A 72,089-nucleotide genomic window follows, 5' to 3' on the forward strand; every position below is an offset into this window, starting at 1 on the left:
AGATATCACTTGATAAATATTTGGCCTCGGTTTGATAAAGCATGCAACGTCAGTGCCACAGTAAAGCACTGTAGACGTTCCTCAGAGCAGATTTGTGAGGTGAAAGTGTGGCTTTTCTTTCCAAGCGCAGTGACTCGCCTTGCAGGGTCAGTGTGAGGAAGAGCTGCTTTATAACGTTGACCCTCCCTGAGCACTTCAGCTTAGGACTTTGTATAATGCAAATGCTTTAACAGAGTAGTTTGTTTTTGTGGTTTTGTATTTTAATTTTTAAAGTAAGCTTCTACACTTATGATATATCATCTTTAGAATATGTTTGGAAGAAAGGCAATACATAAAAAGGTACAGTATAAAATTGTCCACGATAGGATTATTATGAAAAGGCAGCTCTAGTTTTCAGGGAAAGCGGACAGTTCTGAAATCTCTTTTTTGGGAATACTTTCCTGATTAGTTTCTATCTCACTCTGGCTTTGTCCTCACACACTCACCAGGTCGATCTTTCTAAAATCCAGAACTGATGTGTCTCCTCCCCACTAAAAACTGTGATCTTCCCCGCTGTGTGCAGAATAAGCTACAACCTTCTTAGCTGGTTTGTAAGGCGACCCCACCCCATTCGTGGGTCCCTGCCAGTGGGGAGTCCGGTTGGTCAGTCAGCCGTTTACTCCCCAAACAATCATTGAAAATTTCTCACATATATGTGCCAACAAAACCAAGCAAAACAAAACCGAAACTTCTCTCTCAGTAGGTGGATACCCAGCCAGAAATTCGGAAAATCATCTAGATTGCCCCCTGACCTCTTCCCTTCCCTCCTAGACAGTCCAGCTTTTAAAATATCTCTTGAACCCACCTGCTTCTCCCCCTGCCTGCTTCCCTACTCCCTACCATGCCTTTGAGCCCATTTTCTGCACTTCAGCCAGAGTCATCTAAACTGCAATCTGGGCACGGCATTTCCCTATTTGATCCTTTTATGGCTCTCTTTGAGCCGAGTTTGAACCCTTCCCTTGGCTTCCAAAGTTGCCATTATGGTGTGACTCCAGTGTGCTGGACACTCCTATAGGCACCTTGGACTGAGCAGTGACCAAGACTAGCCAAGCCTTCTGCCCTCAAAACCTCACATTCTGTTCAGGATGGTGTGGGATTGGAGCTGGGTAATAACCCAGGAAGCAAATAAAGAAGGTAACCAGAGCTTATGATAAGGGGCCTCGAAAGGAGTCACCAGTTTAAACTGACAGTTCAGGGAAGGCCTTTCGTAGTCCCACCATTTGCCACCCCCCAACTTTGCAGCACTCACCCTGGCTGTCCCCTGCCCCCCCGGACCCCCTCCCCCCACACACTGTGCTCAGCCAGACTGGACCTTTGGATCTTTACAGTCCCTGGTCTCTTTCTCTATCTCTCCCCTCGTTTATTTCCTCTTGCTCACATCTGTCCCTCACTAGGTCTTTCTGGAAGCCATTGTCTTGCTGCTGGAAACCCCCTCAGTCCATCCACCCCCTGGGCTAGGCGGAGAGCCTCTGCTGTGCTCTCCATTTCCCAGGCACTCTAATTGCTTGATTGGCAGTCTGTGTCATTCACCTTTCAGTCCCCATGTTTGTGGTTTATTTGCTATATTTGTGGACAGCGGAAGTACGTGTCGGATGGGCCACTTACTCTGTTAGGGAGAGACACTTCCTAGGCACAGGGCTCCTTCCTTCTTACCCCAGCGGGGCCCCAAACAAGCCGCTATTGTACCAACTGCCCAATTAATATTGCCTGGATTGGATATACTCTTCCTTCCGAGCAGCTTTCTCTTCGGAGAGCCCGCAAACCCCCTTAGTCTCAGTAACTTCCTGCCTCCAACTCCCGATAGTACTTGGCACACAGTAGGTGCTCAAGAAATAGTAAACCAGAGTATTCCCAAAGAAGCAAAACTGGAATCCAACAAACAAAAACAGGAAATTGTAGTTTGGGGAGGGGGGGGATGGTAACTATTTCTAAGGTAAATAAAATGAATCAAATACCTACTCCCCCCCCCAACCCCACATCCCAGGAGAAATGATAGAGAAATAGAAATGTTTACTTCTCCCTGGAAAGTCTTTTACCCACCTTATTGCCAAACTTTGGCTTCCATTCAGCCATGTCACCTTTTACATAAGCACGTAAAACCAGGAAGTTGTTCTGATTTTTGTTCACCTTGACTTGCTCTACCCATATAATACTGAAATCACACCTTTTCCTTTGCTGTAGGTGGAGATCACTTTTCTTCTTCTGGGACCCAGTTTTTCTTGTGTTTCGATTGCCTTCTTATAGTTATTTTGAGGCACTTATTAGAAGCCATAAAATTTGAGATCCATTTGGAGATCTGTGAGGACACAACTGGCTTCAGGCTGTCAGACCATTAGTTTTAAACCTGCTTCCTTGATTTTCCCCTGAGGCAATGGAAATTTCTAGCCACCAGCTGATCCTGGAATTGATTTAGTGCCAGGAAGGTGAACTATGGGAAAATATAATATTACTTAGTCATTCTCAGCAGTAGATTTTATTATTTAGAAAACATTTGGTAAATGTTATTTCCATTGGTTTTGAGAGCTTAACAATAAGTCGGTCAAAAATCAGAGTGAGGGGATTCAGTAACCAGGAGGCCAGGACCATATACACTAGGTAGGAGAGCTAGTGGGCTTATAAATGCTTGTTTCATCTTTTTTACTTCATTGCTGCATTCTTGTTTTCCTGAATTTAATTATTGATTAAATTCAGGAAAATTATTGAAAATTATTGATTAATTATTGATGGCTGTTTTTTAACTAGAAAAGTGTTTTTATACCTACCTGAGAAAGTTTGTAGAGATCGTAGTCGTCTCTGTATCAGCTTCTATCTTGGTGAAAACAGGGGATCTGAGGTGGGGAATGCAGGGTTTGGGTCTTAGCTCTGTTTTGAACTACCTGTTGACTCTACATAAGTCCCTAAGCTTTTCTAGGCCTGAGTTTACTCAACTATAAAATGAGGGTCTCTTAGGTTAGTGTAGTTTGGTTCATTAAATGCTTGCTTGCTACCTATCTTAGATTGAGTTCCCAAAAGAGAGCCGCACAGGCAGGGATTCTTGTGAAAGTAAAATGCTGAGTGAGGTGGCCAGGAGAGAGCTGGAAGGAAGGAAGCAGGATTGGGCAGGAGAAGAAACCAAGCAAAGATCTGGGTTTAGCTGACCTAATCTTGGCCTGATCCCAGAGAGAGCTCTAGGATATGAATGGCAGCACAGAGCGCTACATATTTTATATATCTGTTTCAGTCAGTCATTGGCTATAGGTCCCCCTTTAGGGCAGGGGATATAATTTCACTGAAATTTCTGGATAACACAGTGAAACAGCGGGAGGATGGTTATACCAGCTTGTTAAAAGGGATCTCAGTGGGCTACCAACAGAACCTGTTATGCCACCTGTGGCCAGGCGCTGTGCTAGGTATTAGAGAGGCGAAGATAAACAGAGAGATGGCCCCTGATCACAGGAAACTCATGGACTATTCCAGAAGATCGATGAATAAGCAAGGAATTTCAGTACAACATGGTGAATGCTGGAAGAAAGGAATACGCAGAGTGTTGTAGGAACAGAGAAGCAGACATTGAAGACTGGGTTCCTCAGGAAGCAGAATCTGAGATGGAGACAATCATGCAGGAGCCTTATCCAGGACTGTTCTTAGGGACCGACATTTGTTCTCAGACCCACATATTACACCTCCTGGAGATACAGCAGGAGGTGTTTAAAGATCTTTAAAGACCATGTAAATATCTTTCACTTCAAGTCTTGGAAGGACGGACCCTCACTCCACTAGAGTCTCGCTTCTGCGCTGGTGATTCAGCTGTACCTTCATCAGATTGTTCTAGCACTCTTTCGGGGCCCCAGCCTCAGCCGTGTAATAGATGATGGGACTAGTGGATCCTATGGTCTTGGGCCCGTTACCACACCTTCCTTGGAGTAAAGGACATGTCTTTGATTGATGTGATGTTATTTGGCTTCCCCTATTAGTGGATTAAACACCCCGTGAGCTCTTCATATAATGGTGCTATCTGAGGCAAGAAAAGCACGTAGATACCCAGAATATGTGGCTATTTTATTTTTTGAAATGAATCACTGGCCAGTCTAAAAAAGAAAGGGTTTCACTGAAGTCAGCTCAACACCGAGTGGACAGTTGGTCTCTCTTCAAGGAATAGTAACACACTGGGGATGGGTGTTGGACTCTGTTGGGGGCCTGTTGGGCATTCAGCCTCAGTAAGAGAGCCCAGACTACTGGGTCTCCCTTCCTGGCACCATGGTTTCCTGCTGTGCCAACCTATGGGGGGCAGAGGTCACCTGCATCAATCCCAGACCTTCTTGTTCCTTCTCTTTCAGTCTTTTGCATCCTGGGCTCTTGACCATCTGTCCAGGGCATTTGCCACTCTCGATCAGTGTTTATTTATCTGAACCTCAGTCCACTTCTCTCTGTGTGTAAAGTGGATGATGAGGCATTCTACCCAAAGTTCTATCCACTTGGAGCATTTTTTCTTGCTGCTGTTTTTCATGGTCACCGCTAAGGGGAGCTATGGTGCAGTTGGCGGCTGTTATCAGGCTCGCGTTGGATGAAGCTGATTCATCGGTGAACCATGCTCAGGTGTTCTGTTTCTCCCTCAGCTGGCACCACGGATTCGCCCATGCAGCCATATGCGTGAGCTGAGGAAAGGTGCTGGCGCGAGAAGGGTGATGATGGAGCTCTGGGCTGCCATCTTGTGCGCTCGCTTGTGCCTTCTGGTCCTATTTATGCTCAATCCCGGAAGTACCACTTTCATCTCTCTCATCCATCTGTCATGGTAATTCTGTCGTGTCTGTCTCACAGTGTGAGACAGAAAATGTCTCGCATTTTCTATGCATCTAGGAGCCACTTTAGCAGTGAGTTCACACCGTTTCTGGTAGTCTTTGCCAGGGTGTTACATCGAATACCTTTGGAGAATTCCCCCAAATCTAAACTCTTCCTTATCCAGCTTCACGCTGTGCCCCCGTGATCAGGCACCCTCAGTCGTATGTCTGTTCTGGAAGCTACCAGGAGTAGAATACACCTGAAGAGGTCCTACAGCTACCTTAGGGTCTAGTCCTTTTCCACCCCTATCAAGCCCAACATGTCCCCACACAGGTTATGTTGTGACTTAACCTTTGTTTTTGGTCAAGTGGCCAGGAGGTGAGATGGGGGTGTATCTTCAGAGGTCAAGTGCTGCTTGTGGGGAGAAGCCTCTGCATCCTTTTCCAGCCAAGGGCACGCCAATTTTAATAGGGAAATAGGCCACTTCTGTAGGCTAAGAGGGTCCAGAGAGAACCAGGGACCCAAGGTATTTGAATACATCAACCCAGATGTCTCCAGTTCCTTATGTCAAGGTTCTGTTCTTTCCCAACCAGGATCTTAGCTTTGTTGGAGCTTACCTTCCACTGGTCTCCTGCTGTAGGAAAGGGGGACTCTATATGCTACCACGGAAGCCCTCTTGATTTCACACTTGTCAGCAGATCTCTCCTAGCTTTTCCTTCTCTTTTAACAAAGCTTTATTCCAATTTAGCAATAGACAGCCAATTTCATAGTCTTCATAGCTACTATTTGCCCTGTATCTTTCATGGCTTGATCTTTTATAGCTGAATAATGTGGTCCCTTCTCCTCTTACACCAGTTCACCACCAGTGGTGTGGGATTATCCCTGTGACAGGGAAGGAAGCGGGATTGGGTACATGGAGAAGTAGACTTGCAATTCAGTTTCAACAGAAGCCTTGACCACCCTTCTTGAGAGTTCTGAAGAGAGACTGACCCATCAAAGCTGTTTTGAGTTGGGGCAAGAGAATACTGAACCTTTGTACCCCCACAGTGGAACTGTGGGCTACCCAGGAACTGGCCATGGCCTTGGGCAGGGCAGCTTTCCTCAGCAGGGTCAGTCCCTGAAGGGAGAAGACACTCAAGTGGAATTGTCATTGTGTAATGAATTTACTCATTTATACTCCTTATTGAATTTTTCCCCTAGCATCTTTTTATGGTGAAAGCTATGTGGAGCTCAACATCATCGAAGTTTTGCCCGAGTTATCTCTTCAATTAAAATTTCAAACCAGCAAACCACAGGGATTACTTTTCCTTGCAGCTGGGAAAAATGACTACTGTATAATAGAACTTCTATCAGGAAACTTACGGGTAAGATTTCCTTAAATCTTTAAAAACGTGTGGGTTTTCAATTACTGGAGGAAAAACCATGAGAGAGAAAGAGAACAAAATACCTATCCATTTTATTCCTGTTATTTTACTAGAATAAAAATGTGTACCATTTGAAAAGTTGGGATAGCCTCTGATTTTACCAGCATGCCTGAAATATTCTGACTCTGAAATTTTTAAGCCTCATTGTATAGTCCATACCTGCGGAAAGTGGTTTCAAGTCCAAGTTTCTCTCTCTCTCTCTCTCTCTCTCTCTGTGGACGGCCCTGTTTTCTCAGTAAGTTACTACGAGATGAGACTGATTAATTATGATTCTTTCTCTTTCAGGTGAGGGTGAATTTGGGTACAGGTGAACAAGTGCTCCTTTCTGAGCAAAGGCTTCGTGTGGATGACTTGCATTGGCATTTAGTGGAACTGTACTATGTTAAAAACACTATCTCTCTGGTTATCGACAAACACTATGAGACAGCTGGCCAAATCACTGGTGGGATGCACAGTTTGCACTTTCAACATGGAATCTACATAGCAGGCCATGGTGAACTTGACCTCCCTTACCTGGATGGAGAGCTTCCCGGTTTCCGTGGATGTATGGAGGGTGTGGTATTTAACCAGAGGGAGATCCTCGCATCCCTCAGGTCTTACCCTGGTTTTAAGAAGGTGTATGAGGTGTCACTAGGATGCAATGATGAATTTTTTGCAGGAGAGGATGAGGCCATCAATTTCTTTAGCTCCAGATCCTACGTCACCTTCCCAGAATGGAGGGTGCGCGGGGAAGGGCTGTTGGAATTTGCTTTGCAGACTGGAAGTCAACAAGCTTTGCTTTTGTTTCAGCCAGGTAGACAAGGAAATTTTGTTGCTTTGGAAATAGTTAATGGTCTGTTGAAGGCTCATGTAGGAAGGAGCAAAAGTAACACCCAGCTCTCTTCTTTAAGCGTAGTTAATGACAACAAGTGGCATGTTATTCAACTCAGACTCACAGAACGGTATCTGGACCTGATGGTGGATGAGCAAGGGGTGAGGGCGTTGCTGCCCTTGCAAAGCAAACCATTTGTATCGGAAGGTCCTCTCTTCGTGGGAGGTCTTGATAACCGTAAGGGAGAAGAAGTTAAGAAGTTAGAACTTGCCTCTGTGCCCAGGAAATCTGCTCGAGGAATCTCTTTCAAAGGGTGCTTAAGAGGCTTGGAAGCCAACTCAGAAAAGAGAGCATTAAAGAATGCCCTTGTGTCTAAAGATGTAGCCTCCGGGTGTAAATTGCAGAGTAGTGATAATGAAAACCCTTTCATAACGACAGCAGAAAACCTGCTTCGTTCAGAAGTTCCCCTTTCCACTACCGTCCCCGAGGCACGCAAGCCTTTTCTTCACCAGGCAAGTAGCTATTTCTTAAGTCTGAATAACCTGGAGGTCCAAGAAGGTGGGCGAGCCTTACTGGAAAAAAGGCACATGAACGTGGTTGTGGCATCCGAAGATGTGGGCATCCATCCTTCTGAAATACTATTTAAAATAGAGGAAATGCCCCTGCATGGGTTCCTTCAAATCGATGTTTCGCTTGCACAGGGAATGGAGGAGGCTTTCACTATGTTAGATTTGGGGCAAGGGAAAATTTGGTATGTCCATGATGGCTCAGAAGAACCTAGGGATTTTTTTACGTTTTCAGTCTCATCCAAGAGCGGGAAGGAAATGCCATTGTATCTGCAAGGACATGTTCCATATGTGTTTAACATTACTGTCCTTCCAGTAAATGATGCCCCGGTCCTTAAGCTCCCTGAAGGAAACTTGCTCCTCCTGTTTGAGAATTCTAAGAAACGACTGACTCCAAATGTAATACACGTGTCAGACCCTGACACAGATTCCTTGAGTCTTAGTTTCTCAGTTCTTGGCAACTTCAATTCAGATGCTGGGTTTTTAGAAAACACCAATGGTCCTGGGAAAGCCATTAATGGTTTTACGCATGGGGATTTAAGAGATGGCAACATTTTCTACGTGCACAGAGGTCATCGGAACTCCCGGATCCTTCTGAGAGCAAGCGATGGAGATCTGGTTAGCAATACCGTAGTGTTACGGGTCATGGCTGTTCCTTGGGACTTTGAAGTGGCTGTTAGAACCGGGGTAGTCGTCCAGCAGGGGGGCGTGGTTCTGATTACACGGAGTAACTTATCGGTGGAGGTTAATGGTGAACCCCACGAGATGGAGACCCGCTATGCTATCACTCATCCACCCCAATTTGGTCAGATTCAGCAGCAGGGGTCAAGGGGTGAATGGAAACAAGTTAGTACCTTTTCTCAACGTTCCATTGATCGGGGTCAGGTCCGGTACCATAGCACATTTCAAGAACTACAGCCAGAAAATGTTACAGATCACTTTAAATTTCAAGTGAACATAGAAGGGAAAGTCAGTGAAGAGCTGGTATTTCCCATTACCGTACACTGGCTAAAGTTTGTACTTCTGAAAAACGTTCCTCTCGAGGTCAGTAAGCTGAGCAGACAAGTACTGAACTCTGACCACTTGCAGGCTGTGACAGAGGGTATGAGTGTGACTCAGAAAGAATTGCGTTTTAAGTTACTGACACCACCTAAGAAAGGAAAATTGCTAGTTGGCAATAAAGTTCTGAAAACAAACTCCGTTTTCAGCCAGCAAGACATTGCAGACTCTAAGATAAGTTATGAGCCACGGGAGAGGCCTAGGGAAGACACAGAAGATATCTTTAGGTTCTTAATTATTGCAAAGCACATAGAATCCAAAAGTTATACTTTCAGAATAAACTTTGAAGCAGACAGGACCCGCATTATTGTAACTAACAGAGGGTTATCTGTAAAAGAAGGAGAAGGGAAATTAATTACGAAATCGGAATTATTCACTCAAACACTGGACAATCAGACCTTCCAATATATAATCACCAAGAGTCCTCAACATGGGAAGCTGAAACTGGTTAACTTTTCAGACCCTCCGGGAAGTCATGACAATATCACCACGTTCACTGATCAAGACATAGTGGGGAAGCGGCTGATGTATGTCCACGATGACTCTGAGACCCAACATGATGAATTCCTCCTTGTGGCCTCCACCACGGGACCAGGCCAAGAGGGAGTGGTCAGGCATCTTGACGCAGAACATTTATCTACAGAAATCAAAGTTGGCATTTCTGTAGAGTTAAAAAATGATGAGAAACCAGTACGTGTGGTAGATAAGGTCTTTTGTGTTGTAAGGAATGGCCAGCGCCTACTGACCCTGGCAGATCTCTGTTACCATGACCCCGACTCAGATTTTGATGATGGCCAGTTGCTCTACACCCGACGGGGCATCCCAAACGGGGACCTGGTGAGAGCCAGTGATGTCACTCAGAAACTCTACCAGTTCAGGCAAGATGACCTGCGGGAAGGGCGAGTGCTTTTCAGACATCGGGGTGCAGACTCCGCCCGCTTTGTGCTGTTTGTGACAGATGGTGTCCATTATACATCATCCCTTCTTGAAGTCAGTGTGTCAGACCCCTACATCCAGGTAGCCAATAACACAGGGCTGGTTGTACAAAGAGGAGAGGACAGCAGCCTCACAGCATCCAACCTCAGTGTCACCACAAACCAAGATGTCCGAACAGACCACGAGATTGAATTCCACGTGCTACAGCCCCCAAAGCATGGTGGAGTGCTAGTCAACCAGTCAGTGTCCCGCTCATTTTCCCAGCATGACTTGAAGCGGGGACATGTGATTTATAGGCATGACGGCAGCGGCAACTCTGATGTGTTCAACCTGACAGTGAAAGTTAAGGAGATACATATAGATGTGGGCGTCTATGTACGAGTGTACTCGGAAAGCCACCAACATCGTGCCCAAGTTCCACTCATCAAAACCCTTATAGTTGAAGAAGGAAAACCAGTAAAACTGAATAGAGGAAGACTCCAGGTAGGTAACTGTCCTACCACTGAGCATTCTCTTTCTCCCAGAGTAATCTGCTTCTAAGAGCTATTTTTGTGTTGATTTCTCCCTGGTATTCAGAATGACTTTTTTTCCAAATGTAAATGCCATCGAAAGGAAAAGCTGGAAGGTTTCATGATTCTGACACTACTGATAGTGCTATAGTTGGAATATAAGTGACCAAGCCTTATGTTAAGGCCAAGTGCACACCAGCACACAATATGTATGTTTGTTTCGTGTAGGATGAACTGGAAATTAGGAGATGATGTACATATTATAGTAAATTAAGAGATCTTTACTTTTTTTTTTTCATTTTTTATAGAAACACTGCCAGTATTTCATTTGGTCAGGGTTACATTTGTGATGTGATGAAGCAGGGTATATAAATTTAGAGCAGCTTAAACATGAAAAGGATTCCTAAAACAGCAGAAGATGCTATCTTACACAGTTAATTTCCTTAGCTCTGAATTAGCCTCATTTTGTTTCCTGAAATGGATGGATAAAACTGGCACAGACTACAGGAATACCAAAGGTGTGACCTTACACCAGAAACTACCTGGTTTCCTGGGGCTCCTACTTAGAAACTTCCAGCAGGCAAAGCCCTGCTGATCAGAGTTAGGAGAGAGTGTTTGTTTTAGGGTAATCCTGTACAGGGTTTGTAAACTGTGATTTATGACAGCTGGCCACAGATACAGGCTGTTGTGAATCTACCCTCAGGACAGCAAAGGAGTTTACTTGTTTGCTAAGTGCAGCCAATAACATCAAGAGGAAGTGAACTCAAATCAGAAGCATTTACTGAATGAGTTTGCTTAAGGAAATAACGGGCCTCCCCAGCTTTTCTCAGTCCTTTTTTAGGCTCTTGGAGAATTTATGTTTCACCACAAGGGGGCGTGTGTAGTTCAGTGACTCTAAGTCAGTTACAATGACAGCTTTGAGATGGGTTTTGCTGAATCAATAAATTAAATATATATAGAAAATGCTGAGCTAGTTAAAAGGGGGAGAGAAAAAATTCCTCTAAAGTCTTGCAATTTAAGTGATTCAACTTCTGCTTCTTCAACCATCTTTTATTCCTTGTCCTTACACCATTTTATTTCTTTTAAGTCAACTGGCTGAGTCCTGGGTGTCTTGCTGCTGTGAATGACGCCTTGTTAATGCACTAGTAGTGAGTCAAGTGTTGTAGACCATAACTTTTCTTTGCAACCACGGCTAAATGCAAATATTGACATGGTCACCAGAACAGACCCAGGCTTAAACTCTGTATCAACCCTGATAGTAATTTAAGACATTTTTTGGCATTAATAGAGAACCATTTGGTTCATCAAGGATCTTGACTTTTGTGAGTACTGACCTGTTTTCCTTTCTGTGTCTGTGTATTGCATATATGAACTCCAGACTATCCATGAAGATAATATTACTTCTGAGGCAACGTTCACTGTTAGAGTTCCACCGATGCATGGATACCTCCAGAAATCTTTACCAGAAGAAGGGAGCTTCAGTGCCGATGCAAAGTCACCTCTGATTTTTACACAACAGGAAATTGATGATGGGGCTATTCTTTATGTGCAGACAGCTCCTGACCAACAACACGACCGTTTTTTGCTGGATGTGGTGAATGGTTTCCAAGCTGTGAATGGAATTGAAATTTTAGTGGATATCGTCCCTAAGCGGATTCCTCTGGAGGTACAAAATTTCACAGTCCGAGAAGGAGGTTCCAAAGCACTTCTGGAAGACCATCTCAAAATCCCAAACAAATATTTTGAGGGAGTTGATTGTGAATTTGTTCTACTCAAACCCCCAAAACATGGTTATGTTGAAAATTCTGATTTTCCAAGAGTACAGCTAATGAAGTTTACCAGGAAACAGGTAATAATTCTCAGTTAGTTAATACATTTGGGCATGTGGGATAAGAGAAAAAAATGCTATTCATTATTTAGATTAATGGGCTCTCAGGAGTGAGGAGACTTGAAAGAATATCTAGTTTAACCTCCTAACAGATGCTAGAAGCCCCTTCCATGGTAACCCCATAAAAAGGTTATCTAGCCATTGCTTCAGTGTATTCAGTGGTGGAAAACTCACTACTTCATGCAATGGGCACTTCCGGCTTAAAAATATTTCAATTGTTAGAAAGTTCTTTCAAACTCTTGTAGTCCTGAAGTCTGCTGCTCAGACACTTCTCTAAGTCCTGACTCTGATAGCTCACAGCACAAGTCATACCTCCTTTCCTGAAATCTCTTTAAATATTTGAAAGAAAAAGTTATCAAGTTCCCTTGGACTTTATCTTCTTTAGGTGAAACATCTCTAGGTTCTCCCACTTTGGTTACTAAGTCACGGGTTTCTAGCCCCTTGTGCCACCCTGGCTGCCCCTTGCTGGAGGAGGTCCACACTGTCAGTCCCGCTCGAAGCGTTACACCTGGATAGTTAACGCGGACGCACTTTAGTCATTAGTGGGTCTACTCATCTAGTCATTCCATTATTCAGTTAACAGACGCTGACAGAGTGCCTACTCTGTGCCATGCCCTATGTAAGCGCAGTGAGCAATGGCTGAATGGCCCAGTCCTCACAGTCAAGCAGCAGGACACAACTTCCAGTCTGGTGTTCAGCGTAAAATAACTGCTCAACTCAGGGCTGCTGTCATTTTTCTTTGCTTTGGGCTAGGTTGGTATTAGTGTGACATTTGGCTTTCTTATCGTGAATAAAAGAATGATGTCCGTTACTTTCTCAGGGTTGAAAGTAGCTTGCCACCATTTCCTGTGTAAGCTCCTGGGAATGTGCACTCCTCAGGTTGGAAGCCATTAACACCAACCTGGAATCTCTGGGTACCTTTGTCCAGTTAGCTATAAACCCATGTGGGCTGCTTTATTATGCTTCTAAGGATTTCATCTTATCAACGGACTTGAACTGATTTGCTAAACCCTTCTGTTCAAGTTGCTGTGCAAGGTTGCCATGGTAAGGAGCCATACCCCTTGCCCTCAGGAGATGCTGGGGGACGGGGGCAATAGTCACACAAGCTTTGCTCTAAGTACACCCTTCCAAGGCCTCGCAGAGCCTTCTCACAGTGGCGCTAAGGAAGTGCAGAGTGGCGCGTCTGACTCTGATTGAAGAGAATAGGGAAGACTTCACAGAGGGAATAACGCTTAAGCAAGACTTGAGGAAAGAAGGAAAGAGCAGGGAGGTAACAGAGGAGAAACGGGGAACAACAACAAAAAAAAGCAACATGAGCAAAGGCAACAGCATAGCCAAGGATACGGAGGCATTAAAGTGAGTAGGTTCCGGGGGCAGGGAAATAGCCCACAAGACTTGCAGGTGGGCTCAGGAGCGGCAGAGAGAACTGAGGCCAGACTGGGGAGAGTCTTGAATTATACGTCAGGAGGGTTAGACTGAACCAGGAGGCATTAGGGAGCCGTGGGTAGAAGCAGAGAATCCTGAGGGCTGGAAATAACCTTGGAAATCAGTGCTTCTCTGCTGGGGATCTGGGGACAGTGATCCTTTAGTGAATTCCTGTGGGCATCTCTTCATCATGGCTTCCTTCACAAAGGCGGGACAAACCATCCAAGATGACCACGCGCTCTGGTGCAAGTTGAATTTACTACTGTTTACCTCAGGGATGCTAAGTGAGAGACCAAGCACTAAATTTGAGTCCTGTCTTGGCCAATTCATTATGGATTGTGCTTTGTAAGAAGTGTGCGTTTAGAATAGTTGATTGAAATCTCTATGTCAAGTGTGTGTGTTCCCTCTAGGATCTATGGTATTGTGTAGCCTTGTTCACAGTCAAGGTCCCGGCTCTTCCAGATGACCCCTTCATGCTTTCTCTTCCTGTATGACTCTAAGGTCTCCAGGCTTTGCGACATCGTTGTTCTCATGTAAAGCAGCACTAACCCTTAACATTTGGTGGCTATAGTGTTTAGTGGCTTGGAGGAGCCCGTGGCCATGTTAGACCTTCATTCATTCAGCAGATCATTTCTGAGTGTCTGTTATGTGTCAGGCACGCCAGTTTTAGGTAGTGGGGATACAGGGTGAACAAACCCAGCATCACTCCGTGCCGTAGTGCCCTGGTAGGAGAAAGAAGGAGGCAGAGAGAGACAATAGAAAAAATAAGTAAGTGGAATGGAAGGCATCTTGAGTGAAGTTTAGTGTGATGGAGAAAAATAAAGCAGGAAAGGGAGCTGGGAAATGCTAGCGCCTTCAGTGTTATGTATGTACGAGTTCGGTTTCAGATCAAGCGGTCAGGGGAGGTCCCCTTGACAAGGCAGCATCTGAGCAGATACCTAGAGGAGGGGATGGGTGGGTGAGCCACATGGACGCGGAGGGAGGGTATTTAGGCAGAGGGAAGAGCGAGTGAACAGCTGGGTGGGGAGCAGCCAGGAGTTTAGTGGGGCTGGACCACAGGTGGGGGAGGGGAGACAGCTGAGAATGAGGTTAGGGAGGTCCAGCATGGGAGGGCCTTCTACTTCATCTTTAACCCCGGGGGAGATGGGGAGCAAGGAGGGAGGGAGAAAGTGAGCAGAGGCATGACACCGCCCTGAACATGACTGGTGAGAAGGAACCAAACACTTTTCAGTCTTCCAAGATTTTCTACAGGTTTATGATATCTTTTAATTTCAGGTCAGCATATATTTTTCTAGTATTGGAAGTTGAGAAATAAGCGACCCCCCACCAAATCTTCTCTTTACTTTTACGTTAATACATATTAAATGGCATATAACTTGGGGGCGTGCCACTCCTTTGAAGAAATGCTCTATTTCTCCAGGAAAGATACCGAGGAGGCAACCTGTATTAAATTCTAGGTTCCTAAAGCGTTTTAAGTACAAATTCTCTCACATTCTGATCAATGCCATCTTCTGTGTTTGTTTTCAAGTAGCTTAAAACAGCGTGTTTCAGAACTTGTGATCAGGCCTGTGGTCTGGAACTCCTCTGCCCACGGAACTCCAAAGAAATTCTCATAGCACCTGTAGACAAATGGCCACAACTTTCCCTTGAGACTCTTACTGAACTTTTCAACTCTTGTCAGAAGCACCTCCGAGAGATCAAAAGTATTTGCTCAAAGGAAGTGCACCATAGGAACGGCCAAAGTTGAACTGTTAAAATTTCTGGCAGTATTTTATCAAAACAAACACAACCCCAGAGACTTTTTCAGAAGTTCAGCTACTCCTGTTGGGCTTTGGAAGTTCTCTGCCATTTTGTGTTTGAGTCACAGACTCACTGAAGCCAACTTTCCTTCTAGCTTTGAAATTCTCTTCATCTCTAATTACGATCCTGTGCTCTTCAGTATTTTCCATCAGAGCCTTGAAGTCATGAGAGGCATTCTGATCAAATTTGTGGTTATTACAAATCCAAGAGGAGTAATTAATTCATTTGATAACCATTTCAGAATGAAAATTAGAAAATGAAATCTAACAGGGATAAAAGTGAATGTTTTCATTTGTGTTATTACAGTAAGGAAAATCTACCTTGATAGAAATTTGATTTTGATATATTTTCCTATATTCTGTCCACAGAAGAAAGCTAGTTATATAGCTAGTTCGATAGCTAGTTATGGTTCGCATCCGCTAAGAGATGCACCCAAAAAATGAGTGTGTTCTGAAGGAGGAACAGAACTAGGAGATTACATGTATAGTCTCTCATACAAAGAACAGTTAAAGGAATAAGGCATGCTTAGTTCAGAAAAGAGAAGTCTGGGGTAACTTAATAGTTGCCCTACTCCAGATGTCTTCAAACAACAAAATCCAACAAATGGGTAGAAGGGTAGGAGCTTCAGAGCCTAAACCTAACATTCTGAATTGTCTAGCAAAGTAATCCGCAACTCCAAATTAGTCACTGTAAGTAAACAAGTAGAGTCTGAATTTTAGTGGGTGCTGTTCCATGCAAAGGACAGCTGGATTGGATCACTTACCTAGAGCATATTTCCGTGTTAGAAATAGCCTTTGACTCTCGTCCCCTGATTACCAGTCCAAGGGTCTCTTTCCTACACTGTCTGCTGCGTTGTTCCATTCCTCTTTCAACTTTTTCCTAGGACGTGGCATCACTTCATGAAAACTAGCCCTCCCATCATAATTTACACTCAGAATCAGACCTCCTAGGATGAACCCATGCTCCTGTGTTTTAGAGAGACATAAAAATTGGGATTATAGTAATTGATTCATATTTTTATATTTTCATATTTTAAAATCACATTTCAGCAAGTTGGTGATTTTTGTTGTTGGTGGTTGTAGGTGGAAAATGAATTGATTTACTACATGCATGATGGTAGCGAGGAGCTTCTTGATGATTTCACCGTCTTTGCAAATAGCTCAGAACTTGGAAAACAGAGCTTGCCCCGAACTCTTTTTGTAACTGTGGAATCAGTAAATGATGAGGCTCCGGTGATAACAGCCAACAAAATCCTTCAGGTAGGTGCTCCGTGCTTTTTGATTTATCATAATAACATTGGGGCTACCCATTTGATTTTCTTTCATATTGTTTCTAATGTTAAATAATATGACTATGTACGTATGATTAACACATTCCTACTGGTTTTAAATAAATGGCAGTTCTTATGGGGACATTCTGTTGGGAAACTGTTGGGAGATGAGGAATCCCAATGAGTTACTGGCGTGTTGTCTCTCTTGAGTGGGTGTCATTTGCACTGTATTTCCCGAAGCACAGCCTTTTCTAGTTAGGGTGGGAAGGTGAGAATCACCTCCCTGGTATTGAATGTGTGACCTTGGGCAATTTATGTAGTCCTTCAGTGCGCTTTAATTGAGGTGGTGGGAAATAGAAGCAGAGTTGTGAGGAGTAAGAGAGAAAATGATGTAAAACTCTCCCACACTTCCTGACGTGTGGTTGGGACTCAATAAATGGTAGCATTATTACCGAAAAACTCCAAGGCTTATAGCAGTATCAGGATTTTAAAAAACCACTGTACAGTCATGTGAGGGTATTTTGCTGTTTCTGGGAACTTCCATCACCCTTCACTTTTTCTGAGAATCCCCTGGGGGTGCTTCTTAGGCATTCACAGATAAACATGTTTTGGCAATCACATGATGTCCACCATTTGGTTCCTGTCCTGATCTGGGGCCCTGAAGCAATGTCATGGCTTCTATTGGCCACACAAAGGGCTTGATGCGTAGGAGTTCCTCTGGCTCTTATGGCGCCATCTTCTCCCACAGCAGCATACTGATGTCAATGCTGGTGAACCCATTTGTGTCAGCTCACACTCAAGTATCCCAAAGCTTTCACCCAGTAGATTGTCTTGGTCTTAAACCACTCCTTCTTACTGTCCCTTCTTCTAAGGACTTGGGCATGAGTTTGTTCTGGCTTGGAGAAGAGTTGTAGCTATTATAATAGCAAATGCTCACAAAATAATTGCTAGCCATTATTACGTGCCAGGTATCACTCTAAGGGCTTATAGCTCGCTGAGAGATGTGTTACCATTTCCTTCTTTGGACAGATGAGGAAATTGGCTGACAGCTGAGTGACAGGCGGAGGACAGAGTGACAGCACACGAGCCCAGTGACTTGTCCAAGCTCCTTTTCAGGCTCTCTCCAGCAATGACGGACACATAATAAATAAGAAATATTTGTTGAACGGATGAGTAAATGAAAGTATAAACTGTCCATTTCCCACCAATACTGGCCCGTGTTTCAGAAACCAGGCTCTTTCTTTCTTTAGGAGAGCTGCATTTCTGGAAGAATCCTTGACCCTTCACGCATTTCAGCCTCTAGGGGACACATTCATCGGGTATGCCCAGACACAGGAATCTGAAGGTGTTCACTTTGAAATTTATTAAAAACAAATCTTCCCACACACGTTTTTGACAACTTCAGCCTTGTTTACACCACTCATGAGGGGCACTAGCTAATAATAGATTCTTTAGAAGTCCAGAGGAAGTTGGGTAGTCAGAAGGTGGATAGGAATAGAGCTTACCAGGGGCTAACTTCACTAGAAAATTTTATGTTGTTAAACATGGAAACAGGCTGGGGTTTTTAAAAATCTGTTTTTATTTGCTCAATATAATTGGATTTAGGAACAGACTTTCTAGTGCTTTATGTTATTTTATGGCTCAGCTCATTTTTCGGCCTCTATGTGTTAAGTGAAAAACTAAGGGCGTTGATACCTTCAGAACGTGTCACTTTATCCTGCATGTACTCCACAGTCCTTGTCCAGACAGCCTGGGAATTGGACGTTCTAGCTGGTCCCATTTGTAGGCCTTCCTCTGTTCTCACAGATTCTTGGGGTGTTTCCATCTCCTGAACTCATTCTTAGCAAAGCGATCTAAGCGCTACATTGTTGGCTCGAGGGAGGGATCGTAGGTGTCCAGGATTATTAAGCACAGTTATAAAAGTTTATATTTTTATATTATTTTATTATTTTATATTATAAAAGTTATATTATTATAGTTATATTATTTTATATTATAGTTATAAAAGTTTACATTTATTATTGCTTACGGAGTACAGTACTGGACATCTTCTGGAAGGGGTGTCATTTTCACAATCCTACAGAGCACCTGCTGTTACTGATGTCCTCCTCCTCATGGGAGCACCGAGGCCCAGCGCGGCACCAGGGGAAGGAGTAGAAAGTCTGGCTGTCTCACTACCATGCTCTGCCACTTTGCCTGCTACCCATGACTGCCTCGAGCTCTCTCAGTGCATCCATGTGGTCAAGCACCAAAGCTGCGGGGCTTCTTGCTCGCGCTCATGTGGACTTCAGGGAGTAAGTCCACAGCAGTTGTACCGAACACATACGTGTTCGCCCAGAAACCTCAGCCGAGGATTTGGGCACCTTGCCCTGTGGTGCAAAACTGTAGGATGAGAAAGATCCAGGGGACAGACCTAAAATGTAGACTGATCATGGGAGAAGAGCAGGAGCCCGCTGTGGGTGAGGAAGACCAAGGAATAAAGCAGTGAACTCTTGGGCTTCCTTCTGGAAAGGAATTGAAGCCCCGTTGTGGGTTTGGCTTTCCGTTCTGAGGTACCGTTCGTTATAAGAGTCACCGTTCGTTATAAGAGGCACCATCAACTTAATAATAGCTTTATTATATTGAAATATTCCTGTCAATTTAAGATCTTCAGAACATTAAATTGTGAGAGGAAGAATGTGTGTATGCTAGCCTTTGTCTCCATCTTCCCTTTAAATTAAGGAAATACAGTCTCTGCCAAGAACCTTGAGCTTGCTCAGGCAGTTTGCTCCCACCCTTGCCCGCATCCTTGATTCCAGAGTGTTTCTTTCAAGAAAAAGGAAAGAGTCGCTGGGAGCAAGGGCCATTTCCTTTATTCTTACCTTCTTCCCTGGAGAGCCTGGATCTAGTCCAGGAAGAGTACAACTTCCCAGTTTCAATGGATGTGGTCATTCGACTCTGGCTCTCTCTGAGTTATTCACTTATTTATCCGGTAAGAATCGCATTCTCTGCCTTAAAAGTTCTGGGTTAAAGTTCAAAGACCAGAGTTCAAGGTTTGTAAATTGCTCAACTTGAGCAAAATTTCTCTGAGCCTCCTCTTCCTTGACAGCAAAACCATGACTGAGTTGTGGATTAGTGCATGTGTCTGTAAAAATACATATATCTGGATTTATTACGAGGAACTGGCTTATGTGATTATGGAGGTGGGCACGTTCCAAGATCTGTAGGCTTCGTCAGCAGGCTAGAGACCCAGGAGAGCCAAGGGCTGGGTTCCCATATGAAGGTCAACAAGAAGAGTTGATGTCCCAGTTCAAAGGCAGTCAGACAGAAAAGAATTCTCTTTACTCACAGAAGGATCAGTTTTTGCGTTTTGTTTTTCTACTTAAGTCTTCAACTGATTGTATGAGCCTCACCCACGTAAGGGAGAGTGATTCCGCTTTACTCCGTCAACTGATTTAAATGTTAATCTCATCCAAAAACATTCTCCTGGAAATACCCAGAGTAATGTTTAACCAAATATCTGGGTACCCTGCAGCTTAGTCAACTTGACACAAAATTAACCACCATAGTTGTGGGGTTTTATGCTGTCTTTGACTTTTCAAACAGAACATTCTCAAGACCTTCAGATTATCCCCTATGACTACCCACACTCCTTGTCATCAGAGCTTGGAGCAAGTGGCAAGAAGGGTTATCTATAGTCTACCTGGGAAAAGGAAGTGGGAGCCTAGTGGGCAGACCAGCTGATAGCATCTCAGACTCTGGATAGGAGTTTAAAGGCAGAAATCTGAACATTAACCATTCTGTCCCAGCATAACCTAACACTTGTTTCTCCTGATGTACGTTAAACATTTCATTTAGCCACAGAACCTGTGGCTGGCTGGTCTCCAAAGTCATTCAGTGGTACAGAAAATCATTTCTGTCATGACAGACTGGAGTTAGGAATTGGGATTAGACCAACTCTGGTGAATCCTTTGCATTTTACTCTGAAATATATTCTACTGAGTACTTTTGTATTCAAGCATCACCAGAAATTTTGGTGCATACCTGATCAAATGTATTTGTGTCCACAAGGGGGCTTCATTTTCCTGTTTTTCAACTTTGGCTTTCGATACTGTACATTTTGTTTTGTTGTTGTCTTTTATACCAAAAATAGAATCATTTGTTTGTTTCTGATAAGCACTTGTCATCATTAAAAAAAGCGTTGAGAGCCAGGGACCGTGGACGAATTAAGGCAGCAAAGCCAGAGATTTTGACGGAAGGCTTAGAAGGGTCAGATAGTGGGATAGTAATTTTATAAACATTTCACATTCCTCATCTGAAACTCAAAACAAAGGTCTGTTTTTTTTAAACATTAGAATCATAATTAGGATTATACTGGATTATAATTAGGTTTCTCAATCCCATTGACCTTCCGTTTATAAGTTAAAGTTGAATTTTTAAAAATGTGTTCCAATTAAGGTGCTAATTTTTTTTCAGGTATGTATTCCTTAAACTGTTATGTCTCTTGGACTTTGGATCACTTGGAATTCCACATTCAAGTTTCAATCTTTGTTTTTCTTCTCCCCATCTACCTGTAGTGGCTATGGCCAAGGACTTTGCTCTCAGTCGAGCCTCACCCAAAGAGTGGGGCTGTTAATTGAACTAAATCCGGTTGGAGTGGAAATAAAGACCTCAGGTTACTAGTGTTGTTTTGAGTGGCAGGTTTTCCAGTTGTTTGGAAAGATAGTATATTCCAGAAGCAAGAAGGGGCAAAAGCAGAGTTGCACAGAGGAGTAGCTGCCGTGGAAAACGTGCTTCATTCAGCTTTTGTGTGCCCGGTGCTGGAAAAAATGAGCATCTCAGAGTCACGAGACAAGCATGGCAGTACGTTTCCGAATCAGCGTGAGTTCTTAAAGAAAGGAAAAAAACATACCCGGATGGATTTTAAAATACGAAAAGTGGAAAAGTAGAATTAGTGGCCATGGAATTTTGTTAAATAGTCCGATTATATATTTTATAAACACTGTAGCCTTTCCATGGATTAACTGAAGACCAAAACCTTATGATTTGAACATTAGGTTGATGAGCATTTCTGGTAGCTGTTAAAGAATTGATACCCTTAGAGTTTAGGGCTGAAAAATCCTCAGTGGCCATATTCCAAAAGCCAAGATACAGGAACATCCATCGACAATACCATCATGAAACAGATGAACTAGCCCACCCCAAATTATGGAGAGGATTAAACAAAACCCACCGTGCATGTTATAGAACAGTTCCAATAATCATAATCATGACACCCCAAATGACTTTTAAGTAATGTTTTAAAAAAATTATATTAATCCTCAGAACTGAATCTGATGAAGAAGATGGGATATTATAGAGCTAATATTTATTGAATTCTTACTATCTGCCTGGTGAAGCTTGTTCTAAGTACTTTACATATCTTAAATCACTCATTATATATAATAATTCTATCATTCCTAGTTTACTAATGAGGCAATTAAGGCACAGGGAAATTAAGACATGTGCCCAAGGTTACATAGCTAACGTGGCATGTTGTGCCTCACATGAAAAGTTAGGAATCTTATATAATTTCTGATATTCCTTTCTTAAATTCTGTTTAAATAGTTATTAGGAATAAGTGAGCATGAATTAAGATATTTCATAAACTCCCTATGCTACTAAAGAAAACAGTCTTTTAGATCAGAGAGGTAACTATTAAATCAGGATTGAATTTTTAAATAGGTTGGTATCAAGCATAGAAGATGATAAGGTTCTAGTCAGAGAGCACAGAATGACATAAGCTTGAAAATGTTTCTATAGGGAAGACATTTATAAATACGGATAGAAATGTGAAAATTTAGTGAGTGATAATGCCACCCATTTTTAGTGTTCGTGAAATACCATGTGACTGCATGATTATAGAAACTCGAAAGAGCCTCCTTCCTTCAAATGGGATTTAGTGTCTAAGTACCTGTTTTCAGCTCAACATGTTCACAACTGAACTCCTGATCTTACTTCGAGAACCCACCCCCTCCACAGCTCTCCTCATTTCAGCTGGTGGTAACCCTGTCTTTCTAGTTGTTGAGGTCCCCGTCATGGAGCCATTCTGCCCCCTTGCCTTCTTCCACACCTCACCACATCTGATTCATCAGATCCTCCCTCCCCTCCCCCCGTTGGCTTCCCCTTCAACACACACCCAGAATTCGACCACGTCTTACCACCTCAACAACTTTGGGCCACTCTCTTCTCTCATCTCTCTCCAGGATTACTATAGTCACCTCCTAACTGGTGTCCCTGCTTCTACCCCTGCCTTTCCATGGTCTGTTCTTGACACAGAAGCCACAGGGTTCTGTTAAGACCAAGTTACTCCTCCCCAAAAGCCCCATGACGATGCCCCATTGCACTCAAGTAAAAGCCAAAGTTCTTATAGTGACCATCAAGATCCTGCCGGATTTGCCCTTCCGTTACACTTTTGACTCATCTTCTTGTCCTCCTCCTCTCACTTGCTCTGTTCCTGCCATACTGACCTTCTTGCTGCCCTCAGGTGGATGAGGCTTGCTCCCACCTTAGGGCTTCTCCCTCTCCCTGCATGTTCTTCCCCAGATATCCACATGACTCCTCTTTCACCTCCTTCCAGGTTTTCTCAAATGAGCCTCTGATTTAACATTCTCCCACTCCTGAGCCCCTTATTTGGCTTTATTTTAAATTTTTTCATGGTGCCCATGAACCTCTAACAGACTATAGTTCATTCCTTTATTATGCCTGTTGTTCCTTCCCTGTACTCCTTCATCCCCTCCTGTTGGAATGTAGGCTCTGTGAGGGTAGGACTCTTTTGTTCACTGATGGGTTGCAGGCACCCAGAACAGGCACCGGAACATAATAGATGCTCAATAAATGATAAATTGTGGAACTAGGATGTTTAGGCAAGTGAAATAGATTTTAAATGTAATTGGAAAACAGAGACTATTACTCAGATATAGTTGTAGATGAGCTAGCCACACAGGAGGCATTGCAATATTTAAGAGCTGATGAAATTATCCACTTCTTAAAATAATGAATAGCAGTCCTTAAATCCACCTTATGAGGTAGGGTCTACGATGATCTGAGACTCCATGGAGAATCTTAGCCTATGCTTCCATACTTAGCATATGCCAGGCATGCAAAAGGTGCTTAGTTACTACCAGCTTTTATTGTTATTATACTTTATATAAATAAATATTCACTTTAAATCATTAATTTTGAAGAAATAATTATGAATACTGTTTTTTATTGGGACCTTATAAACCTCAAAAATTAAACAAACACTACAGCATGCCCTGAATTTCATTTGGTATTTAATTCTGTGTCTGTTTTGAATTGACAATCTTCATACTTTAGGGGTGCCTGGGTGGCTCAGTCGGTTGAGCCTCTGCCTTTGGCTCAGGTCATGATCCCAGGGTCCTGGGATCCTGGGATAGAGCCTTGCTTGAGCGGGGGCATGGGGGGGGGTCGGGTCCCTGCTGAGCAGGGAGTCTGCTTCTCCCCCTGCTCATGCTCTCTCCCTCTCTCAAATAAATAGATAAAATCTTCAAAAAAAAAAAAAAAAAAAAGAGGATCTTCATGCTTTAAAAGCTCTAACGAATTGCTTTAGTTTCTAAATCTTTGTGCAAGAGGCCAGAGTAGCATACTATCCGGTTTACTTATGTGATATGATCGGAAGTGGTCTTTGCAAGATCTGTGCTTCTCTTCTTTTTAAGGTATGGGCAAATTCTGTAACTGAGATTACCAGGGGTGTCCTCTGTGCGGAAGACGAGGACTCCTCCCCGCAGGACCTCACCTATTGGGTCACTCCACCCAGCAACGGGCATTTGGCTCTCCAGTCCTTTCCTGGCCGAAGCATCCAGAACTTCACCCAGGCTCAGATCAACAAGGGCCAGCTAGTGTTTGTACACACGGGTATGTCATAGAGAAAAGTAATGCGAAACTAAAATGTGTTTCAACCAGAGGTTAACATGATAGTCAAACCTAGTAGTTGTGACTGAAAACCACAAGTCATCTAAAGACTTCCTGGGGTCTGTAATTTTTTTTTAAGTGGCACGTTGTAGTAAGGCTAATGATAGCAAACATCAGAGAGTACCTATAACTCACACTTGGCTTACTCACATGGTTGTGTAAGGTCTAGGCTCAAATAGAACATTCCCAAGAACCTTTTCCTGACCACCCATTAAAATAGCATCTCTTTTCTGTCCCTCTCCATCCCTTCCTGACTTCCTGCCACTGTAGCATAGACTGCTTTGTTTGTTTGTTTGTTTGTTTGTTTTCTGTCTTCTATACCAGAGGGACCAAGAGCAGGATCTTTGTTTTCTTTGCTCTGAGGTTCTCAGCACCTCAAAGAGTGAGGAGAACAAGCAGGTGCTTAATAAAAACGTGTTGAAAGAATGAAATAATATTGAATATCTTTTATGAGCCAGGTCATGTTCCAGACACTAGGGAGACTTTAGTGAACGAAACATAGTTGTTAAATAAATAAACACATGAATAAACTAATGAATGAAGATAGCTGTAATCCTAAGAGACCCGGACATTAAAAGGCTTTTTTTCTTCCGTCTGTTAATCGGTAATCCTGTAAATCTGAGGAAGGGGTGATCCAGTCTGGCTTTGTTTCCAGGCTGCCCCTGTCACCAGATGGAGGGGGGAAGGAGCCCACTCCCCCAGCTGCCAAGGGAATGGGGTCAGGGCCGTGAGCCAGGGAGCATGATGGGAAAGCTACCAGTCAGAGCTGGTCAGCCATTTTTATTAACTTCTTAGAAAAATGTACTCAAGAAAATAAAGACTAAAAAATCTTCTAAATTCAGATGTAGTGATTTCCTGATTATCTTTGCAGCTCATGCAAAGAATCCCCAAATAATCTGAAGATAATTTACTATGTGAATGCTCTCAACTAGTAGTTCTAAGCCTATAGCCCGGGAACCCGTGGGGTTAATTTTATTGTGATGAGATACTAAATCTCCCCACATAGGTACCAAAGTCTTGTTTCTAGACTGGGTGATTTTTTCCACGTAGGTATGTTCTCATTTTTTAAATGTGTACCGATGAGCTGACTAATAAAATACGATTCATTTAAAGAGGTACTGAAGTAATAGGAAATTTCCTCCAATTTTGTGTGGTTTTGATTATTAGATACCAACAATCCAAGTCTTTTTAGATGAGGGCCTAGTAAGGTTATTTTTTTTTTAAGGAATTATCAAAATGGAAAGAATGGCTCCGGAGACTCCCCCAAGGGAAGTTCCAGATTTCTACAACAATGCAGTTTGCAAGGAAAAGGAATCCTTGAGTCTCTGGCCATCCCTGGTGCCACCGGCGGCTCAGTTATGAGACCCATTTCATTTACTCTGCAGAAGTCCTCTGAGCCATGTGGAGTAGTGACTCATTTTAGAGATGAAGAAACTGAGGCTCAGAACGAAGTAAGCTGCACTGACCCTGAAGCTGTGCTTTCTCAGCCGGCCACCCCCACTGAAGGACAGGGCAGGTTAAAGAAGCGCACTTGCTATTTGTAGGACTAAAATGAAAATTAGCTCTCTGGATTTATTTATTTGTCCACTACCAGATCCATGTTCACTTTTGGCTGGTAGAGGAAATAATTTCTCCTAAAAAAAAAAAAAAAAAAAAAAAAGGGCAGGAAGGCGAGTTAAAGGTAATTCTCTTTGAGAATCAATCCATTACATTCTCTAACTGACTACAGAGGCCGTAATGGCCCTCAAAGTGGCTGGAGCCCCGAGCAGACCAGGCTGTTGCTGAGACCAGTTGGTTCTCCTGCTACATCTGTCCATCATCAGCCCCAAACAAAGGCTTTGGTTTCATTAGTCTCTCTTAGCATTTATATTTGCCAAGTGCTCTACCACTCATCTAACTCATTTTTCAGATAAAAACCTAAGTAGTTTGATAAAACCAAGATGTGGGAGGCTGTGTCGTGTAAGGCTGCCCTTTGCAAAGTACTGTCGGAAAGATCTGGGGTTACGCAACAGAAAACCTACAGGTCTCCCCTCCTTTCGTGTTTCCCTCCTTTCCTCTCTAAGGTCATAGTTAGTGTGATAAGTTAGGGCATTCCCAGGATGCTATTCTAGTACGTATTTTGATAGGATCCCTTTTGATTCCGTTTCCACATTGTTTTTGGATTCGTGAAATGTGGAAAGTGCCTGGGGGCAGAAAGCATTCTCTTCCTCATCTCATGTTTCATTAAATGCAACTTCAGAGTGCTACTTCTAGTAAAAACAAGCAAACAAACAAAATTTGATCGTGGGCCCCTGTTCGAAATTAGGCTGACTCCGAATTTTCTCTCTCTCTCTTTTTAAAAATAATGACTCTTGAGTGTATTGGGAAATTTTTTAAAAGTCTGTAGCCTTTTTTTGTGAAGACTCAGAAACTCAAGAGGCTGTCAAGCCATCGACCAGCCCTTTATTAAATTGTGTTATTAAGGCAGTACTTGTACGTAACTGCAGAGTCTGACCCTGCCTTCTTTGTTCCTTGCCACATGTCCCTGAGGGCAACAAAGAGGACATTTCTACCCATTACATGATGCAAAGACCTGGGGGCCTCCAGATTTACTGCTGGCTGAACATTTTCAAAGGGTGATGGGAATGCGAACATCAGGCTGTCTACATTGTGAGCTCGCCTGGTGTTTTGTGAGTCAGACTGGTAAAGCACTCCTGGGAATGGGATCGATAGGGGGCCTGTCTCAATTTCTCTTACATGCATAAGTTAATTTATAACTTTATTGATACCTCTAACCCTTTGACAGAAGTGTGGGAGTACAATTCTCTTCTTGCTGGAGTTTAACAAGAGCCGGCCTGGATCTTTCCCCGCTCTTTACCACCTTAGCAGAAAAGAGCTAGTTCGAGATCAGTGAATAATTAGAAATTATTTGGAGGGAGGGGCTAAGTGTTATTTTCTTCCCCCTAGTTTTGATTTTTGGCATATCAGTATTTCAGAAATTGCTTGTGTGTGTGTGTGTGTGTGTGTGCGTGTGTGTACATGAACATGACATGCATGCATTCCAAAATAATAAAATGCAGGTGGTGAATATGTTTAAAAAGATTTTTTTTTTTAATTTCTTGGAGGTAACACTTTCTTCTATTAAGTCATGGGGAGGGGGCAAGGGGGACGGGTAAGTATGGATTTTAGACCTTTATTAATGTTCTTCTAGCATCACATTTTGGCAGTATTTGGTTTGGGGAGTTCAGTGACTCTATTAACACTTTCTCTAGTTGATAGGGGTTGCTTTGCGGGAGAGAGGGCGAAAGTGGATGGCTTTTGCCCAACACCCAGAGTGACCAGAATGTAATTCTTCTTTTGAAGGGCCCATGTCAGGAGGCTTTAATTTTCAAGTTACCGATGGTTTGAACTTTGCACCTCGACAAATTTTTAGCATCACCGCTCGAACCCTGACCCTTAGCTTAGAAGTAAACCGAGGACTGAGCATCTTTCCAGGTAAGATTTTGTTTTCTTAATTTTTACTTATTTATTTGAGAGAGAGAGTGAGAGTATGGGAGGACAGAAGCAGGAAGAGCAGCAGAAGGAGAGGGAGAAGGAGACTCCCCACTGAGCAGGGAGCCCGACACAGGGCTGGATGCCAGGACTGTGAGATCATGCCTCCGAGCCGAAGGCAGACACTTAACCAACTGAGTCACCCAGGTGTCCCTCCAGGTAAGATCTTAACTTGAGCGCATTTGGGGTGAAGTGGTTTTCAGTTTATTTAGAAAGCGCTCCCTGCGAGGTTAAAAAGTGTCATCGTTTACCTTACAGTGATACCAAGAACAGTTACAAAGGTCCAGAAAGAATCCTCTCTTTGCAGGCACTTGGCAAACGCAAGGCTGTCTCTGTCCACCCCCGTCTCTTTCCCCTCTCTCGTTCGGCAGAGAGGGTGTGCTGGCGCTGGCCAAGGGCCATGGGAAGGGAGGCCTATGATCCACATTCCCCTACTCTCTCCTTAGGGTCCTTGATGAAGCAAGGAGAGCCAGGCTCTGTGGTGATCATCGAGATCTTGGATTTTCTTTTTCTAAATATAGAAACCATGTGTGCATCAGGGATTTCACTGAGTGCTGGCTTCAGGGGCCTGAAGCCTCTGGATTGCTGTTTGCCCAGAATCTCAGCTTAGTGAGATGGAAAAATCAAAGTGAGCCTCTGGCTGAATGCCCTTGTGGCAGGGATAGGGAAAGACTTACCCCCTGGCAGGGGGAATGAAAAAAGAAAAAAACACTTAAACTTGTTATTTTTTAAAAAATGCAGTGAGGTAGATTGAATAGAAAAACGATAAAATTTATATTACAGTTAAAAAAAAAAAAAAAAACAAAAACCTGGGGTACCTGGGTGGCTCAATGGGGTAAGCCTCTACCTCCAGCTCAGGTCATGATCCCAAGGTCCTGGGATCGAGCCCCGCATCGGGCTCTCTGCTCTGCGGGGAGCCTGCTTCCCCCTCTCTCTCTGCCTGCCTCTCTGCCTGCTTGTGATCTCTCTCTCTCTGTCAAATAAATAAATAAATAAATCTTAAAAAAAAAAAACAACCCTTACACAGTGACTTGTGTACTTGATACGTGTTACCAGTCAAACAGAGATGGAGAAAGACAGTAATCACTTTATCCATTATGGTTATTCCGTGGTCACTCTAACCCAGTTGTTCTCAACCAGGAATCTGCTAAAAGCAGCTGCATCCTGGCCCCACCTTACCCCAGTTGAACGGGGAGTCTCTGCTATTGGGCCTGGCCATCATATTTTTTTGAGTTCCAGGTGGTTCTGAAGTACAGCCAGAATTGAGGTCCACGGGGCTGGGCACAGACGGTACTAGTCTTTTACTCCTTACATGCACGTGAGGTAGGTGATACATTTACAGAAAGCTGGCGGGATTTGTGGCTTAGAGAGACGATGTCATTCGGCTGTGCGACCGGTAAATGGCGCATAAAGCTCGCATCCTTCTAAGGTAGACCTGGAGAAACATCACTGTAACTTCAGCAGAAACACAGTGTCTGAGGAGAAATGTTGCAATTTTTAGCTGCCTGAAGCGCTTGAGCTCATGAAAAGAAATCTTATTAAAATCCAATTAAAGATACATTAACCCAGATTTTTCTATTCCAAAATCTTTTTATATTCCGTAATTTTTCTCTGGGAATAACTGTGATGTGTCTATCGTTTTTTTTTTTTTTTTTTTCAAGGCAACGAGGGTGCCATTTAGTGTTTAAAAATAAGCAAACTACTACACCCCAGTCTTCTGAAAAAGGCAGTAATCTACCAGAAAAAAAAAAAAGTGTTCTAAAATCAAAGTAAATCTGCAAAAGATGAAACACTTTTCATCTCTTCTGGCTCAAGTCTGGTTTCATAATTGATGACGGTTGTGTCAGATTAAAGGAGAGTTATAGCCACTACAGCTTAGGAAGTTCTGTGTTTCTGGCACCTGTTTCACTGAACATTAGTTCAGCAAGAAAAATATATGAAAGGGGCCCAAATTCCCTTGTCACCTTTGTGGAACTATGCAAAACATATCATTTTCCTAGCCCTCTGTCTAATATTTGGACCCAGCCCCGAGTGAGCGGCAACTTTCTCCAAGCTTCCCCCAAGCTAGCACCTGTGGTCTGTTATTCTTGGTTTCCGAGTTACCCTCCCTTCCCTGGCTGTGACTTGTTTCCAGCCCCAGCTCCTGGCCAGTGGGAAGGAGGTTGGATTTTCATGGGCACCTCCATTAGGTGGCTGTTACGTTTGATAAAATCTCCACCGGAGTGGGGGTGGGAATGACTACTGCAGTCACAGATTTTCGAGTTGGAATGGACCTTATGGGTCAGTGGGTCCAGTTGTCGTTGAGGCTTTTCCTAGCTTCATGTCCCAAGTGGTGCGGGCCCACTCGGTTCTGCCTCGGAAGTCCCTGGCGTGGGTGTGGCTCCAATGACCGCATCCCCTCCTCTCTCCAGGGACACAAGTGAGCCTTGCTCAGCTGGCTTCTACAGTGGCCGCCCGAGGATGTTGGTCCCTGCTGCTGTGTGAAGTTGTGGGGGGATGATGACAGATGCCGTACTCCCCCTCCTCCCTGAGGACTGCCCCCTCCCATCATGGCAGGTCCTGCAGGCAGCAGGCTCTGAGTGACCTCTGCCTCGATCATCCATTCGGCAGAGCTTTGACTGAGAGGAGTGGGGGGCTCTGTACTCCCCTCCCTCTGTGACTGCAGGTGTCAGCTGTCAGCTCCGGCTGCTCTTGTCGGACTCCAGTTGACCTATATGTTCTGAAATATCAGGGAAATCGTATTCCTTTTTATAGAACAATAGATTTTATAAAACCATAATAGCAGGAAATCTATTCCTGTTCTAGAATGGACATCCAGATGCTATTCATACCCTGTGCTTCTGTTGTGTTTTACATTTGCGTCTACCGCACTGGATTGTATGAAGGATTTCAAGGAAATAACGTATATAAGAGTAAGTTGCATCGCCCCTGTTTGAGCATGATGCAACATGGATAGAAAACCCTGGGGCTCAGGCAGTTACAAAGCCATATAACTAACAGGAATCATAAGCCCCAAGAGCGAGTGCCAGCTCCAACCCCCAAATCTGGTGCTGGAATCACGGCAGCTTCTCTCCTTTCCGGGCGTGTCTGTGTTCCAGGCCCGTCTCAATTTTTAGAATACCCGTTCTCAGGGAATGCCGTCATCATGGAGGCTTTTTATTTTGTCTCCTTGATCTTATTGATGGATGGTTATACACAACCAGGAAAATATGCATCGCGTTTTAATAAACAGCAATGATGACGTAGACATTTTGTGTGTTTCACTCTCTTGGAGAAGGAAAATCTTGCAACCCAGCGTCAGTCAACATTTGTTTTCACTCACACTGATCCCGTACCAATTGGACTCTCTCCAGCCGCCCGGCAGACTTTGGCCGGACTGTTTTGCCTTCCTTGTGGACTTAGTCTTAAAAAGTGGCCCTAACTTGGGGCGCCTGGGTGGCTCAGTGGGTTAAGCCTCTGCCTTTGGCTTAGGTCATGATCTCAGGGTCCTGGGATCAAGCCCCACATTGGGCTCTCTGCTCAGTGGAGAGCCTGCTTCCCCCTTTCTCTGCCTGCCTCTCTGCCTACTTGGGATCTCTGTCTGTCAAATAAATAAATAAAATCTTGAAAAAAAAAAAAAGTGACCCTGACTTGAGACCTGTAAGGATTTTTGTAGAGTGAGCCAAAATACTTATAAGAATACTTAACGGGTGAATATTTTGAGGTTAACATAGCTTCTGGTCCCTGCCAAATTTGAAAGTCATTTTGTAACTTTAAAATAAAAACTGTTATTTTAAAGTAAGGAGGACTGCAGTTCTAAATGAACTCTTTCTGTGTGTGCATGGAGAAAAAATGGCTACTTAATGTGTATTTTCATTATTTTGCATATAGATGTGTGTACATAAACACACACGCACACACACACACACACACGCACGCACGCACAGACGTTCTACTTCTTCCCACAAAATTTATTCCCCGGAAAGTTTTGTAACCGGGTTTTCACCTTGAATGCTACCATGAAATGCATTTGTTTGTTTACCTTTAGTTGTGACATGTTAGAACATGTTGTGGACTTAGGACCTAGTTTTTGTGCAGATCCAAATGGTGCTTGGCTCTTTTACAAAGAGTGTTGAGGAGGGGTTGACCTTGAGAGTTTTGTCAAACTGGTCTAGAATATAAGCTGACTGGTGAAGGGTATCCATAGCAGACTGTGTCGCTTCAATCCCCCTGGGGTTCGAGCATGCTACAGAGGGAATCACATCTCACTAATGGGCCATCTGTCCTTTGTGGGAATGGAGGGAGAGAAGAAAGCAGAAGGAAATCACAGTGTGTTGCTAGAGTTTAAAGCAGAGATTTGTAAAACCTTTTAGTCCGTTAATCTTCAAACACTGAAGGGCGCCTGGGTGGCTCAGAGGGTTAAGCCTCTGCCTTGGGCTCAGGTCACGGTCTCAGGGTCCTGGGATCAAGCCCCACATCGGGCTCTCTGCTCAGCAGGGAGCCTGCTTCCCCCCCTCTCTCTGTCTGCCTCTCTGCCTACTTGTGATCTCTGTCTGTTAAATAAATAAATAAATCTTTAAAAAAAAAAAAATCTTGCAACACTGATTTGAATATTGCAAGACTTAGTGGGAGATAATTAAGAGCTCCAAGAAAAGATTGTCAAGCCTTGGGGAAAAAAATGAAAGGCTTACTAATTGAGGAAATAGGAGACTTACCCTCTAGAGTACACTAACCATCCAAAACATATGCTAAGAGTCCAGTGAGTGGTATAGACTTGGTGAGCTATACATGTTCAGGGGAGGGAAATCCCCCATAGATTGGAATAGTCAGGGAGAGCTGGTTGGCAAGACAGGTCCTGAGCTGCCCATGCAGAGTAGCATTGCAATGAATGGCAACAAAGTGGGGAGCATACCAGAGGGCACTGGATGGCTGCAGAGGTGAAGACCAGGGAAGAGGCATGGTAGCCTGTTCGGAAGGTGGAAAGGAGAATCTGTTGGGTTTGTTGAATGATTCATCCCATTTTCTAACCCAGTTATCATTCCAGCACTGAGCTTAAAGTTGTACAGTGTAGATGATATAGTGTCAACTTTTAAAAATACCCATTTTGAGGGGCATCTGGGTGGCTCAGTCAGTTAAGGACTGCCTTCGGTTCAGGTCATGATCCCAGGTCCTGGGATCGAGTCCCACATGGGGCTCCCTGCTCAGCGGTGAGCCTGCTTCTCCCTCTCCTCCCTGACTCATGCTCTCCCTCACTATCTCTGTTGCTATCTCTTCTCTCTCAAATAAATAAATGAAATCTTAAAAAAATAATAAAAACAAAAATGCTCATTTTGGAGTCAGTGAGACCTACATTTGACCATTAGGCAAGTCGTTTAACCTCTCAGAGACTTGTTATCCCTTCTTAGTGAAGAAACAAATCTGTATTTCTTAGGATTATCAAGTATCCAAAAGGAATGGCAAGACTGTCCGTGCTCCTTCCTAGTATATCTCTATTCCTTCTTACGGCTTGTCTCGTACTAGATACTTGATAATGTCTGTTGAAGAAATGAGCAAGGCCCTCTAGTTTGGTGACCATGACGGAGGTGGTTGCTTTTCATGAAACAAACACAAGAGGAGATAAGTATGTTTGAGAAATGCTGGATTTAAAAGAAGAATAAAGTAGATTTCTTTACCCCGAGACTTAGTCTTTAACATGCTGATTGGCCTCTCAAATCTCGAAGAGGTGCATATAGAACGAGGGCTTGACAAACACATATGGTTATGAGCCCTTTTATTACCTCACTCCTTGTAGGATGGTTACTTTATGGAGTATTCAGCTGGGTGGCACCTGAGAGAAATCCTTCCTAAATTAAGTGCCTGGAGATTACCGATGAAACTATCAATGCTCGGATAAAATGAAGTGGGTTGGGGGGGAAATGAGGTTTGGCTTTCTGTGAACTGGGCTGAACGCTAGAAGACGTTCATCCGGCCGTTACAGCATGGAGCTGGCTAGTCTTGCTGACTGAGCATGCCCAGATGACTGCTGACTAGGAGTTAAACCCTAGGAACCCTTGTGGGTTAGGTAGCTGGACATGGGAATGAGGGATTGATAAACCCTGGCTGGAAAAAAGCACTCTTGGCCTGGAACATCTCTAGTGGGTCCTCTCCCCCAAAAGGCTAAGACAAATGAAATGATATTGTTTTAAAGAAAGAGTCCCTCCCATCCCCCACCTGCCAAAGGTAGCCCTGGACAGGGAGGAATAGTGAAAAGTTAGAGTCTTTTATAACAAGGAGATAATTAAGAAGGCACAGTGACTGGGGACAAGGTCTGAAAAAAGCTCAAGATAGAGAAGTTTGGGTGTCCAAAGACTGCACACATTAATACACGATCCACCAGACGGGATGAGGAAAGCCTATGTTGGCAGGTAACAAAGAGTGAGCCTTAGTTTTGACTTTATATAACACTGACTGAGGCTACAGAATGAATCCTCTTGGCCTCCCCAGGTGACCTCAGATCCTGGGCCCCCAGCCCCAGAAGCTGGAAGAGGGCAGTGTCAGCAAAAATTTCAGCAGCAAAGAAGTAAGAGAACTGTAGGAGGCAGTTACAAGCATCACCTGAGTACTTGCGTGTAACAGCCGAAATTGTGCCGAGGCGGTCCTGACCCGGGGCCCAAATGTGTTCCTGAGGCTGACGCTACCAGACACTCCTGCCTCACCCCCGGAGCCCCAGGACCTAGTGCCCATCCCAGGGGCTCAGACATTTTGCTTTGTTTCACATTGTTTTATTTTTCAGATTTACATTTTATTTGTATAACTAACAAAATTTGAAGCTATTCAAAGTATATAGGATGATGATTTGATATCCATTATGAAAGGATTATTACCCCATCAAGTTAACACATCTATCAGCTTATATACTTACCTTTTCTGTGTGTGTGAGAGACCATTTAAGTTCTACTATTTTAGCAAATTTCAACTATACAGTATAGTGCTATTCATTCATTTTATATAATCCATTATTCATTTTATAACTGCAAGCTTGTACCTGTTACCAACCTCTTCTCATTTCCCCCTCCCTGGCAATCACTTTTCCACTCTCTGTTTCTATGAGTTCAGCTGGGGTTTTCGGTTTTCTTTAGATTTTTTTTTTTTTTTTTTGAGTAAGGGATACCGTTCAGTATTTGTCTTTCTCTGTCTGACTTGTTTCACTTAGCATAACGCCCTCCAGAGACATCCATGTTGTTGCAAATGACAACAAATGAAAAAGAATTTCATTCTTTTTTAAAGCTTGAATAATACATATTATATATGTACTTACATATATAATTATTTTCTTCAAGATAATGGTTTTGCTTGCTTTGAATATATACCCAGAAGTGGGATTGCTGCACTGTATGGTAGTTCTGTTTTTAATATTTTGAGGACCCTCCATACTGTTTTCCATAGTGGCTGCAGCAATTTCCATTCCCACCAGCAGTGCACGAGGCTTCCCTTTTATCCACATCCCTCATCAGCATTTGTCATCTCTTGTCTTTTGGACCACGGCCATCTTGACAGGTGTGAGGTGATACCCCACTGAGGTTTTGATTCCCATTCCTGTGATGATGAGGGATGATGAGCCCTTTTTCTTTTTCTTTATTTTTCTTTTTTTCTTTTTTTTTTTTTTTTGAGCCCTTTTTCGTGTACCTGTTGACCGTTTCTATGTCTTCTTGGAAAATAGCTCTTCACATCTTTGGCTTATTTTTAAATTGTGCTCGTTGCCTTTTTTTGCTCTCAAATTGGATGAGATCCTTGTATACTTTGAATGTTAACCCCTTATCAGCTATGTGGCTTGCAGATATCTTCTCCCATTCCATCAGTTGCTTTTCCATTTTGGTGATGGTTTCCTTTGCTGAGCAGACACCTTGAAGTCTGATGGAGTTCCTCTTGTTCATGTTTGCGTTTGTTGCTAGGCATTTTAAATGGAGCCTCCATATGGAAGGCTCAGAACAATGCTTGCACATCTGAAAATCTTACCCAAAGCTGGCTTCCCCTTGTGTTAGATGTAGTCAGTCCCCACTTTTAAGAGCCTGATATGGTTTAAATATGGTAACTGGTGGCCCTCACTTTCTAAGGCTATGATGCTTGGTAAGTAAACCAAAACAAATGTCACTCAAGAGGCTTAGTCATTCTTGGGTGGTTGACTCAACTTCGTAAACAATTTATCAGGTGCCTACTCCAGGGGCGAGGCATAATGATAAAGCCCTTAGCCAGGGCTAACGTGGAATAGATAAGGTGAGATTCTGGACCAGGAGGACTATGAGAATCTCTTCCCTGCCACCCTCTCTGGCTGGGGACATTCCCCAAACCCGTGCGAACTAAAGGGGTATGTGCTCCAATTCTCTGCCTCCAAACTGTGGTCCACGGATCTTCTGATCTGTGAGCTGGTAAGAATAGAAAGTATTTAGAATCGTTTATAGCAATCTGACATTGCTGTGGCATTTTATTGTATTTTATAAAACTAGAGGTGTGATTAGGGGAGAGGGGAAACACCAATCCTTCACCACAGACCGTTTGAGAAACACTGCTGTAACCTGAATGTCCCCCAGGCTCTCTAGCTCTGAGTTGCCACATGTGTCGCATTAGCACACAAACTCATGTCTTCCCAGTTCTTCCCCCCTTGGCATTTGCACAGCCCCTTCCCTCCCCACAGTGTCCTTGCAGCCTGCCTGTGTGGAGTCCTCTGGAGATGTCTCATGTTTGTTCAAGAGTGACTTGTCCCCCAGATGTCCACAGATGGACACTCCACTGAGCACCTGCTGCCACCATCAACCAGGACACGCCTGTCCTCCCAGGGGAGGGCACTGTCTCCTGCTTTCTTGGGGCACCCAGCCGCTCCCCTTCCTGCACTCTGAGCCAGGGCCCACACACTGGCATTGCTTCTTTTCTCTGGAGATCCGTAAGCCGTGCAGGACTGGCCGGGACGGAGGAGCTCGTCTCATCTGATTTTCCTCCTTCATCTCCAGCCCCAGGAGCAAATCACATCCTTCAGTAGATGCCTTGGGGATCACTAGCCCCTCAAGGTACAGTTTCGTGCTAGCCAGTCCCCCCATGTAACCATGTGTTTTCCAGAATTTTCAGGGGTCTATAAAGATCATTTTGTTAACTGGCAGCCTTCATATGCTTCACACGTCAGTGCATGTTTTCATCTTCACTTAGGTTCCATGAAGCCCCTTTCATCTGGTGACCTGAGAGCTGTGACCAATGACGCGGACAGCACAGGAAACAGAACTGTAACATTTACGGTTATAAGTTCCCCTAGACTCGGAAGGCTGGTGCGAGTCAATTCTGACAACAGCACGGAGGATGTTTCCGTGTTTACGCAGAATCTGGTGAGTCCTGGCGTCCGCACAGTTGGGCAGGGCTGGCAGGCTCTGCGGGGTGGCCCCTTGCTTGTCTTCACCCTGTGAAGCCTGGCCAATGCACCCCTTTGCCCAAGCAATGACCATTTCAGCTGTGCTGGTTTTCAAACCAAACACTTGGCACACATAGTTGTCAGAAAACTAAGCAACTTCAAACTCTGTGTCTAATAAATGAAAAGGAATCCTTTTATCATGAAAACAGATTTAAAAGGAAACCCAAAGCAGAGGTGCAGGAGTAAATTCTTTAGGATGTATCTGGGTACATCTAGATTTAACATGTAAAATTATATACATTATTTAGCATGTATATATGTACATAATCTGTGTGTGCGTGTTTAACCTGTATCCAGAACCATGTGTTCTAAACTTCACCAGCATTTTACCATCACCACCATCCACTTACCTTTTTATTTAAATGGATAAGCCTTCAAGCCTTTTGATATATATATATTTTTTTCTTTTGCATCCTAGGAATATGACTTACTAGGTATATGTACTTGTATGTGATTTTATTTTCTACAAGTCTACACTCCCAAATGGTCTTCTTGAATGTAATTAATTCTTGATGCCATTCAGCCTTCTTTTTCCATTCTTAAACAGTGTGTACATGGATTTCATTGATGGTTTGGCTGTGGCTTTACAATTCTAAGGAATAATCACTCCGAAGTTAAGTTTAGAAGAAACAGCAAGACTGAACCACATGTCCGCCTTTAACCTCCAAGCCATTTCTCTCCTGTGCGATGCAGCAAAGTTGAATTTGGCTTCTGCCTTGTCTTTGCCTTTGTCTGCAATGCATTTAAGGGAGCAGATCATGAGGCTAGCAAAAGCTCTGAGTGTAGCACTGAAAAGAGGAAGTATGAATTCTCTAGTTTACAGATGCGCTCTAGGGGAAGAAAAAATAAATTAGGTTGAAAACTAAATTCTGTAAGGAGCTTAATGTGCCCAAAGGCATCAAAGCCTGCCCAGGGTCAGTTTGCATTTTGAATAATGACAAGAATGATATCAGCCCTATAAAGATGCCTTGGCCCTAACCCTAGTTCTTTAAAAAACAAAACAAAACCCACTTTTTCAGAGGGTGATTGTTTCAAGCACGAGTTTCCACTAGTTTTCATTGAAAATATATGCTCTTTTAGATGAGTTTGGTCCAACCAAGCTGTAGTGAACGTGGTAGCCAGCATCCAGTAGTTACACAGTAGTAACAAACAACTCCCAACTCTCAGTGGCTAACAGTAACAAAGTGGAGACTGTATACAGTCTGTGGGATGGATGTGGGTCTGCTCTCTGTCTCTCCTTCATTCCAGGACCCAAGGTCAAAGGGCAGCCCCTCTCTTGGGCAGCGGCTGTATTTACAGCAGGGGAAAATGAAGTGAAGGTAGAGCCTCATGATGACTCTTAAAGTTGGGCTCACATGTGCCATGTGTCACCTATGCTCACATCTCATTGACTAAAGAAAGTCACGTGAGCAAACCCGATGTCAGTGGGCTGGGGAAGGTCAGTTAGTCATCCACAGAGAGGAGGCCCTGAGTAATTGGAATGACAGAGCAATCCACCAGAGGGGGCTAGCCTGGTAATCTGAATGCTGTTTGTCAGACATTTTCCTATGAAAACAAACTACTTTTATAATACAACACAATTATAAACAGGAATTAAAACCCCCAAACTAGTTATAAGACTCTGGGGCAGGTAATAAAAGTCTTGATTAAAATCCCATTATTTTAAGGTTTTCTTTTTCCTCTCATGATTCCTTCCACTTTAAGAACCAAGAGGCAAATGTCAAGGAAATGTATTCACAATGGCAGGTGTTGGCTGGGGCAAGGGAGGGTAAGATTAGGGCTCAGGGCTGCAAGGGACCTGCAAAGGGGTGTCTGGGACCAGGAGACTTGGGCCCAACTGTTGGTCTTTTCTGTGGAGACAGGGGCAGGCTGGTCTGGAAGCACAGCCTGGGCCATGCCCCAAGTCAGGTGTGGTAAGAGAGGAGATCAGTCTTCTTGAATGGACCAGGTGTGTGGCTCTTCTCAACATGCAAGGCCTTTCCCTCTCCAAGCCAAACACCCACCATGCCTGCAGCCCAGCCTAGTGCTTTTGTCACAGAGGACAAAGGCAGGCTCCTTTTCTTGTACACAAGGCACCAGACTGTGTATCAGGTTTTTATGCAAGTATACTCCTAGACGGGACAATCTGTGTCATAAAGCAGCATCTAAGCTATACTTAGAGGCTTTAGAAATTCAGCTCAGGGGCCCACACTCTCTGTGCCTGTAGTGTATGAGCATGAGGCAAACACCTCACTTGGGAATTGAGTGCCCTGTTGCTGCTCCTTGATCTTCTGCTAACTGCTTGTGGCGGAGGACAGGTCCCTTGGCCCCTAAAATCAGATCTGGGTTAGCTCTGTGAATTAGAGCAAGCTACATATCTTTTAAACCCCAGTTTCCTCATCTGTAAAATGAGGAAAACGGTAATGATGGTAACTGAAGCCATTCTGAACATTCATCCAGTCCCACATGCTGTCCTAAACTTTCTTCTTTACTACTCATCATCTGGCCTTCGGTGGGGCGTTGGGGGGGATCCTCAAGCATGGGGGAAGTTAAGCAACCGGTCTACAGTTACAGCCCAGGGGCCGTGGAACCTAGATTGGACCCCGGGGGCCTCTGACCCTAGGTCATGCTCGCTCTACCAGGCTGTCCTTTCTTCTAGGAGCTTGCATATGGATTAGCATGGATCATGGGTACTGAATGCCTAGCACACCGCTTCACACGCAGCAGACTTGAGCTAAATGATAGCTAATGCTGCTATTACTGTATTTTTGTTCTTGGAGATGTGAGAGGCTCCTTGCCTCTCCCAGTAGCCAAAAGACTGGTTTCGCAGGGGAAGGCAATTTTTCTGGGACACCAGAATTGGCTGCCATCCTTATCCTTATGTGCTACAGCGATTTAATGAATGGAAATGAGGTCATCAGAAGAGGATGACATTTGCCTGTCACCCCGTAACCTAATTACCCTTTTCCTTTGGGGAAGAGCCCCTGCTGTTCTAGAACACATTTCTCTGAGTGATGATGAGAGCAGGGGGCTGAGCCAAGGTCAGGTCTTCATGCCTGGACAGAGCACTTCGACCTTGTGCAGGGGAGAGGCTGGAAGGCAGAATGAGGCCCCAGAGCTGGGGGCAGGGTCCAAGTGACCTGAGCCTGGAGAGCCAGGGGAAGGACTCCTCCCCAGAGCAGCTGCTGTGGCCAAGTTGAGGTGGGTTTGGCAGGATTTGTTTGACTAAATGTCTATGAATAAATGTCATTGAAATACCCTGACTACTCTTCCACTTCAGTAGTCACAAAACATGTCAATAATGTGGGGAGAGGAAAGAGTACACTGAGGAAACGGTAAAACTAGAAACCAAAGTGCTAACCCTGACTCTTTCCATGTGTGTGTGTTTCTGAGTATGAAAACAACACGTGGTTGTTGTCAAAATAAAATGGGAAGAAATTAAAGCAGTACATTATATGGGGTGGGGGGGAGTCATTGTATATGACTCCATATACAATGGCAATGGAGTCAATAAATTCAGTACAACTGACATTAATTTGAAGACATTCCTATTTGGTTTAGGCTTGTGTCTTCAAAAATGCAGTTTTATTTGTGACTTGGGAAGAGGAAGAAACTTATTATTCATCTTCCTGGCTTTCCCATTTCCAGATCCTCTCTCCTTTTTCATGTGCAAATGGAATGTAAATCTGCAATTTTATGGCCTCTATTGAATAGGACCCTGGCTGGTGCTCAGCCATTTCATGATGGCTCCATTAAATCATTTCATGATTTACTCCCCAGCAGCTACAGAACCATTTGGGACATAAAAGAAGTGGTAGAGACAGATTTTGGAGGTAATGAAATAATCACAACCTTTTCTCTGAAATGACCTACCAAAGACATTTATTGAGCATGTGTTTCGTGCTTTGATCAGCCTTCAATCTGGTTGGTGAACAGAGAGATATGACTCAGGCAGGAATCAAGTTCAATTATAGAAGAAGTTCAGAACTATTCAGCCATGTTCATGTAATCAAATGGCTTTGATTGCTTTTGGCGTTCTTCACCAGTTTTTCTAATTTCAAATTTTCTGATTTGTTAGCCAGTGACCTGCTAAGAGATTGTTTTAGGCAGTTAATGGTTGAGTTTGCTTTCACACCTTTACTTTAAAGGACGAAATTGTTTCCAGCCCTCTACCATCCTCAGCTGGGGGGACAAGGCCATTGTATTATTTTGCACATAAAACCTACACCCTTTCTTGCTTTTTTGATGGATAAACAAAAATGACCATTTTAATCAGTGACTCTGGATAGTTATAGCTTGTGAAAAAAATTTAGACCCTCCATTACGCTTAATATCATATTCTGGATGTAGGGATAATTGTAGGAATACATTTGTAATGTTATAGCTCAAAATATTTTCTTATCCCAGATAAATTCACTTTTTTTTTAACCGTGCCATGTCAACCTACCAAGATAATCAAGTAACATTCTCTTCTACCCTGAAGAAATAAACACACACAGACACAGAGAAGGTAAATCATCAAATTTTATGAAATGAAAACTTTTTACAGTTTTAGAGCTTTATTGTTCATTTCAAAGAATGTGTGAACAAAAAAGTATGAATTGAATTCTATAAAGCACTCCAAGTAGAGCCGAGGGCTAATTGAGTGGTTTTCATTCCAGTGCATGTTTAGATCATTTGGAATCATTAAAAAGCAAAGTGTTCTGGTTTTGAGGTTTCTGATGTCTGGCCTTTTTTCTTTTCCATAAAGCCAGTAATTGCATTTAAACCTCTGTGCTATTGTGGAGAGACGATCATCCATTTTTGTCAATGTTACTACAACACAACGAACACAGCCTTTCAGGGCCACACTTAGAAAATAATACAATGCATGGGTGGTGTTGTGAATTCTGTCCAATTACTTCTTCTCCCAGAGTCTGAGTTTGTTGCACAAGATAACACTGATGTTTTAAGAAATTGTGAGCACATTTCCCATAGAACAGAAACTAATTTTTTGCAACTTAATGGAGAGCCCAATGGGATCGTTAAACTTGGCCCCTTTCATTTTCAGAGCAGAGAAGGATCAGTGTCTTTGTGTTACTGATCACTCTTGCCCCTCGCCCCCCAGTTTCTTGGGGTCTCTTCACTAGCAAGCTCCATGCTAACTGGACTCAGTGGTCATTTTGGACATTCACTACCCATGTGTCAGTTTGGCAGTTTGGTTTTACCATCACAGTTCACTGGACTATGAGCCGGCATATTTTCCACGTATAGAAATATTCAGTTGTCACTTGCTCACCTATTCACTGTTCAAACCAGAATTTGGCTCGTGGGTCCCGGCCCAGTAGCTTCGAATAACCAGGTATGTTTCTTTTTCTTAGAACTTTGGCTCTTCCTTTGAAAAAGCAGATAGAATGAATTCCCATTTCAGTGAGAGTGGTTTCTCTTTTCTCCTTGTATTAATTTCCTGTGGCTGCTGCCATAAATTGCCATAAACTTGGTGGCTTAAAACAGCAGAAATGCATTACCTCACAGTTCTGGAGGCTGGAAGTTGAGACTCCATTTCACTGGGCTAAACTCAAGGTGTCAGCAGGGTCTTTCTCCCTCTGGAGGCTCTAATGGGGAATTCCTTCCTTGCCTTTTGAAGCTTCTGGTAGCTGCCAGCACTTCTTGGTGTGTGGCTTTGTCATCCAGTCTCTGCCTCCATTGCTCACTTTCGTATCTCCTCTTTTCTCTGAATCAAATATCCCTCTGTCTCCCTCTGTACGGATGTATGTGAATACAGTTCGGGCCCACCTCGGTAGTCCAGGGGAATTTCCAATCTCAGGATCCTTAATCACATCTGCCAAGTCTTTGCCAAAGAAGGTAATATTCAGGGCACCTGGGTGGCTCAGTCAGTTAAGCGTCTGCCTTCAGCTCAGCTCATGATTCCAGGATCCCTGGGATCAAGCTCGCATCAGGCTCCCTGCTGGGAAAGCCTCTGCCACTCCCCCCTGCTTGTGCTCTCTCACTCCCTCTCTGTCTCTCAAATAAATAAATAAAATCTTAAAAAAAAAAAAAAAAGGTAATATTCACGGGTTCAAGGGATTTGGATCTGATATTTTTGGAGAAGGGGAGCATTTTTAGCCTACCAAACTCATGTATAAAAAGAGCAAGATGTCACATACTACCTTCTGGTGTTTCCTAATGAATCACCTTTTCTGTAATCTCAACTGGTAGTTTTATTAAAGGTTTCCATTGCTTGTAATGGCATAAAACCCATGAGAATCAATGTTCACTTCTATATAAATGTGAATTTGGACCTTTCTGCCAAGTAGGGCTATAAATGGCTTTCTTGCTGGGCTCCTTGAAAAGCTTTCTGATCTAGCATTTTTATGTGGAGATTGGCTCTATCATAGAGGATCAAGTGTAATTATTTGGACCTGGTTTTCAGTTGCTTATTTCTAGCTGGAGATTTCCAGTTAGCACCAGTTAGGAACTTAGGTCTTCTATTCATTCCTGTTAAGGAGAATCACTTCTAGGAATTAACCAGTTCCACTTTCTCTAGCATGGTACCCAGGCACCCTCCAAGCTGCCACTCCCTGGGCTGCTCCAGACTTCTCACCTCTTCTGGGAACCTTGAGCTCTCCAGACCTGACTGCTCTCTGCACACATGATGGTGCCAGCCCTGATAGAAGTAAGGAAGGGCACATAAAGAGGAGTCATTTGCCTGAGCTCATTCTTCAGGAGCACGGGACCTTGTGGTTTTCCAAGTGTTAGCTTATAGGACTTTCTGGTTAACCTACATGGAACCTTAGAGACCTTACCTTTCTGAAGTGTTTGGCTTTCTGCAGCCCCTTTTCTCAATGAAAATCTGCCCACGATAGAGACTTTTTGGCCAGTTCAGTTTCCCTTGCTTCTTCTGGACAACAATTATCCTGTCTAGAGACTGGGACCTTTAACAAACCCATCGTGTTGTGGAGAACCAAGGAACGTGCTGCATGTCTTCCTTTCTCCCTGTCCCTTTTCCCAGCTGACACCAAGATAATTTGGTTACTCTCTTCTTCAGTGGGAATTTCAAACCTGAGATTGACTTTTAAGGCCCACCATGGGAGAGATGAGTATAAAAGACTAATGTTCTGTGTTCTTATCAGGACCATAGGGAACTGGATTTATAAAGACCCTCAGAATGAAGAGATGCTCCAGAACATTCTAGCCCATCTTTGGCCATCTTTGGTCTGACAATTTGATTCTCTTAACACTCAGTCCTGTCCATGTGTACTTTTGTGGATCTACAGAATGTACACACAATTTGAGGGAAAAAATGGTCAGATTCTATGTCATGGTTGACTCCACCAAGGATGGTGTATCAAAGCTCCCACTTCACCCCAGGTTCATCCAAGACACTCATAATGACCCTTTGTAATATTTGAATGCTTAAGAATTATATCTTGCCAACACACACACACACACACACACACACACACACACACACAATATCATGGCCACCCACACAAAAAAATCTGAAGAACACTGAGGTTTGTGTAAAATCATGTGGTCAAATGATGAGGAACTATAAAAATGCCTTCATCTTTAAAGAGATTAGCCTGAAGAAAATAGTTGTCTGCTAGTCACCTTGGGACCAGAAAGGAATTGCCCTCAGCCTTGATCCAAGTAGAAACTCCTTTCCCCTCAGTCCGCCTTCTTTCCTCTAAAGTCCTACAAGAAAGTTTGTACCTGATATACAATGGCAATAGTATAAAAGAAAATATAAAACACAGGTTTTCTTTAGCTTTCCTTTTATAGTGAATGCAGTATATAAAATGAGCTATTTCTTTGAATCCTTACAAGTTCTGGCCAATAGTGATTACGTCCTAGCCAGGCCAGACCACAAAATGGCATCTGTCTGCGCTAACCATCCCTACCAACTGACTTTTTACATTATTAAACTCCTTAAAATTGGAGCAAATATCTTGCGAATTTCTTAGTTGCCTAGAATCTCATTGAGCTTTCAATAGTGAAGGAGAGTACAGTGGAAAAAAATGTGACTTCTGGAGTCCTGTGGGACTAAATTAAAAACTGGGCTCTCCCACTTGTTGGCTGTGAATGAATTATTTAAATTTTCTTACCCTCAGGGTTTTTTTTAATCTGTCCAGTGGATATAATAAGGCCCCTAAAACAAAATTAAATAAAATGAGTTACATAATATGCCTTGCAGAGTGTCTGGCACATATGTAGGGCTCAGTAAAAGGTACTGTTTGTGTTTTTGTTAAATAAATGGGTTAGAAATGTCTTGGATCGCCTTGTTTCTACTGTTTCATGGTATAAACATACTTTATAATTAAATTTTGTAAAGCACTTTTTAAGTAGCTTATTCATTAAACAAATTTTTATTGAAATGTCAAGCATAGGATGATGAGCTAATACTTATTTACAAAGCAACTGGAAGTAAGTTTCTGCAGTATGCACCAAAATTCCAGCCTAACTATTTCTTTGCTTTATGAGAAAAGATTTATTTTATTAGGCATGTTTTAGAAATTGCTCATTGCTTAATACTTTCATGCCATGGTTCTTTATTAAAAAAATATGTATAACCTTCCACCTTAACCAGAATCCTCTGATGTCCTAGTAAAGAATTGGCTAATGAGGACTTAGATACTTTTCTGAAAGACTTTGAAAGGCTCAGGGCATGCCGGTTCGAACGTTAATATGGCAAAAGATCAACTAGGTTAAGTGTATATATACAAGTGAAATGTTCTTCCATATTTTAATGCAGAAATGTAGGCTCTGAGAGATTAAATGTCCTGCATAAATGCCACAGAGCTGAAAGTTGGAAGCACTTATATTTGAATGTAGGTCTGATCAACCCATGGTTCCAATTTTACTACACTCCTCTGCTTCCATTTTTATATTAATGTGTGTCCTCTTCCTCCTTGGAGGAAGAAGAGTAATCATTCAGGCAGTTGGAGCCAAATAGTGTCCAATACAGTGCTCTAGGAGAAAGGGTTCTTATCTTCAAGTGTGGAGATCTGGCTTCTGGTCTCAGCTCTGCTCCCAACTAGGCCAATGATTGGGGGGGATGGAGAGGAGTTCCCTAATTCCACCCTCTCTGAGCTTCTCAGCAGCCTCTCAGCTGTAAACTTTAACCCAGCACAGAAAAGTCAGTAGGGCCCTTGGCCTTCTTGAAGCCAAATCTATCCTTCTGGCCTCTGACAAATACTTTTCTCTGTGATTCTGTAGGAACCAAGGATGTGAAATCCAGAAGACTGAGATCTCAGAGACCCAAAGGGGTGTTATCGTATTGTCATTTCAAATGAAAGGACTACTCAGGTCATTCTGCACATACTTGGTCATCAGAGAAAAGAAACCATTGGTCCCTTCCTGAAGTTGATATAGTAAAACACTACGGGATTTACTTTTTAGAATTATTTTTTTAACTTTTTTATTTTGAGATAATTTCAGACTTACAGAACAATTGCAAAAGGGTACAAAGTATACTATTCATCCTTATTGCCCAAATGTTAGCTTTTAACTATCTGCTTTATCGTATCTCTTCTCTCCTCCTCTCTCTCTCTCGCACACACACATGCACACACACTTCTGAAATTTTAAGAGCCAGTTGCAGGCATGATTAATCTCTATATACCTCAGCTCATATTTCTTTAAAACAAGGCCTTTCTCATATAACCACAGTATAATTTTCAAAATCATGAAATTAACATTGATACAGTGCTATTATATAATCTATAGATCTTATTCAAATTTCACAAGTTGTTTCAATTCATATCCTCTAGGAAAAAAAGAATGTCCAAGAATATCCTAAAGGAAAAAATCCACAGTGTAAAACATAGCATTTAGTTCTTAGGTGTCCTCAGTCTGCTTTAATCTGAAAGCATTCTGCAGCCATGCTGACTTCTGTGATGTGGCCATTTTTTGAGGAGAACAGGCCAGTTATTTGTAGAGTGTTCCTCAGTTTGGTTTCATTGGACATTTCCTCACAGTCTGATTCAGATTGTGCGCTTTGGTGGGAATGGCATGAGAGACGCCGAGTTCTCCTCCAGCCTCACGTCAGGAAGCACCAGTGCTCACTCCGCCCTGTCGCTGGTGATGTCCCCCACTTAGGTGCTCTCCTTCCGGTTTCTCCTTGGCGAACTCACTATTTCCCTTTCTGTAATTAAGTATTTTGTGAGGAACTACTTTGGAACTATTGAAATACCCTGTTTCTCAGCACAGCTTAGCTCACTAGTATAAGCAATCATTTTTGGATTCTTACCTGTGAAATATTTATTACTGTAGTGATTGCCAAACAGTGGTTTTGCTCATTCTGTTTTTCCTTCTGCATTTACTAGTTGGAATTCTACAAAATTTAATTTCTAATGACATTCCAGAAAGACTCCATCTGTAAAAGAGAAAATATCTGGGCTAATCTAAATCCGTGGGAAATAAAAACCTCTCCTCTCCTCTCCTCTCTCCTTAATCTCAGAGCCTAGGTATTCAGCTAAGTGGCTTATCTATCTATATTTAATACAGCAGAAATATGCAGAGCTGTTGGAAGTTGACCCTAAGGCCACTTTCTATTCAAAATTCCTAATCCTGTCTGAGATCCTTCTCTTGAGGTTTACCTTACACTTTTCCCTATAAGTATTGGTCTTCTTCTCCCTTTTCCAGCCCTTGCCACCAAACACACACATACGCACACACACACCTCAGAACCTGGTTCTTATTTATTTATTTTTAAGTAGGCTCCTTGACCAGGGTAGAGCCCAACACCGGGTTGGAATTCACAACCCTGAGAATAAGACCTGAGCTGAGATCAAGAATCAGATGCTCAACTGACTGAGCCACCCAGGCACCCTTGGAATCTGATTCTTAAAGCTCTCTGTCATCTATTAAAGACTCTACTCACCCCAAAGCTCCTTCAGGGCATGAGTGCCAAGTTGACATTCCATAGCCACACTCATTCCCTTTTGCTTCTAGCACTTTCAATTACCTGCTGTCCAGTCTTGAAGCTCAGACACTCAGGATGAATCTAATTCGATTTTCTCACTCTCCAGCATAGAATGAGTAAATACATTATTCACAATTTCTCATTTTTGGAATTACTTTTTGGAAAAATAACTGATAGCAGACCTCTCCTCCAGGAGTCTTCCAAAGTACACAGCTATGGTTAGGGCTCCTCTCCAATTAATTTCTCTCAGATTTTTGACCTTCATCTCAACTGCTCTCATCTTGAGAACCATTCTTTCCCTGGGACAATCATTCTTCATCCTGTAGACATCACAAGACCCTTAGATTATTCTAGTAACTTATGTATTTTGGGGGGAAGTTAATTTTTACTTAAACCAAAGAAGCAAAGGACAAGATCACTTCCAAGAAAATTTTTTCCTTCTGGTCAGTAAACTATGTTACTTTTAATATTAAGAAGCTGGATATCTCTTGTCTTATAATAGTATGCCTCTTTCAAGCAGAATGGGAACCTTTAGGAACCACTCTCCAGTCCAAAACCCATGACACTGTCACTTGTTTTTAGGAAGAGGAATACATTTATGATGAATATTTTATCATAACTCTTTAGCTAAGAATAGAAATAGTAGGACTGCTAAATAAAACTAATATTTTTCCCCCAGAAACTTCTAGGGAATCAAGTCAGTGGTCACTACCAGAAATTACCTTTGGGGAAACCAATTCTTCATGAGTGACCTTGCTTCTTGATGAGGAAATGTTGAGAAACAATACTTTCTTCTCCCCCCTTAAAATCCCCAAATGACAGCATTTCCTTGCCTTGCTCTTGAATAGGAAAAAAATAAAAAACTCAACAGTTTTTGGACACTCTGGAAACAGGAAGCTCATATTCTATGGTAACTCACTAGACCAAAAGCCTTTCTAGAACTCTGATTCCAGGTGCATCCATTGCACCAGTGTTGAGCCAGAGCAGTACACAACCAAGCTTCTGTTAATTAATACAGTATTTCCAAATACTGACTGATGAAATAAACTCAACTGCTCTGTGAATTTTATGATAATTTATCCTAGACCCTTCTGACATGGACATAAACACCTTGAAAACAACCTACCTATAAGTTCAGATACTATCATAGAAGGCAGGTCAGAAAAAGATGTGACCTATAGGAATGAAAGGGTGAGACATTTTAGTGACCTATAGGAAGGAAAGGGTGAGACATTTTATCTCAAGCCTTCCCTTCTGTGGTTTGAGATTTAGAACTTTCAGTCACTGTTGTTAGGGGAAGGACTACCCACAAGGGATCTGGACAGTAAAACACTGGGTGGGGCCCATCTCTATCAGTTGAGCTAGACAAGACATTGATAGGCAACAGGCATCAGGGGCTTAGATTAAATCTTGAAAAATACCCTACGTGAGGTGGGAAACTCTGAACATCAAGGAGAGTAAGAACTGCAATGGAATGAAATACATCATATATTAAAACTCATGAGTTTATAATAATCCCAAAACAAACAAAACAAAAACCAATGGGTATGTTTGCATATTGGAGCCACAGGACTCATTTTTCTAAAAATTGGTATAAAGGGAAAAAAATCGAGTATTTATCCTTTCTTTCCTACATATGCTGTACCTCAGTGTAGCCAAGTAGCTGATGAGGGAAAGTTCTTCTTTATAGAAGAATTCCAGAAAAGAATGAAGAAGGAATGATTAAAAATATCAGTGCCTTGCCACTGCAAAAATAAGGGACTTAAGCATTCATATCAATAACTTTATAAAACTATCAGGTGATAAGGCTGGTGGGGAACTTTAAAATAGATAGATCAACCTGGCAACACTTGAATTCAACTATTAATACTAACATGTCCAAAAGAGAAACAGTCTTGTAATGAGATGCAGAGGAAATATAAAGTACACCCTGTAAAACAGTCTTAACAAAAACTTAAATCTTATTCTTACTACATTTCTAGATTTAACTACTAGTGTGTTGGAAATATAGGTGACAGAAGAACATGTTTAACAATACCATTGGGATGCAACCAGCAAAATCTAGAATATAGGAAGCTCTGTAAGACAAATGACCCAAACTCTCTAACAAATTAATTACAAGAAAAAAAAAATAGAGAAGGGAAACCTATAGACTAAGAGACTCCTATGAAAAGCATCAAACAAATGTGTTGTGGGGACTTACTAAGGATCCTGACTCAAACGAACCAACTGTGTAAAATACACAAACAAAAAACCATGTACTAGATCATCAGATATATTTGAACACTAATTGAATATTTGATAATATTAAGTAACTGTTGATAATATTTAGATGTGATGATGGCATTGTGATTATGTTTTTAAAAGAGCCATCTTTGTCAATATTTACTACAACATTTACAGATAAAACAGTGTTTGGGGTTGGCTTCAAAATAAGCTACTGAGCACAATGTGGGTAGGAGTATTACATAAAATAGGATTGGTTCTGAGTTGATAGTTTTTAAAATTATCAGAGTGGCAAATGAAGGTTCATTATATGCTTTCTATAATATACAAACCATAGCCTTAGATATCTCAAAAGCAATGTGTTTTCTTTCTCTGATAAACTATTTTTGCCATTGAACACTGAGTTTCACACCGACAAATAGGTTACCACATTGTTAGTGTTCTTGTGTTTACATAGATATGTGCCTAATTTGAGCATGAGAATAAACCCTGAAAAAAACTTGTATCTCCTTCAGTTGGGATATGTGTTAGTCCTCATATTATCTGGGAAGGCAGGGGCTGATTCTTCTTCCTGTCTGCGCAGGTCAGTGAACGGCTGATATTATACCAGCATATGGACCATGAGAACACCGGCTGGACTGCAGAAGACTCTTTCACATTCACAACGTCCTCCCCACCAGCAGCTCTAGGTCCTGAGGAGTTTCGTATTACTATTTCATATGAAATTACTGAGCCTGGTCGGCAGAGTCGTTTGCTTGCAAATACAGGTAAGGCCACTAAAAGATGTGGTCAGTGGTTTATCTGTAATTATTAAAGTAGGGACAATTTGGAAATATTATCCTTATGAATTGGAAATGGCATGATATCAACCTTTGAAATAAAATGTATATGGTTATAAAAATGTATTTCTTTATGTGTGCTCTTTCTCTGAGACTCTTTTTCCTCTCATAAGCTTTAATAGTTGTAGTTAGGGGGAAAATGGAAAAGTAGCTCTAAAGGATTTTATTTGTAACTCCAAATGGGGACTTTACCATGCCTACTATTGGAAACCATTTATAGAAAATGAAAATAACAATAGGGCAAGTTCCTGAAAGGAAAGGGGTATTGAAAGCTGCACCTGTTTCTACGGCAAGAGAAGGTCCAGTGGTAGATAAGTGAGAAAATTAACATTTTAAAAGTGAATCTCAAGATTTTAGAATTCTCTTGCCTGAAATACTGACCTAATAGTTAGGATATGTATACTTAAAATACAATTTGTTATATGCATTGTTACCTTGAGTAACTGCTAATTCAGGTTCTTGAGCAACACAGGGGTTTAGAATAATCCACTAGGATTGGGAAATTTGAGAGAGAAAGAGCTTTTACAGGTGACATCTGAAAGTTCTAGTGAAATGCCACTTTGTTCTTTATATTTTCACAGGAGCTGCTGTCAAGGAGGGAGACAAAGTTGTCATTGATCAATCTAATTTAGATGCTTCCAACCTCTTGTTGAAACTGCCCAAATCTCAGCGATCTTATTATGAAATCTGGTTCCAGGTTACGTCTCTTCCTCACCATGGAACCATCATGGTTGGAGAGAGGAATATTACCAAAGGAAAACCCAACTTCTCTCAGTATATAGTTAATAAATTTGGAATCCTATACCTTCACGATGACTCTGAATCTCTGGCTGATAATTTTACCTTTGCTGTTTGGCCAAAACAAAAGAGCAAATCCACCACCAAACCAGAGGCCAACTTCCTTGAAGAGATGTTTAACATCACTATCTCCCCTGTTAATGACCAGGCACCAGAATTAAAGACAAAAGGGCTTCGGTTGAAGGTTCTGCAGGGGAATAGTTTGGTTGTGGGTCCTGAAAACCTAAGAGTGGAAGATCTAGACAGTCCTCCAGAGGAGATCAGATATATGATCATCCGTAATCCTAATAATGGCATTTTAGCAATGGCTCACCATCCAGACATACCTGTTCACCATTTCACGCAAGCTGACATTGATAACTCTCAGGTATGGTTTATACAAAATGGAAGCCCATCTTCAGGTGTGTTTTACTTTAGTGTGACTGATGGCCAACACCGCCCACTTTATAAGCTCTTCCACCTGGATGTCATCCCCATTTCCATCACCCTTGTGAACCTCACGGACCTACTTCTCCCACAAGGCCAGACAACTGTCCCCATCACCAATACTCACTTATCAGCAATGACCAATGGGAAAAGCCCTCAAATCACTTACAAGATGACAAGTCCCCTCGAACATGGGCATCTGCTTATTGAAAACCAGGTGGTCATCAGCTTTGAGCAGGAAGACCTGCATTCAGGAAGACTCTGTTACCGTATGACAGATCTCACGGCCTCAGAGGACCAGCTGTATTTCTCACTATTTACACCAGAAAGCAACCTGACGGGACAAATGCTGAACATCAGAGTGCAGCCTTTACTGCGGATTAGGTCAAACCTGACAATCGCCAACAGGGTGGTTTATCCGCTGAGAAGAAAGGACCTTGATGCCACTGAGCTTGCTAATAGGACTAACAGTGATCCCAAATTTGAAGTGACCGAACCCCCTGTCCATGGGAGACTTGTACGAAGAGTGGGCCGAGGCACAGCGATGGAAAATGCTACTCTGTTCTCTCAGAGGGACATTGACCAAGGGTTGTTGATGCTTCATGCACATGCCAACCTAACAGACATCGATATGCTGAATGACTCCTTCACCTTCTTGCTCAGGGCAGACCACGTACAGCCAGCAATAGGTCATCTTGCCTTCAGCATAGTGCCACCTGACCCCTTATGTTTGCAAACCTTTACCCCTGATGTTTCCTTATTAGTCACTGCCCATAACCTTGTGACTTCAGATCTCTCTCGGGGAAAGCCTGTGGTTTCCCCAGGACCCACGGCAAAGACAGAAACTCTGGGGAAGCTGGCCCAGACCAGGCAGCAGGAAACAAATCCCTGGGGACAACACCGTGGTGAAGAGCCTACTCTGGATGGCAAGGCCTCTCCAACCAGGGTCATTTGGCCACTGGACACTACCAATGCCAGGCCTGGAACACCCACCCAGCCCAGGGAGAGCAGTTACCCTTTGATGGTCATTGTACCCTTGGCTGTGGTGGTCTTCCTGCTGATAGTAACTGCAGTGGCCTTGTGTGTCTGGCTGCTGGGCCAGAAGGTAGAAAAGACAAAGCCTCTTATCAAGCCCCAGACTAATCTGGAACCTACAACCCCAAGTCCTAGGCCAGAAAGGAGCAGAACCGTTCCCACTGTCACAGTGACACCCCTTCTAAAAAGCTCCAGCAATCCCCCGGTCAGTCTTTTCAGGGACCCACAAAGTGAGCAAATGGTTTCTCCAGCCACTGAGCCAGTGGAGAAATGTGCTCCTTGGGAGACATGGATGAATCTGGATCCCGATATGGTCAAGCTCTGCCGACAAACCAACCCAACCCTGAAGCACAACCAGTACTGGGTGTAGACTGAGGGCTTTTGTTCCTGACTGACCACCTACTGTACTGGGATAGGCACTGGGATATAAGGTCAAAGAAATGTTAGATCGATCCGCTGAGGAAAGCCCAGCCCTGACAGTCACTCAGTGCTCAGTTATGGCGCCGTGATGAGATGGGAGCAAGTGTTTGTTGTAACTCATACAACACTCCTCTGATGTGCTCCACAATGAGCTTTGTCTGCCTTCTTGGGGACCTGACTCTGAGTATAAGATTTTGTCAATATTCAAATCCTTTATCAAGGTGCTACCAAACATGCTGGTCCAACTGGGATCAGCAGTATTAACTTGGGTGCTAAAGTTAATGGAGGAAGCCTTTGGATATTTTTTCACTAAGGATTCATTCTAAGTGAGTCAGCAAGGAAATGCAGGAACTGTTTCAGCAAGCAGAAGAGGTGATTTATCAAATCAGCAGGTTTATTCCTAGTGTACTTCTGTAATGTCTTTTCCTCCTTGGGGTCTCAAGGTTTGACTTCCTAGGACAGGAAATGCCTTGGTGCTCCAGATAGTAGAATAGTCTGACCCCCCTTTGAAGGTTTTCACTGAGCATATTGTGTTCCATCAAGAGGCTTTATCTATTCTGATTTGTAAAATCAAACCTGTGGTACAAATATGATTTGAAGCCCCAAGAAATAGAAAAGTCTGTTAAATATTTTGTGATGCCTCAATTTGGCTTAACTTTACAATGAATTGAAGTAATGGCAAATTTGTATTTGACTTGTCTGGTTGAGCCTACGATTGGCAGATTCAGGCTTCAGTTTCTGTAATTGTAAAATGAAGATATGAGTACTTGTTTTAGTTAAGAATGCTTTGGGTTGCAAATCACAAGACATTAGCTATGAGTGGTTTGGATTGGGGGTTGGCAAACTTTATCTGTGCAGGGCCCCATAGTAAACATTTTAGACTTTGTGGGCCCCATATGGCTGTTTATTTTTAACAACCTTTGTTTCTTAACAACCTTTTAAAAATGTAAAAACTGTTCTTAGTTCCACAAATCATAGTTTGCTAGCTATTGATTTGGCTAAGCAAAAAAAGTGTTGAATTATTTCAACTAACAAGCAGCTTACAGTGGACATTCCAAGGCTGGTTCAGTGGTTCAAAGATATCATCAAGGACTGAAGCTCTTTTGTTCTTTCTGCTTTACCTTCCTCAAGCTGTTGGCATTTAATTTTTTTTTCTTTCTTTCTTTCTTCTTTTTTTTCCCTTAGTTCCTTGTGATTGTGAGGGGCTGCTTATGTTCCAAGCAGGATATTCACATTCAAAGACAAACATTCTAGTGGGGAAAAAAAACAGATAGGGCAAAAAAGACTTTCTTTTTAGAGAGGAACTTATTTATAATTACTATTATTTTTAATCTTACAAAAGGAGGACTTCCCAAACATTTCCCCCCTTTTATGTCTCAGTCCAGAACTGAGAAATGGGCAAAAGGAAATGGAATTTCATGACTTATCTCTCTGGGGACTGGGAGAGGATTCTGCCATGTCAGATTTCAGTGGATGAGTCCACCATGTAATCGGGGGAGGCGAGGCAGTGGATAAGATCTACTAAAATACTCTCCAAATATGAAACACTTGGGAAATAAGAACTTTGACCTTTCAGATGGGTGTCTACTTTAATATCTCCTTTTCATATTTTAATGATTGTCTTAAAGCCAGTGGCTCGTGTTTCTAGGGTGGAGGGAAGCATTGCCCCGGAAGGGGGGCAGTTGGCAGGTCTGGAGACATTTTTTGTTCTCACAACAGGTGATACTGGGTATAAGACAAGGGTCCTGCCAAAATCCAACACTGCACAGAACAGCCCCAACAAAGAATTTTCTGGTCCAAAACTTCGACAATCCCCGGGTTGAGAAACCCTGGTTAATGCCACAGTGAAGGGTCTTCTTGTCTACCCAGTGAAAGATTAATAAACCCATTACCAACTCTAAGCAGCAACTATGTTCTAAAAACAGAATAAAAGAGTGAAAATTCCATTATGTGGTTGAAACTGTAATTGGCAAATGTTTTTAAAAGAGGTTGTATTAAAAACCAACCAAGGGACACCTGGGTGGCTCAGCGGGTTGAAGCCTCTGCCTTCGGCTCGGGTCATGATCTCAGGGTCCTGGGATCGAGCCCCACATCGGGCTCTCTGCTCAGCAGGGAGCCTGCTTCCCTCCTCTCTCTCTGCCTGCCTCTCTGCCTACTTGTGATCTCTTCTCTGTCAAATAAATAAATTTAAAAAAAAAAAAAAAACAACCAAAACTTGCAGGCAGCCTTATTTCTTTATATTCCTTGACAAAGGAACAGATTTTACCTTGTATTAACAGGTGGGACACATCAGGAGGAAATTCAAAAAAGTGAGGCAGTATATTTACAAAGGTAAAGATGAAGTCGAAGTGTCCCCAGATGTCTAACGCTCCTGATGTGTTCCAGGTGCACAAGAATTTTTTCTCATCCTTTCCCTCTTCTGCTTCTCTAGGTTGCTTTTCTGTCCCAACCCAATTTTAACTGATCTTTGTGGAAACAGACTCCATAATCTACAGAATAAAAGGAAGCGTAGCGTATTTAGGCCTAGAAATAACAACCCATGTCTTAGAGCCCTGGATCGAATGCTATGGACAGCTGGTACTAAAGAAAACTTCTCCACTCTTCTTCCCAAAGTGATTCTCCCCTACCTTTCTGTATTCCTGAATTATATGTCACCCCTTTCAAGTGTTTTTGTATTTGATCCTTTTAGAAAGGAGGAGGACCGAGAGCCTTAACCCAAGGTTGGTGTGATCACGATGCAACTCAGAATTATTCTCAAGCTTTTCTAGGCAGCCAGGCACTCCGAAGGAACAAAACGGCAGTGTGTGCGTGAGCCCGCACTCAGAAAAGGAAGGCTGAGGGACAGCTTTGCGTCCAGTTAGTGGGTTTTGTGTTCTCTCTTGGCTGTGTCCTCTCTCTTCTTTGAGGAAGAACCAGGTAGAGTTGGCTCTATGACCCCATTGGCCTCTTGCTTGCTTCGACCATAAGATCTGTGAAGTTAGGTTTACCAACCTGGCCAAAAATTCTGATTTCCGATCCTCTTTTCCTGATAACTCTGCAACTTCAAGCAAATAAAATTAGTATCCATATTGGAACGAAACAGACACCGATGCTTTGAAATGATATTGCACATTGTTTGTGAATGTGCCTGCTAGAGCAAGAATATCAGCGAGAGGTCCAGATGTCAAGACTCAGTAATTAATAGAGCTTGGAAAGTTTTCTTCCAGAGCATCTAGAATATTCTTCTGATTTACAGATGGATTCAATTTAAAAAAAAAATTCCTACCATTTGGTGCTGGCTCAAATAAAAAAATGAAATAAAAAGTTTTGGCAAATGCTTGTTTAGTGTTGAAAATTAAAGTGTTGGGAATGGAAAATCAGTTTTAAATGGTTTCTCTCATACACAGAGCTACAACTGCCTAGTCTCTGTCACAATTAATTCACTGCCTCTTAACAAATCACTGGAGATTTAATAAATGAATGTCAAAGGTTAATATCAGAAGAATGGCTGATTTTTGTTAAAAGAAGGTATGCTTTGGGGTGAGCTGGGAGTGAAGGGTCTAACATTTTTCCATATCTGGAGGCATCGACCAATTCTAATCTTTCAGGGACCCTGGTCCCCCACCTTCATGCTCTTCCTTGGAGTCCTGCATTAATTAGATGCTGTGGGACAGGTGCTACCCTTACTCACTGGTTTTTCAGATTTCCAGGACTGTAGTAGACACATTTGGAGGGTGGATGGTACGTAATGGTAGATGATGGTACATATCAGATGACATTTCCTGAATTTGACAATGGGACTGTGCTAATACCTCCTACATCTTTCAGAAACATTGTAATGAGTTTGAGCTTGGCCATGTGTAGGGAGAGATGTAGGGTTGAAAGCGGGCATAGAGCTCTCTGTGGGGCATGCTCAGTGATGGAGCCTTTGGCTAGGGAGCTCCAGTAACACCACTGACTGCTTGACAGACACCTGAGAGAGGCTGCCTTCTCATGATTGGACATTTATTAGGCACCTAGTGTATATGAGACTAAATATCAGATACTGCTTCTAGATATTACAGATGCAAGATGTTGTCCTGAGAGGAACTTTCTGGTTTGTTTCCTCTAGTAGGTTCTTCCAGAGTCACACACGGATTGCCAAGAGACAGGAAGGTATGGAAAAAGAGAAATAGAGGTTAAGAAAGGGCTTCGTGTTTTCACTTGAAGTGCTTTTAAGCTAGTATGCCCATCCAGTGGTACAGTGAGAATGGGGGAGTTCACTGGACTGGTAAAGGCACTGTCAGCCCAATCTTGCACCAGCGGTCCCTCAAGGTGCCTCAGCAGGCCTAGGGACACAGTTTGCATCCATTTTAATCCTGGCTCTCTACTTCCAAGCAGTGTGACTTTGAGTAACTTATTCAACCTCTCTGAATTTCAGTTTCCTCAGCCAAAAATTGGGGATAATATTAGCACCTATCTTTTGGGGCTTTGCTAGGATTTAGTGATGTTAATATCATCATCATCATCATCAATCATCATCATCTTTGTACAACATTCTCAGTGCTCCAGGCACCATACCAACTGCCACAGAAACATTTTCTTATCTACAGTTTTAGTGCATTTTAGAAGAAGTAATGCAGGGAACCTGGGTGGCACGGTCTGTTAGGCCTTGGACTCTTGGTTTCCACTCAGGTCATGATCTCAGGGTCATGAGTCGAGCCTTGCATCGGGCTCTGTGCTCAGCGTGGAGTCTGCTTGTCCCTCTTCCTCTGCCCTTCCTGCTTGTGCTCTCTCAAATAAATAAATAGATCTTTAGGAAATAAATTAAAAATTAAAGAACCGATGTACTCAATCACTTAAAGAAACCAGAGGGCTCGCATTCTACCCAAAGCAGCACATTACTGATAGTGGAACTTCGGTGGGTGAGTGGAGGATAGGGGATGTGTTCTTAAGATGAGGAGCTGCCCCAGCGCTCACGTCCCACTGGGCAGGCAGTGCTTTCCCCTTCATTGGTGGACAGAGCCTTGGCCAGAAACTGGATGAAAGAAAGAGCCCACCAGGAACATTCCTAAGGTCCAGGCTGGAGCTCAGGGGTTTTGACGGTTCTCTGTCTTGTGAGGGATGGGGGGTGCTGAACTGTTGGTGAAAAACCCTGCTTTGTGTCCCTCCTGTCCCAATACGATCAAATCCCTACATCCACCACGTCTTTGATTTTAAACCCGTACCCCTTCTCCCACCTCCCATCCCATTATTCTCAGGCATTCACAGGCTAGTAATTTTCTTTTGAAGTCCATCATTGGCCAAGGACTGCCACTTAAAGAAAATAATAATATCATACCTTGCCGAAATAAAAAATGCTATTTGCCATCACCATAATTTCTTTTCTTAAGTAAGTACAAAACCTTATAATAAAGAACTTTATGGAAAAATACTAAGCAGCTTTATGAAAACTTCTCTGCTTTGCCCAGATCTGACCGTGACCTGGAAAAACCTCAGCACACCCCAGCGGAGTCAGGAACCCCCATGGAGGCCGAGCTTACAGTTGTGTGGCCAGAGCTGAGGGAGAGACAGAGACACGGAAGAGGAAAGTCAGCTCCTCAGCGTGGGTGTTCTTTAGGAAGATGCACTCGGGCCATCCCTGGGTGTGTGTGTGTGTGTGTGTGTGTGTGTGTGTGCGCGTGTGTGTGCATGGGGGGGTGCGGGGGAGGTGTGGGGTTGAGGAGTAAGTTGCTGTTTAAGAGTCCAGACAAGGCCAGCTTCAGGGGCATAGGCAACCAGTGAAGCCACACGGGGCTCAAGAGGGCCCTGGGCTTGCCTTGTGCTCTGCTGTAGCCATCTTGAAATTCCAATAATTTTTGAACAAAGCACCCATGGTTTCATGCCTCACTGGGCCCTGCTAATCCCGAGACCTCACAGAGCCTAGCGGATGATTGCATCAGACACCTCTCAAGCATCCCTTCAGATTGTCTCCACTTGGCTTCTTCCTCCAGCTCTGCCAATTCCAGGCATCTTTGGGCTCTCAGTGAATGCGCAGTGTTCCCGGGCCCCTCTGTCTCCACAGCACGCCTGTGGGAACCTGGGCTGGCACAACCCAGAAGTGGGAGGTTAACTCCCCACAGGACAGCCCTTACCCAGTGGCGAAGAGGAGCTGGGGATTAAATACGTCTTCTTGTCATCCCAGGAGTGAACTCTTCTAAGATGCATTCCGTGGGGCATCTCAGAATGTCCCGCAGGTGGAAGACAAATCATAAGGGCATGTGTACTCTCTTCCTGCCCCGAGTATTAGCCCTGCCCTCACTCCTGCTCCCGCTCACAGAGGAGCCTTTGCTGTTAAGGAAACCCAGGCTAGGACACTAGGCTAAGATACAGTTCTCCTTGTGTCATGTGCCCTGGGACCATGGACCCTGTGGCTGGGGGTCCGCCGCCTCACGGTTCTCACGGGACCCTTAGGAACAGTTAGTTCTGGGTTATCACCTTGAGGGCCTGCACCCCGAGGGACCCCTCATCTCACGCAGCCCAGGCCGGTGGGACAGTGCTGTCGGCCTGCAGCTGGGAGCCCGGAGGTCTTGTAGTAGCCACAGACCCTAACCCCTGCCTCTGTTTTGATATCAGCCAAGGAGGAGTCAGGGCTTTACCAAACCACCATCTAGTTAAAAATCTCACTTTTCATTGCAGTGTCTCTGCTGGTTGTACTGGGTTTAAGAAACAATAACTTATTCACCGCGACTTATAGCAAGACCAAGATTTACTGCGTTTTGTAATATTTTACAAACATTCTTCTGCATTTCGTTTCAGCACTGCTCGTGGTTTCTCAAGGTAAAGACTACCTCAGCATTTGTTTTAATAATAGCTTTACTGAAATATTATTTACATACCAAATAATCCACTCAAGTTATACAATTCAATAGTTTGTAGTATTTTCATGGAGCTATGCAATCATGTACTTGGCCATTTGTAGATCTTCTTTAAAGAAATGCCTGGGTGGCTCAGTCAGTTAAGCGTCTACCTTTGGCTCAGGTCATGATTGGGATCAAGTCCCACATCAGGCTAGCTGGGAATCTGCTTCTCCCTCTGCCTCTGCCCCTCTCCTTTGCTCATGCGTGTGCTCTCTCTCTCTCTGATAAATAAATAAATAAATACATAAAATCTTTTTTTTTAAAGTCTACTGAGATCTTTTGTCCATTTTAAAAAATTGGGTTATTTGTTCTTATTCTCTTGAATTTTAAGAATTATTTACATATCATGGATAGTAATCCTTATCAGATATATGATATTCAAAAAATTTCTCCCATTGTGTGGATTGTCCTTTCACCTTTTTGATGATGTCCTATAAAACACAGAGGATTTGAATTGTGATGTCAAATTTATCTATTTTTTTCTTGTTGGTTATATTTTTGGTCTTGTATCTAAGAAACCATCTCCTAATTCAAAGTGATAAAAATGAAGGTCTCTGCTTTTTTTTTTTTAAGACTTTATACTTTTAGGTCTTAAAATTATGTCTTTGATTCATTTTGAGTTAATTTTAATATATGGTGTCTATGGTATGAAGTAGAGGTCGAGACTTGCATGCAGATAATTAGTCCCAACATTGTTTATTGAACGGATTGTTCTTTCTCCCATTTAATTATCTTTACTCCCATGTCAAAAATGAGTTGACCATGAATATGAGAGATTATTTCTATACTCTCAGTTCTATTCTATTGGTTGATATATATATATACATCCTATATGACATATATATCATATATGACATATATATCATGTATATATAACATATAAAATATACATAGTCATACCAGTACCACTTTGTTTGATTACTGTAACTTCACAGTAACTTTTGAAATTAGGAACTGAGTTCTCCAACTTTGTTCTTCTTTTTCAAGATAGCTTTGGCTATTCTGGGCTCCTTTAATTTCCATATGAACTTTTGAATCAGCTTGTTAGTTTCTGCAAGGAAGGCAAGAAAGATTTTGATAGAGATTGCATTGAATCTGTAGATAAATTTAGAGACTACTGTATCTTTTTAAAAAGTTATTTATTTATTTATTTACTTACTTATTTAATTACTTTAATTCCAGTATAGTTAATATACAGTATTACATTAGTTTCAGGTGTACCATACAGTGATTCAACAATTCTATACATTACTCAGTGCCCATCATGGTAAGTGTACTCTTTAATCCACATCACCTATTTCACCCATCCCCCTACCCACCATCCCTCTGGCAACCACCAGTTTGTCTCTGTATATAAGAGTCTATTTTTGGGGGTGCCTGGGTGTCTCAGTGGGTTAAAGCCTCTGCCTTCGGCTCAGGTCATGATCCCAGGGTCCTGGGATTGAACCCCATATCGGGCTCTCTGCTCGGCAGGAAGCCTGCTTCCTCCTCTCTCTCTGCCTGCCTCTCTGCCTACTTGTGATCTCTGTTAGTCAAATAAATAAATAAAATCTTTTTTAAAAAGTCTATTTCTTGGTTTCTCTCTTTTTCCCTTTGTTCATTTGTCTTCTTTCTTAAATTTGACTTATGGGTGAAACCACATAGCATTTGTCTTTCTCTGACTGACTTATTTCACTTAGCATTATACCCTCTAGATCCATCCATGTTGCTGCAAATGATGAGATTTTATTCTTTTTTTATGGCTGAGTAATAGTGAGTCTTCTGATCCATGAATATGGGATGTTTTTCCATTTATTTAAGTCTTTTTTTCATTTTTATTTTTTCCCTAATTATGTTTTGTGGCTTTCAATGTACAAGTCTTACACATCTTTGGTTAAATTCATTTCTAAATATGTTATTGTTTGTGATGCTATTGTAAATTGAATTATATTCTTAATTTAATTTTTGTTTTGTTTATTGCTAGTGTACTGAAATAAAACTGATCTTTGGATATTGATTTTACAACCTGAAAGTCTGTTGTAGTATTTTTACTTTAATTGTTTCTTAGTGGATTCCTTGGGATTTTCTATATAAAGATTATTTCATTTGCAAGTTAAGATAGTCTTATTTCCTTTCTAAGCTAGGTGCTTTTTATTTAATTTTCTTTCCTAATTACCCTTTGTAGGATCTCCTACAATGTGGAATAGGAGTGGTGAGAGTGGACCTCCTTAACTTGTTCTTGATCTTAAGGAGAAAGTTTCACTCTCTTGTCGGTAGGTATATTGCTAACTGTAGGGTTTTTGTAGATACCTATTATCAGGTTGAGGAAGTTCCCTTCCATTCCTAGTTTGTTGAGTGTTTTTATCAGGAAGGAATGTTGAGTTTTGTCACATTTTTTTCCTGAATCTATTGAGATGATCATGTGGTTTTGTCCTTTATTCTACTGGCAGGATATATTACATTAATTGATTTTTTTAAAAGATATTTAACTGACCAGTCCCACTTGGTTGTGGTGTATAATCTTTTTTGTATATTGCTGGATTCAGTTTGCTAGTATTTTTTGAAGATTTTTGCATTCTGTTAGTACTCTTGCTAGAAGCTTCTCACTTCAGGGGCATGAGCTCGAACAGAGGAATTTATATTGAATGGAAATCAAACAAGTTTTATCTAGGAAGGTTGGTTTTCCTATGGAATAGAAATAGAATGAATTTAGGCATTTAAAATGTTTGAATCTGTGAAGAAGCAGCAGAAAAATTTTGTCTTGGTGTAGTGCACAGATCACATTTGGAAAGATAACTGGCATTTGAGTAGGCCTCTAGGATAAGAGAATCCACCAGAAATACACTGGAGAGGTTGACCATATATTGTTCCACCATAGGTGGCTGTGTCTGCTGCTGTCCCTAACCCAGCACACCCCAGATGATTGTTGAAATTCAGGTTGTTCTAGCAAGTGGAAATATACAAGAGGGATCATACAAGTTTTTTGGTTTTTGGTTTTTTTGTTTTGCTTTGAAGATGGATATCCAAACATCACAAGAAGTTAAAAGGGAAGATTCAGCCAAAACACCAAGTGAAGAGATGCCACAGCTGAAAGCAAAAGGCTTACCACGCTGAAATATTTTCAAAAGAAATGACAGAAAAGAGGCTAGATAACTCAAACTCCTCCTTTATATTTTGGGTGGAAAAGAGTCAGGAATTGGAAACAGGTGAAGAAGAATTTTAGAACTTTTTTTTTTCCTGGTCATTAGTCTTACCCTTCTTCTACCCTCAAGAAAAGGGATGCAAGTGTCTGAACTTCCAACTTAAGCTTAGGAAAAAGGGCTTCAAGGGATCTACATTGAGCTTAATATATGTTCCCTGCATCTGAGGAGAACAGAATTGTCTAAAGTATGAAAGAAAGACTACCTGTTGCTTTTATTGTGGTACAATGGAAAGGTGTCCATGAGAGGATAGAGGTCAGGCCTTCCAGAGTCTGTCAGGTCAATGGGTAAATACATGAGTGTTTCTTGGGGACTAGAAGTGGATCCAGAGAGCAAGCTGGCATGGGGTCATCTTAGGTTCTATGCAAGAGGGTGGCCTAGAAACATAAGACTTGAGTAGAGAGAAGCTGAGGAACTCCTAGATTTCTAGAAAATGAAGGGGAAAGGAAGTGACCAGACAGAGAAGATTTGCATTTGCCCTGCCAAAGAGTTGCAGATAAGAGATCTCCAAAAATCTCTGAAGAACCACGTGAAAGCTCATGAGAAAAGTCACTTAAAACTTGCACAAAAACAGAGACTATAAAATCTAACTTTACAGATAAGTAGAAACTTTTCTGCTCCTGTGACCTATTACCATTACTGTGCTTCAACCCTAGGGAGACTGAAACATGATTAGTCAGAAGAACAGATGTGAGGGAAGAGCAACCCTTTCCTTCCTTGACTTCAGGCCCAAACCAGAGGAAGGGAAGAAGGCTCAACTTAGAAGCAAATTTGAAATTTTGACTATTACATAAGGCTGACATTTTAATGCTAATCTGAAATTATAATTTGTGACTTAAAATGACCCCTAGAATTGTGTGTATTACTCAAGAGTGACTAGAAAATTCTTGAGAACTTCTCCTACCCTTGACTGAAAACGTAGTAGATACAGACCCACAGAGTTGATTGAAAGGTTCAGTGGAAGACAAAAATAAGGTGGTTTTCTTCTTATACTTTAAGTACTGCTTGTTCACCACAACTTTTGTGTGAGAATGATGCATTTCTGTTTATCAGAATCTCACCTCTGCCACAGGGCTGAGTGCCAAATGCTGTTTAGTTTTATTTCAAATCTGGTTTCACTACAGCATTGCCCTATCTACATTCTACTTCCTCCAACGGACCTTGTCTGACCACTCCAGTTAGATGAACTCACCATAATGGACATTATCTTTCTTTCCAGCCAGTAAGCATACTTATGTCTGGGAAATCTTCTATTTTATGAAATAGAGCTCCTTTCCAGAGATAGAATTGAAATGTCAAATACTCAAGTACCAACCTCCTTGCAGCTAGTGTGTAAGCATAGCCAGCAACGGGAGGAAGCAGGGGCTGTCCCAACTCCATTCTGGTGACAGATGGTCGTAGCAGAAGTGACATCCAGTTTCTAGAGGCAGCAATGACACATAAGCGCCCAGTTTTGTGGTGGTGCTGGTGAAGCCTGAAGTGTCTGCCCAGCATGGGCTCTGTAGTCTTTGTTGGTCCAGTTCTTTGGGCCAAACACTGTGGGTTTGGCAATAGTTCTTGGATCTGTATCCACCACAACTGGTCCTCTGGTGCTCCTGGAGATTCATTGAACTTCTCAGTAGTTTCTTTTTTTTCCCCCTGAAATAATTATAGATTTATAAAAAAGTTACAAAGATATTACAGAGAGTCCTCATATACCCTCATCCAGCTTCTCCTAATGGTAATATCTTATACAACAGTGGTACTTTTATCAAAAGTAAGAAACTACTGTTGGTGTGATGCTACTATCTGAGCTACATACCTTATGTGGATTTCACTAGCTTTCCCACCAATGTCCCTTTTCTCTTCCAGGATACAAATCAGGAAACCACTTTCCCTTTGGTTGTCACTTCTCTTCTGTCTCATCTCATCTGTGAGAGTGGTTTCTAGTCTTTCCTTGTTTTCTAAGAGGACTGGTCCATCATTTTGTAGAATATCCCTCAGGTTGGACTTATCTGATTTGTTTTTTTTTATTATTTGATAAGAGTTATGAATTTTAAAGCAAAAATACCACAGAAGTAAATGCCTTTTCCCTTTAAGGGGTAAATATCAGGAGTACATGAATTTTACATGACTGTCGCTCGTGCTATTCACCTTGATCAGCTGTTATGGTGGCATCTGCAAGGCTTCTTCACTATAAAGTCTCTATTTTTCCGTTCTGTACTCTGTTTGTTAGAAGGGAGTCACCAAGTCCAGCCCACACTTAAAAGGAGGGAATTTAAGTTTCATTGACTAAAGGAGAAATATCTTCATATGTCATGTGGAATTCATCTATAAGGAAGATTTGTCCTTTCTCCATCTATTTATTTATTTATTTATTTATCAAGCAGAAGAATAGGGCATTTGTTAGTAAATTTCCGGGAAATCTCTTAGAGTCCAACAGAAGGAAAAAGAGCCAGCTTGACAGAGTTTGCACAGATATTAAAAGCTGAGACAAGGGACCACATGGAGAAACCAAGAAAGATGCTCTCTGCAGCTGCTTCAACCAGCCGAAGCCTCTAGAAGGCCTAAGCCTCTCCCTTGTGCCTGTACCACGTGACCGTTGCTCTCTGGCATAACATCATGAGATGACAACTGGAGGTCACCTGGCTCAAATTCTCCAGAGAAAGAAGCTTGTGTTCTCAGCCAAGCCAAGGATGCATTTCTCCTGGGCCAGGCATCTGCTTGAACGCAGTGGTCGGTGATGCATTGCGCCCCCTCCGCACTAGCACTCTAAGAACTGGTTGATTCTAAAAGGAAGGCAGGTGGTGGGCAGGCAATGCAAAATGCTTCCATTGCACTTTCCTTCTGCTTTTCCAGGAATACGGGTTCTTCTACTAAAATGGCACCAGCACTCCCATTCCTTTCCAGTCTTCGTACCAGCTTTTCTGCTCAGCACACAATACTCTGTGGCCATCATCTCCGTTCACTGACATTTTGTTGTTTCTGCTGAAGATTTTGTTAAACAGATAAAACAGAGCTACTGTCACTGATGCACGGGTAGGGGGTTCTCGTGTCATCCTATGCCCTCACCCCCTCCCTCCGGTGGCTGCTAAAGCACAGTTTAAGGGAGGTAGACTCAATAAATGGACTACTTCTCTGAACCTCAGTTTTCAAGTTCAAGAATGGAAAGTCACTGCTTTCATGGAACATTCTCCTCTCTGAGGCTCTGTGGAGCGGCCCTGGGAGATGCAAAGTCCCTACCCCTAATAACACCATGAAGCTGAACTGGGTAATAGAGCCTTCAGGGTCCCAGGAGGCACACACAAACTACAGCACTGAGAAGCATTGCATCATGGACTCTACATGTGAACAGGACTCAGGAAAAATGAAAAGTATGGGTCAATATAGGGTCAAATAATGGGTCAAAGCTCAGGACTTATGAGCTTTGAGAGCCATCACTCCCCTCAGACACAACAGACAAAAGAAAGGCATGGTTCCAGAAGCTGGAGAACATGGCTGTCTCGCTATGCCTCCAGCAGATAGAAGCAGTCCACCTTCTAGGGTCAGGGGAGAAAGCTGGGGAACCAATGCCTGGTCCACCCTCTCTCTCTGATCTCCTGCCTGGACCTGCCATCAACTGACCCCAGCCAGAAGCTGGAGGACCTGGTTGCTCTCGATTCAGCCCTTAGGGAGCAGCCTCTCAAGACAGACAGCAGGGTGGAGAGGGTAGAAAATGGGTCTGAAAAAAACACAAGGAAGTTCTCCAGCACAAGACAGACAGATGGTTTGTGGCTGAGCCTGGCCTCGACCCCCTTTCTTGACATACCATCATTCCTACTCTGTCCCATCATTCTGCCTTCTTCTCACTGTCTCCTATCAATCAGCACTCTGGCCAGGCACTTCCAAGATTCTTTTCACGCCACAGATGAAGGATCACCTTAGTTTTGAAGACTGTAAGGTCTCATTTGGCCTGCATTTCATACTCTCTCCAGCAGTGAAAGATCTGGACCTTCACTACTGCTTTTCTTGGCTTTCAGGCCAGCTCTGGAAGCCACAAGTCTATGTGATGGCCCCTTCATCCGGACCTCTGATGCACTTACTTCCACACAGAGTGCTTTGCTGAGAAGCCTCTCCTTATGAGCACAGCAAAACCCTCAGTGATTTTTGTTGTTGTGCGATGGAAAAAGAAGCCTCAAATTACTTTCTGAGTAAGTGAGGTTTGCATTCTTCCTGGAAAGAGTTTTCTTCTCTGAGGCTGCTATTGCCACGGCCAATTGAAAACTAGGAAGCTGCTTTCAGAAATGCTCACCCAGGCTTTGGAATGTAATTGAAAACAACTGTTCTTACGGAAACATATAGAGAGCTGGAACCAACCCTAGCGACGAGTCAAGAAGTGGGTGGGGACAGCATGGTTCTGAGGAGGGGAGGGGAAGGTTGTTAGGTCAGGGCAGTGAGGAAAAGGGGGCTTATTGGTTAGAAGACAGGAAAATAATTTGAGGTTTCCATGTAGGATAAATTTCCAGCTGACCTGCCCTGATGACAAAATAGGTTGAGGGTGAGAAATGCTGGGTGGCTTTCCAGAGTGATAACACGGTTTCAGATCCGGGCAGTCAAAAGGTTAGCCCAGAGCAAGAGTCTGGAGCTCTAGTCTCTTTAGAGCAAGTCAGTCAGAGACAGGTGTTCCCATACCCCACTTTAAGGAAGAGACAGAGAGGCTAGTTTACAGAAGACACAGAGATATTCTCTGCACTTTCAGAAGGAAAGGTCCCATTAACTTTTCAGGGGTCATCTTATTTAGACAAAGAAGACTAGAATACTCACCCCCAATGTACGCTTTGCCTCGTGTTTCCTGCAGGCCCCATATTCTCTAGCCTTAGGCTTTTTGCATAAGTCATAATTTTCTTCCTAAGCGAACAGCCCATACCAAACGCAGATGCTGGCTGAATGTCTGCCAGCTAGGTCCACACATGGAATAGATCCCTCCCTGAGCAATGTACCTTCCAGCCCTGCAGAAAGAGGGACTGTGGCTTTCTCTGGGAGGCCTGACACAATCTTCCAGTGCCTTGAAGAATACGGAGAATTTGGGAGCTAAGTTCAGAACAGAGTGCCCTTAAATGTCTTGCCTTATAAGACCTAGAACATTTTTCCCAATATACCAGGGAGAGATCAGAGCTGATCACATTCAGAAGCATTAACAAAGACATTTTAAGGCAAAATTACAAGTTTCCTTCTAGAGGTTTTTACAGTTGTAACATTAGGAATGAACGTGAAATGGTTTGAAATCCTTCATGCTAGGCATTTTGCTTGGGAATCTGGGCCTCTGAGAATGAACAACAGACCAGTCTATAGATAGGCTTCTGAGGGGGCATCTTCCTCTTTCTGGTCTCCTATAAAACTCCTGTTAAGGCTTTCTAGGTGTAGAATCTTTGGTGAAATGCTGAGAGTTCATCCACGTGCTTCCCATAGAATTGTATCTCCTTGACCCAGAAAAAACATTTGTCAGGCAACCCCATTTTATCTTCTACAGATGAGGACACTGAAGTATGGAGAAGGAAAGGGTTAACTAGTGGCAGAAATAGCTCTGGAACCTGCCACTCAAAGGCTCTTTATATTATTCTGTCCTTCCATTTTGACCTTTTGTGAAACATTCCCAGTATTATGAGTGTGCCATGGACGATTGGCACAGAGTGATTATCCCATGTATTCCTCTAACAACTACCAGCCTCCTTTACCTTTAAGTTGGGATCACAAGACCTCCTAGCATTGGACTGTGAGTAGAAGTGGAGTATATGCCTATTCTAGTGAATTCAGATCAATATTCTTTCTCCGTCCTTCACATGCTGTGCAGAGGAGAACTTGGAGATCAGATGATACATATGGCAAAGGTACAAGATGGAGGAAAGCCTCCCAACACATATGAAATGTTATGTGAGCATAACATAAGCCACTGCTCTTAGAAGAAACTGAGATTCCAGGAGTTTGGCATCTGAAACAGCTAGCATCTACTACCGCAAGTCAATGGGCTTCTATTTCAGCCATTTTGCTTGAAAAGGACATCATGACCACGGTTTGACGACAGCCCACCGTCTGGAAGAAGTCAACAGAACTGTGACACTCATCACTTGACCACTCTTCAGGAAATCAGGTTTCCACAAACGCAGAGAGAGCTGAGTTAGACAGTTCTGGTGTGTTCTACCTCGGTTCTCTTTCCACTCCCAAGGATGGGTTGTGGCCACACTGTCGGTTCAGCCCGAGCCCAGCTGCGTCCCCTCTCACAAGTGCACTGGGAACTTACAGGAGGAACTGAGTCAATGCAACTTCTCTGTGAAAGTTCTGCTGCAGACCCCACTTCGTGTCCCCACCTGCAGTGGGCCTCTCAGGACATGGCTCTGAACAGGGAGCTTATACCACTTCCCCTGAGAGGCACAGTGTGACTCCAAACGAACGCTGAAGTAAGTCAGAGGAAAGGCAGGGCATCCCCCCTGCTTCGTTGCTGGTCTTATAACTATCATTGGGTGACTTGTGGCTCTGGGACTTAAATTTAAAAAGTGGATCGTTGACCTGTATTGAGTTCCGGTCAACGGGCCTTGTAGTCTTTGCATTTCCTGCCATTGAGCCTGGCTCTTCCACAGTGGGGAGGCTCGTTGATGAGGGTCTCCTGTGCCATTCTCCCTCCTGGCCTCTTGTTTTGGAGTGACTCCCCTTTGGATGATCATGAACACACAGCTTGGTGCCAGCAGGTCCAAGGCCAGCCTTTCATATTCCAAATTCATGTAGCTTCAGATAAGCCTGACTGTTTGAAGTCATTGATCTGTTTCACTGATCTCTTTTTTTATATCATTCAAATCCAGAGTGTTTCAATTACTGTGGCTTTAAAGTATGTTTTGGTATCTGGGATAGCAGATCTCTACTCATTACTCTTCTCATGCATTTACTCTTCCAAATGAAAGTTAGAATCAATGTAGTTTCCCTACACCAAAAAAAAAAAAAGAGAAAAAAATTGCTCTTAAGACCTTATTAGAATTATGTTACATTTATAGATTAGTTTGGAAAGAATTGAAATTTATATGAGACTGACTCTTCCTAATCAGAAATGCAATATAAAAATCCATTTAAGTCTTTTGTTTTTCATGGAAGCCTTAGAAAAATAAAATTTTTAAAAGACCCCAAAACAATAGCATAAGACTATTGTTGAAACTTTGTAAAATATTTAGGAATTTCTAAAATATTTCAGTTTTATGCATAACTGTTTGATAATTAAATATTTTTCTCTTATCTGAACATTTGAAACTCTCCTAGTTCTGGTTTTGAGGTATAACCATATTGCAAACAATGACCCTATGTCTCTTCCTTTCTGATATTTTACCCGGTCTTACTGAATTGTTTAGGACCTTCACAAAAATATTTGATAACAGTATAAAGTTGGTCATATTATGTTACTTCCGATAGAATGTACCACACTAGCATTAGCTCCATTTGGTATATGTACTCTCTGTTTGACAAACTCTCTTTGCCAAATAAAGGAAATTTCCTTCCTTACCAGTTTTATAAGTTGATATGTATGCATGTATGTGTGAGAGGACAGAATTTCAGGGTAAGGGGGAAGTGTCATGTAATTTTACTTGAACTTGACATTTAGGCCCATATCCCTTCCTCCCTTCACTAAGAATAATACAGTATTTGTTAAAAACTGTGTTTAATGAGATGGTAAAGATCAAGATAGTTCCTCCTTTTTTTTCCTTGTATCTATCTATTCTACATGCAAACCACCTATGTAAGACTCTGTTTCTATCAGTGTCTATTAGCTTATTTCCCTGAAGTGAGTTAAATAATATTTTTTAAAACTAAGTCAACCAGTTTTTCCTTATTAATTTTTAATGGTGCAGAGAAAGTTTACCTTCCTCTTCAAATACTTTGATCAGCTACACTTATGATTTCTCCATCCTGTCCAATTATTATGCTAATAACCCAGGACTTTCCCCTCTTTGTCTACATTCTGAAGAACCTCTCTGAGTTATCCTTCCTATTGTGGAAAGGGCTGTATTTTATCTTTTTTTAAATCTCATCGGGCATCTTCTTTGT

General features: G+C 42.6%; 1 protein-coding gene across 1 annotated transcript; it reads left to right on the forward strand.

The window, feature by feature from the left end:
• The first annotated feature begins 6,622 nt into the window (after positions 1–6,622).
• Positions 6,623–54,882, forward strand: LOC111141274 (chondroitin sulfate proteoglycan 4-like). Its single transcript, XM_022493724.1, has 7 exons — positions 6,623–10,076; positions 11,481–11,951; positions 16,298–16,474; positions 24,183–24,381; positions 37,126–37,298; positions 51,076–51,259; positions 51,913–54,882. Exons 1-7 carry the CDS (start codon positions 6,669–6,671, stop codon positions 53,958–53,960), a joined length of 6,660 nt encoding a protein of 2,219 aa, XP_022349432.1. The 5' UTR covers positions 6,623–6,668; the 3' UTR covers positions 53,961–54,882.
• The last annotated feature ends 17,207 nt before the right edge of the window (positions 54,883–72,089 follow it).

The sequence above is a fragment of the Enhydra lutris genome, unplaced genomic scaffold (assembly GCF_002288905.1).
Source record: "Enhydra lutris kenyoni isolate GAN:26980312 unplaced genomic scaffold, ASM228890v2 scaffoldscaffold5, whole genome shotgun sequence".
In the NCBI taxonomy this organism is placed as follows: domain Eukaryota; kingdom Metazoa; phylum Chordata; class Mammalia; order Carnivora; family Mustelidae; genus Enhydra; species Enhydra lutris.

Excerpts from the sequence above, each read along its gene's own strand:
- LOC111141274 (XM_022493724.1), top strand. The coding sequence starts at position 6,669 with ATGCACAGTTTGCACTTTCAACATGGAATCTACATAGCAGGCCATGGT. Across the intron at positions 37,299-51,075 it reads CCGTGTTTACGCAGAATCTG|GTCAGTGAACGGCTGATATT; the intron begins GTGAGTCCTGGC and ends CTGTCTGCGCAG. Across the intron at positions 51,260-51,912 it reads TCGTTTGCTTGCAAATACAG|GAGCTGCTGTCAAGGAGGGA; the intron begins GTAAGGCCACTA and ends ATATTTTCACAG.